General features: G+C 31.3%; 3 protein-coding genes across 4 annotated transcripts; 2 read left to right on the top strand and 1 right to left on the bottom strand.

Annotated features, from left to right (window-relative positions):
- Window positions 1-5,790: 5,790 nt before the first annotated feature.
- Window positions 5,791-12,874, bottom strand: LOC107444107 (uncharacterized). The gene is made up of 2 exons (XM_016058185.4): window positions 11,743-12,874; window positions 5,791-6,315 (listed from the first exon to the last, which is right to left on the bottom strand). The coding sequence occupies exons 1-2, from the start codon at window positions 12,525-12,527 to the stop codon at window positions 5,868-5,870; spliced, it is 1,233 nt and encodes a 410-aa protein (XP_015913671.3). The 5' UTR covers window positions 12,528-12,874; the 3' UTR covers window positions 5,791-5,867.
- Window positions 12,875-14,644: 1,770 nt separating this feature from the next.
- On the top strand, window positions 14,645-30,406 carry LOC107444108 (uncharacterized). 2 transcript variants are annotated; one of them, XM_087153820.1, is made up of 5 exons: window positions 14,645-15,017; window positions 18,892-19,257; window positions 23,543-23,856; window positions 25,300-25,448; window positions 29,754-30,406. In XM_087153820.1, the coding sequence occupies exons 2-5, from the start codon at window positions 18,895-18,897 to the stop codon at window positions 29,882-29,884; spliced, it is 957 nt and encodes a 318-aa protein (XP_087009946.1). In that variant the 5' UTR covers window positions 14,645-15,017; window positions 18,892-18,894; the 3' UTR covers window positions 29,885-30,406. The 2 variants fall into 2 exon arrangements, with proteins under 2 accessions (XP_087009946.1, XP_087009947.1); XM_087153821.1 differs by having other exon boundaries at window positions 14,808-15,021.
- Window positions 30,407-43,155: 12,749 nt separating this feature from the next.
- Window positions 43,156-66,856, top strand: LOC107444109 (uncharacterized). The gene is made up of 5 exons (XM_043041022.3): window positions 43,156-44,074; window positions 45,843-45,928; window positions 46,615-47,265; window positions 56,989-57,230; window positions 61,750-66,856. Exons 3-5 carry the CDS (start codon window positions 47,005-47,007, stop codon window positions 61,877-61,879), a joined length of 633 nt encoding a protein of 210 aa, XP_042896956.2. The 5' UTR covers window positions 43,156-44,074; window positions 45,843-45,928; window positions 46,615-47,004; the 3' UTR covers window positions 61,880-66,856.
- Window positions 66,857-72,089: the final 5,233 nt, after the last annotated feature.

The following is a 72,089-nucleotide window of genomic DNA, read 5'->3' as shown; positions in this document are numbered from 1 at the left end:
CAATTCCATTTTTTGAAAGAGAAGAACTTTTCAATATACTGTCAACAACACAAACGAATCGTAAATATAATGGTAATGAATATAATGGTAAATCGTCTGCTGAATTTATGTTTAAAAATATCAAACTTTCGATTAAAATCGTCTGCGGTCGCCTAGCAACACTTACTGTTGCCAAGGCCAGAAATAGAAATAGCAACCCTCGTAGTAATTCATTTAAGACGCCCTCTGAACAATGTCCTATTGACTGTGGTCTAGGAATCATATCTGTAGATGCTCATCCGCCAAGCGCTTTAAAACGTGGAGGTAGCAGGTCCGAATTTCACTGAATATATAACTATGTTGTTCTTTTCAAACTGGTTTTTGTCCCGCAGTGGACTGATCGTTAAGACACGGTTCTCAGCAGATCACCGAAGTCAAGCATCACTGGCTACGGTCAGTGTGCGGGTGGGTGACCACTTGGATCAGTCTGCATAGGGACCGAGGGTGTGCGGTATTGGTCCTCGTTAACCTGTGCTACCATAAAGTGCTCGACTTCACGCAGTTCGTCGGGCTACCGAAGCCGGGGTGCCATCCCTTCCGCAGAGGATCAAAATTGTGATGGCATGTCTTCGTATCATCCTCCGGGATGTTTCCCAGACCGTCGCCGATAGCCCATTGTGCAGATCTAGTGCGACGTAAAGTAACAACAACAACATCTAATTGGTTTTTTCTTTTCTTACTTACTAGGTAGATTGGTACTTTATTTATGTCGCATTAGAGCTGTACAATGGGCTATTAGTAATGGTCTGGGAAACATCCCTAAGGATGATCCGAAGACATACCATCAAAATTTTGATCCTCTGCTTTGGTAGCCCGACGACCTGCGCGCGATGTCTAGCACTTAACGGTAGAACAGTTCAATAAGGACCAATCTCGTATACCCTAGGTCCCTACGCAGGCTGATCAAAGTGATCACACACCCGCTTACTGGCTGCAGACAGTGATGCTTTACTTCTTTGTTTTACTGGAAACCATATTTTTACAATCAGTCCTCTGCGGGACTTTTGCAGGTAGCAAAGTTTTTCATTGACGCATGCGCTCTCTGATTCAGTGAAATGCGCATCTGAAGTGCGCATGCGCAATTGCTTAAAATCTTACGTACGGGCACTTACGTGAATTTGCGATCTCCCTAATAGCCAACCAATATTATCTGTATAAATATTTTCTACCTTTATATTCCTGACTGTTAGAAGTTCAAAATTATAATCTGTAACTTAAATTTTATTAATGCTTGGTTGTAATTTCATGAGTTTTCGCATATCCCGTTCGAACTGTTCAAAATAGAAGGGTTTAAGCAAACTTCCTCTCTACTTAGAACAATACTTTCATTTTTATGTATATGCTTCTGTGAATGGCCGAGATTGGGGGTTGTTTACATCTACCAGTGAATGTTGACAATCAAGGAGTCGCTTTGGTAAATGTCTGAAATATGTACTAGGTCTAGTTAAGTGTTACTGCCCGATATGCCTTACACTGATGTTTTTTTAAGGTTCATTGTCAGTTCCCGGTACTCCAAACACTTATGTGTCTCCTAATCTACCCTCAGCAGGTATTAAAATATAGAATAAATATAATAATATCAACAAATAAATTAAAATCAAATCGAATATAACAAATATTTCGGACATTCACCAAAGAGACTATGTAATTATTGACATTCACCGGTGAAAGTCCACTTTCTCTTGATTTCGGTTGTTTTTATATCCTTCGTTGAACAGCCCACCCAATTTTGAGGTTACGATTACTAATGTTCAACTCCGTAGCCTTGTAATATTGAACCCAATCTAGAAGACAACGAAACACCGGTATCAGTACTCCCAGAGTTATTGGTTTGATATGGGAACATGGAGGTCTTTGCGACTCCACAGATTTAACGCGCATCATTCAACATTTACGACACAGGGAGTCGTCGCCCGGCCTGGGATCGAACCCACAAACTCTTGGACATGGGCCCAGTGCACTACCAATTAGGCTATCCCGGCCTTGAGTTCGGTTATTCGGGATAACATATATACCTCAAACCAAAAATATTTTCTTTCTCTGCCGTTAAAAGCTATGCTTGGCGATGGGAAAATAACCTCCGACTTCAAAAGATGTTTTATGTGAAAAACACTTTCAGGTTTTCAATATTAAATTATTCAGGAACAGATTTAATGATGCTGCATTTGGTTCTGTAAAATAATATGTAATAGTTCTGTAAAATAATATAAAAAAAATAATAGTTCTGTAAAATCCAGGTTTATTAATCAAACTTTATCAAATAAAGAACCAGAAACTCATGTTGCTGCAAAGGGTTAGTCGCTTCTTTTAATTCAGACGAAAATCCTTATCTTTTTTTCAAAAATCAGATCATCTAAACCAGTAACACTATTTACTCGAAGGTCAGTAATTTGAATTTTGACGTAATTTGTACGTATACAAAATTGAGTACTTATTATTATTTTTTTTTTTTTGACAGTTCACATAATCTCTACTTGAAATTTTATTCAAAGTAAATATATCGGTTATGACCTACCTTTTTATTTTATATTTTATAACCATCGTTGAACAGTCAACCCAAATTTGGGTTTATGACTACTAATGTTCAACTCCGTGGACCAGTCATTTTGAACCCAATCCAGATGACAAGGTAACTCCTGGATCAAGTATGTGGAGAAATTTGCCTTCGTAACTTTTAGGTGAAACCAACCGGCATTTGCGTTACATAGAGTGGAAAACCTCATACGGTCAGCCTGACGGCAAGGGGACTTTAACCCATGATCCATCTACCACTGAAGATATTTTACACCAGCACTGTGGGTCTCGCAAACCGGATGCGGAAATTGCATCGACCAGCCATTGCTGGGATTCGAACCCGGTTAGCTCATTGGAAGGCAAACGCTCTATCCCCTGAGCCATCGCTGCTCATGACCTACTTTTTATAGTTTCCATGACTTTTTGACGCACTTGGTTCAAAATCAGCTTCATTAATAGCTGTTCCAGTCCGACAATTTATTTGCGGAATTAGGAACTTTTTTTTTTTTTGCACATTTGCAGTATAACAAATCGAGGAAAAGTTGTTTTGGACAGTCTTATTTGTATCAATTTAAATACGGTGTCTTCTACTTTTTTTTAATATTTGATTATTCGATTTCAACTTTTAAAAAAATTACTATAGAACATATATACCAAAAGAAACTGAGCTTAAAGAAGAAAACTTAAAATTAATGATGCTCTTAAAGCGGTAACAGCTTTTTCATAAAAGCTCACACAAATTATTTTGCAATAGAAATTTTATTTTAGTTTATGAGAGGATGACCCATTTTTAGGTTTACGACTCTCACACTATTTTGGCGCGTTTTAATTTTGGGTTCGGTTACAACCCAGAAGACAAATGAATTCCTGGATTGAGCATTGGGAGAAACTAAACTTCGTGGAGGAATTTACTGATATAACTTACCCGCATTTGCATTACAGGAAGAAGAAAGCCACTGAAACCACCCTTATTTAGCGTGACGAAGTGGATATTAACTCATGATCTAGCTACCACTGAGGATATTTTAAGTCAGTACCTTGCAAGCCAAGAACTGAATTCTTATGGAACAGCCATCGTTGAGATTCCAACCAGGATCATACCTTATTGGGAAGCTAGTGTTCAAACAGTAGAGCTCTGATACGAAAATTTCTTTTTAAAGAATGAACGACTTTTTTTATTATAATTATTTTTTTATTTTAATTGTAATTTTTGGACTATCGTCGAATAATATATGATGCGTGGACATTTCGAAGTTTTTTTTTAAAAAAAAAAGTTTGAGTTATATCAGTTCCGCTCTAATAATAACGTGAAAATACTTGAATCTTATTATTATTTAATTTCTGCGACGAGAACATTGTTTTCTAAACAGAAGCTTTAGTCTTAGGTAATATTTAATTAGATAATAAATATAAATAACAAATAATTCAAAGTTTTCGTATTTTGATCACTATTAATATTTTTCAAAAAATTAAAAGTCGAATTTTTAAAATTATCAAAATAAAAATTTTTGTATTGGATATTATTGACAGGAATCCTTCTATTTTATAACCGTTGTTGTACAGTCAACCCAATTTTGGGTTTTTCGCCTACTAATGTTTAACTCCGTATCCCTGTTATCTTGAACCCAATCCAGAGGACAAGGTAACTCCTGGATCCAGTATGTGGAGAAATTTGCCTCGTAGTGAATTTTTTGATGGAACTTACCGGCATTTGCGTTACATAGAGTGGAAAACCACGAAAACTTCCTACTGTTAGCTTGACGGCAAGGGGACTCAAATCCATGATCCGTTTACCACTGAGAACATCTTACATCAGGGATTTCCAACTGGTGGCGGCCCGCGAAGTCTTTTTTTATGGACAATTTTCGTAAAAATTCTATATGGGTTTAAAATACTTTTCTCGTTAATAAAACAAACAGTTTTCATTGCGTTATATGTTGTGGAATATTCTTGAATAAATTTTCTTCTCATTTCTCTTTCTTAATTTTTTTATAATAAATATGGTTTGTTCACCAGGAGTTGGTACTTGGCTCCACCTCCTCGGACGCAGAGTTCATCTCAGCGAGAGTGTAAGAGGAGAAACATTTCTGCACTTGAAAAACGAAACAACCCTTAATGCGCGCTAAAAGCCAGCAGTGAATTCTCTTTCAGTCACTTTACCATCTGCTATTGCACCTTCCGTTACTCTAGCTAATTAAATACATTTAAAATTTAAAAACTGTTGTTTTCCCACCAAAATGTCTCAAAAGGAGAAACTATTCAATCAAAAGAGAGAAATATCATCAAATTTATGAAATATTTAATGTTAAAGAAATATTCATGAAGATTGCGAAATAAAATTTTTTGTCATGCGATCGGCCAATAGCAACCTTGTTCAGGATTGTTCACGTCATTCCCTTTAAAAAGAAAAAAACCAAATAGTATATTCGGATACCACGTGATGAAGGCGGAGCCAAGTGCCAACTCTAGGTGAACGAGCTACACACCGAAGAGCCATTACATTACGACCCACCTCCATTTATAACAATGGGCTCGCCCAGATTTTCAAGGTTTTTCGCCTAGGAACAACGTTTTCATGGGGCATAATAGGACCCATAATCCTCATAGAACAATCCCTGACGCCTGTAAGCTACTTGAACATAGTTGCATACCAGGTTCACCCATTCATGCAAACAGTTTTTCCTGCGGGGGATGGTGTTTACCAACAGGATAATGCACCATGTCATAAGGGTCGAATCGTCATGGATTGGTTCGAGGAACATGATTTTCAAGTCATGTCTTGTCCTGACCTTAATCCAATAGAGCTTTTGTGGTCCTACTTGGAAAACCAAATTCGTGCTGCCATGCTACCCCCTCAAAATGTGAGGGAATTGCAGGACCAGTTGGTGAGCGCTTGGTACCAGATACCTCAGACTACCTATCAGCACCTTGTGGAATCAATGCCACGGCGGGTGCTAGCAGTTTTGAGGGCTAAAGGTGGTCCTACATGTTATTAGCAGGGTGGACATAATGTAATGGCTCTCCGGTGTATTACGTATTGCTTTATCTAAAAAAAAAAGGTGAGTTACCTAAAACACTTTATCATAAAACTTTCTAACAGTTGTACAATTTTCCCGATATTTTGTTAACTAGATCGAACTTAGTCCTCATCTGTCTGGATTATCAGTGTTCTACTGTAACGTAAAAACCATGTCTTACACCTTAGAACTTAGTAGATTGCATGCTGTAAAAATGCTATTCGGAGCTGTGTACATTTTTATTAGAAGACATATACAATACATACGCAAAAGTGTATTCATTTTTTCACACACTGCTTAGAGTATAACTTTTGAATCTTCCAGTAGAATATAATTTTTAAGAATCTTTGGTACATCAAGCTGTTCGACACCACCCGGAAGATGAAGGCATGCCGCAAGTTGTCGACGAACAGAACACCTTGAAAGATGGCCGAGAGATCTTGGTCTTTTGGGTGAATTTACATTCTTAAGTACATGATCCTCATACCAAGTCCAGGCTTTATGCAGTATATTGACATCATGTGCACCGGTTGGTAAAACGACTAGGTCACTCTTTTTGAAGTCCTCCTCACACAAGAATGGATCTGTTATGCTGTTCCACAATAACTTGAGAATGTAGGCTGCTGTTATTGAAGGCGCCATTTTGCTTTTTGCATAAAGAAACAAATATGTAGTTTGTAGGGAGAGGAAACTGGTAGAACTCCTGCCAACGTTATCATCTCTAATAGTCACTTTACAAGAAAATCTGTGAAAGAAAAAAAAAGAAACTTTTAGAATTGTCGAACAACATAACTCTTTTTTCAAGTGAAGTTAAACGAAAAGGTAAAAACATTTAAACTACGCAAAATCCGAGTTGACAAACACATACTTTGTAAAAAAGAAAATAGCAAGAAGCATGCAAATAAAGGTGTTAACAATCAAGTTTACTGGTTTTAGGTTTGGCAAAAACAACTGTTAAACTTTTCAAGTTCTAAAAACTGACAGACTTTAGAAATCTAACTAAGTTTGAAAATTTATTAAATAAAATAAAAAAATAAGAAAACTAGTTTTTTGTTAATTTTAAAACGGAAAAAAAGGGCTGTATCACTGTTATTGGATGGTTTCAACAGTAATAAAAATAAATATTTAAAAAAAAAATTTAAAAAAAAATAAATATACTGTACTAAATTACTTATAGAAAATTAATTGCTCAATGTCACTGTTTTTCACTTCAAATACGAAGTTCAAAAAGCTTATCAGGAGTACCGTCCTCATTTTTTGCATTGTTAAATAGTAGTGTATGGAAATAAATAGTTCAAAAAAATTAAACCTGAAATACAAAATGCTTAGTTTAAGAAAAGTTAAAATATTCCATGCAGACAAAATTACAAGACCAGATTATAAAATTTTTTTACATAATTATTTCATTTTTATCAGTATAACATTTTTTTTAATAATTAACCTGTTTCTTTTATAAAAAACTGTATTCATTATGTATTTAATTTAACCTCTTCTCTCCCGCTCCCGCCAAAATGACGAGGTGCCATTATTTTTAAGATGCATGCCTGTAAATATGACCCGTCATATTTCTAGGCAAGATTGTTCAAGAGCAACAAGCCAGAGAGTTAAAAACAATATATTTCTTGCTCCCCGAATCATGATTATTTCTCAATCTGCACGCCAGACGTGCGAAGAAATAACACTAACATAAAGGGGTTAGTAGATTGAAAATCGGTTGTCTTTCAGCGTAAATAACTTTCTGCAACAAGTGTAAATTTTAAAGGCAAAACAAAAAATTTAAATGGAATTAGTAGATTCGCTCCCAATATATTGAAATTTAAAAATATTTTATCTTCTTTTCCTCTTTAGCAGCACAACAGCCTAGCTCAGGCCAAGGCTTTCTCAGTTTGCCTCCTCCAGACAGTTTGACTTGTAGCTAAATTTCTCCATCTATTCACTCCAAATACTTTTAGGTCCTTCTCCACACAGTCCAGCCACCTTGTTGCCGGTTACCCTACCTTCTTTGTACTAAACATGTCCCAGCCCTTTTAAGACGAAAAACATGTCCCAGCCACCTGATCCTGTATGACTTAATAACTCTCAAAATATTGGGTTGTCTATATTTATTGTACACTTCTTGACTATACAAACTTATCCGTGTATTATTTTTTATTGCTGCCCACAAAATGTAACCGAAGGATTTTTCTTTCAAAAAGGAGTAATCTATTTTATTAAGCTTCCAAGTCTTGATGCCATACAAAATAATTGTTCTAATAAAACGTGAGTGAGTAAAAAGGCAATTAGGGGAGAGTCGGGTAGCCCCGCCCTCTGTCAATTTCATATGTATTGAATATTTTTTCAAGTCAATGGGCCACCGGACATTAATTGTTATATTAAAAAAAGGTTATTTTCAAAGTTTCAAGTATTTATGCAGCTGTTAACATGGTAAACAATAGTTTTGAAAATATGTTGAGTACAGTAGTCATGAAATTAAGAAAAATTGGTTGAATGTTTCGATTAAACTTCATTTTAATACTAAAAAAAATAATTTTTTCTATACATACAGCATTAAAGTATGTAGTCTTAAGTTTAATTTGCACAAAGAAAGAAGTCTATATGTGAAAAATTGTTCGAGTAATTACAAATTTACAAAAAAAAAATGGATTTCGGGTAGCCCCGCTCACATGAATGTCGGGTAACAACGACCAATTTTATTTCGTCGATAAATGTACGGTTGCAAAGATTATTATTTTATTGCTTCAAATTTGAATGTTATATGCATTTTTAACAACAAATATTGTTGCTATTAAATTATTGTTATTAAATGATAGAATGGACAATTACAGTCAAATTTTTTTATAGTTTTAATGCATTCAGAATCCCTCAAAACTCCCAGAAAACATTTTATTACTTTTCTAAGAAAGCTATTTATTTAGTTATTTTCAATCAAAAAACGCTTACTTTCGTTTTCGCCTGAAATGGAGAGTCACGTGATTATTCACGAACTGACGTCACATGTGTCCATCTGCCGTTCACTTACAATAGCTGTGCTGTGAAAACCAATACGTTCTTGCTTTCGTTTAAATTTTCTAATTAAATTCAACCATTTTAGATGGTCTAAAGCTATCTGTATAAAAAATTGCGCCTTAACATCGCTTAATAAAAATTAGGATTTGATATAACGTATTTTTATAACGTTAAATTTCAGTGGTACCCACTGAAACATTGTTAATACTTGACGAAATTTTCCAGCTCGGAATATTTAAGATTTTTTAGTTCAATAAAAAAGTGCATGGTATTGCTTATAAATGATGCGTTATAAATACAAAATAACTTCGTTTTTTCATTTTTTAACTATAATCTTAATTTTAATGTATACTTCAAGTTCATTTGGAAGATTTATTTTCATCTTAAGTGAAAGAAATGTTGGATCAATTTCTTATGTAGAATAAATAGTCTTAGATTTTAAAATGTAGGACAGCGTAAGTTACTGATAATTTGTATCTATTTATTCTAGCGTGAATTCAAAGCATGTAATTGTCTTCACAGCAGTAGCCTCTTAAAAAACTTGTGATCCCATCAAAACTTTAATATATATATATATATATATATATATATATATATATATATATATTCCTGCAGATTTTATTAACTTTACTTTAATTGTCTTAATCTATGCTATAAGTATTTGAAATCAAGCATATGCATTTATTTAGTTCTTTATAGCAGAAATAGGAATAAAATTTCATAAATGCATATAAAAAAAATTTTCGCTATAGCAAAGTTCCTATTTACTCAAAAAATAAAAATATTGAGAAAAAATATCAACATTACTGTTTATTTTTTAATTATTTAATAAATTATTAAGAATGTGCATTAGAATTTCTTTCCATTTTGTATAAGTTAATTTTTTATTTTTCTTCTCTAGCTTTAGTGAAACAAAAACTTCCAGCTTAATGATATTCGCTGAAATTTTGTGGATAAATAAGTTAATTAGATATGGATAAATGAGAAATTAAGTGAAATTTTAAGTATAACTAGATTATGGTGATGTTGATGGTCAGATATATTTCAATGGACTAGATTCTTGAAAGTGTTGATACGTTTTCGGCTATACCGTATGCAGAACCTGATATTTTTTTAAAACTATTTTATTAAATTTTTTTAATTAAAAATGTATAATGTATTAATTTTACTATTTTAGAATTCTTCATTGCAAGCACTGACAAATAGCATGCAAAAATAAGGAGAGAAATTAGCAATAACCATACTTTATAAATACTATATTGCAGAAAAAGGAATTAAAATTTATAAATTTAAAAATAAAAATAATTTTGAACTGTAACGGAATTCCTATTTAAGCTAGGAATAATAAATATAAGCGTTAATGTGTATTTAAATATTTAATGCATAGTGAAACAAAAAAAAAGATAACATAAACTGCATTAGTAAATATTTACTTAAAAAGAAAATCCTTCAACTCTAGTAATAAATAAATAAATTAAAGAAGCAACATTAAATTATATTATTTGAATTTTTGATCATTAGAACATAGATTGTAACAATGATGGACTGATATTTTTCAATGGACTAGATTTATGAAAACACTGATTTGTTTTAATGCAATAACGAATTATAAAATCATTCATCCTATATCAAAATGTATAAAATTTCTATCCAATCTGCGACTTATTTTAATTATGTAATTAGGTTGTAATGAAGCATTATTTTAATTTAAAAGTAAATGAAATAAAATAGTATTTTCAATGAATTTTAACACCACTGATTTCAGCCGAAAAGAAATGTTGATTGGCTGTAAAGAGTTTATTATTCATAATCATTTCTTCAGATATTCTAATGATAAATAACAATGTTTGAAGTTTTAAAATCTTTCTTTCATTTTGCACACACTCTCAGAACCGTAAATTTAATTCACAAAATTTTTACTGATTCTTTACAAAAGATGTTCATACGATACATGTGATATCAAAACTAAAAGAGCATTGAAATAGCCTTAGCGGACGGAGACGGCACGTTTCCCTTCGGCACATTTGACGTCATAACCAATCAGGGGTCGTTCTTGATTGCATCACTTACGGAGGCCTTTTGGGGCAATTTAAATGTTTAATAACTAAATAAATTAACATTTGCCTCAAAAAACAATCAGATTTTCGGTTTCAGGGGAGAATTTCCAATAAGTTAGGTATGAAAATAAAAAAAATTATGATGTGCTGTAATTGTCCATTCACTAAAAGTATATAAATATGTAATAAATAAAATAATTTTGTGATAAAAATGATAAACGAGATTTATCTATTGTCAATACATTGGTCATTTTCATTTACACCTAAAAACACAGTCAAAAAACACAATTTTTGTAACTGGGCGGGGGCGGGGTTACCCAACACATTTTGAAAAGAGCTGAAAAACATGTTTTTTTAAATTTCTATTTTTTTAAGTTAAACTATTCTTTTTTTCGTTTATTCCTTTTGCATTATTTAATTAGATGATAAAACAATAGAAACATACAAAAATATTGATTATTACTCAATATTATACAGAAATATAAGCAATACTCCTTCAGTGGGCGGGGCTACCCGACTATCCCCTATTAGATCAAAGTTTTTCAGTGTTCCCTATATTTCACGCACTGTAGACCAAAAAAAATAATCTAATTTCTTTTATTACTTATACAATGCGGGAAAAAAACGTCTTCCGAATAAATTTTAACTACTAGGCGTACTACTACTAGAACTCAATCGAAATTAATCAAAGAAATAACTTCAAATATGGTAAGTAGTTGGTGCAAGCGCTATTTTAAGTAACGAAATTTGATCTTGATATTTGAAAAATATAAGGGGTAGTTGCAATCTGGGAATTGTGATCCTAATAGTTTGACCAGCTGCTGAGTCGAAAATTTTAATCCTATTATTGTTTCAATAACTTGTTAACCTTACTTTTCGCTTATTTCGCCTTAGAAATCTTTAAGCGGATTCAAATATTTTTGCTCACAATTGTAAATTTCGTTTATGCAAAAATAATTCTACGTAAATAATATTTTTAATAGCAATTCATGATTTAAAAAAAAAATTATTTAATAATAATCGAATGGATTTTCCAACTAGCTACGACATAAATTAGTTGAAAAAAAAAAAAACAGTTTAAAAAATAGAAAATAAGTGAAAATACTTACTTGCGTAGAGCTGTTTTCAAATAGTAAAACTTCTCACTTGAAAAAGATAAACATTCAGTTTTTCCGAACCTAATCATTGGAATAAAATTTTCCAAGCTCATAAATATAAAACGATTGAATGAACAGTAGGATATTGCGTCAACTTCTCTCCATACATTTAATATATCTATTTTAGATTCATGAGCAGCTTTTAATATATCCTCTAACATTGAACTGACATCAAAGTAGTAATAGTAGTAACAGAAATTTTCATTACAAATCAATCTTAGAAATTCTATGAACACACTATGGTGAACACGATTTTTAGAGGAAAGCCTTAAAAGTTCTAAAATCTTCTTATCGACCGGGCGATTAGTGTGATAGAAACTATATTTCCCGATATCTAGAGATTTTAAATAAAACTTCACAGCAGAAGTTAAATACTGACTGCACTGGTTTTTTTCATGGAATTTTATCAAAAACCTACCGCACCACACCAACACCCTAAATGAACAAAATATATTTTTCAACTTCTCTGCCGACCAAATGTCATCATCACTATCTGGTTCCATAATGGACTCTATCATTTTAAAAATACTCTTCAGAAATCTTTTCCGAGATATGTCTCTTGCATTTATATAATTTCTGTTTTCCATAACAGCTATTTCTTCAAGTTCTTCTAAAAAAGCAATATCCTCTCTTTCAAGCCCACACTGACATATCTCTCCCTCAGCGCCATTTTCTTGCAGATGAAAAGCTTTGAAAATAAGAAGGCAATCGCTGTAATCCAAACAAGTGGAAGGCATAGTAAATTGGGATTTTAAAACAAAAATAACAGCTTCAAATATAGCTAGAATATTCTTTAAAAGCTTTTTAGCAATATTATTTACAGTTAACTATCAAATGCTTCAGATTCTGGAGTAATGGAAAGTTCTACATCCAGGTAATCCTGTTTCAAGCTGCTTAGCATCATTAGAAAAGGTCACAAAAGTTGACCACTGCCCTCAAGTCCCCCAAGACACATTGTAAGGTCCCGATATTTAGAGTGCATGAATAGAAATGATTCAGCAGAGGAATTTGATTGATTTGTTTTAAGAATTTCTGGAAACGGTATCCAGGCGCTCCTCATAACCTTTTAGCAAGCAGTGCTTGAAAGAAATTTTATTTTGTTTTATTTATTTGGTATTAACCCTTATCTTCCCCTGGATAACTATTGTGTTACTCAAAACAGCCCCCCATCCCCTGAAAGGACACACCTGTTATTAATAATGGTCAGTTGCAGGGAGGGAGGAAGAACTCCCAGAAAGCATTGGGGTTACAGGATGAGATTGGCATTGACATATTTTAGTGTCCCTTCATTTCCTGTTAGAAATCTTGAGGTCTATTAGAAATTCGCCAATTCTCTCAAAAGAAGTTGCATACTCATACATTAGAGGTATTTTCATGAAACTATGCACTGGGTATTTTTATGTTATTTTTAAATTTAACTTCTTATGGACTTCGTTTTAAAGAAATGCATCCCAGTAATCAAGTTTTTTTTGTATGTGTGCTTTTGAGAGTATTTATGCAAAAAAAGTCCCTAAAATTGAACTGATATGGAAGAAGTTAGGAAAAAAATTTATTTCCTCGGGTAGAAACATACACACATATTTTTGAAAGAATTGAACTTTTTTTTATCTGATTTCTTTGAAACATATGCTAATTACAAATAAAACAGCAACCAAAAATTAAAATGAATGCCAAAAAATTGCTTTTTTTAAAAAAGTATATAAGTCTTCTGAAAACATTATTTTCAATTGTTGTTTTCAGTATTTTTTATGATAACAGTTTTTTTTTCGAAAATTTATCTCTTAATTTCCTTAATTTGAAGTACATCGCATGCAATTAAAAAATAAATTAAAAGTTAATGAAAATCTAGCGAATTGAAACGTTGTTCAAAAAATCGAATAGTAGTTCAAAAAAAAAAGAATTAAAAACGTAATTAGAAAAAAAAGCATTTTTAATAATTCAACATTTCAGAACTTCCACGTAGTTTGATAAGCAAAAAAAATTAAAATGGGAATAATATTTTAAAAAAGTTAATTTATGCATAATATGCTCTTGAAAAAGTATCTAATTGAAATGGAGAAAATTTTCAATTCAAGCTCTCACTTCGAGTCAAATTGGCCATTAAATTCATAAAATTTTTATAAAGCAAGCAACAGACCACCATTTCATGTTTCATTTTTGCAATGTGATCTTATATGGACTTTTTTTTATTTGGCTCCTTTTTTTCCCGGTACTTTTCAGTGATGATTTTTTCAACCTTTTATGAACGTCTAGGGCAGGGATGGCGAACCAATGGCACGCGTGCCATATATGGCACGAGGCACAATATTTTGGGCACGCCACCGATCACAATTGTTATTACACAATGAATTGCTATTACACAAATGTTATTACGCTATGAAGCATATGTAACAATTAAATTAAAATTCACAAAAACAAACAAAATAATAAACAATTATTAATAAAAAATTAACAATTAATACTAAAAAAAAAAACAAGCCAACAATAAACAACTAGCAAAAAAAAATTAACAGTCCTGCTTAAACTAACATTTTACAACCTAACATAAGTTATTTTTCCATCGAATCTGCAACAACAGAAGTCACACTGATGTTACTTTAAGTTGTTTTAAGACATGTCAAAATGTATTTATTTTATGTAAATAAAGAGTTTTGAGTTGATAGTGTTAAGTATTATTATTTTCCCATTAATCACGAAGTCAAAATTATTTGACGGCACGTTTATGACCTCATTAAGCAATTTTTTAGAAAAAATGGCACGTTAGTGTATAAAGGTTCGCCACCCCTGGTCTAGGGTTTTAACGATTTACTACATGCTCCATTAACTCGTGTTTTTAAAGAATACCTATTGTTTCGAAATGGAAACAAATCTTCATGGAAACGAATTCATAAATATTCTCTATCAAAGTTAAATATTTTGATTATATTTTGTGATATCGTTTAATTTCTTTCTTCTTTTTTAAAGAGAAAGCCCTTGCTCTACAAATATTTATCACTTTTTATCATTCAACTTATCGAACGTCACCACGAAAAAGAACTCACATTGTATAGAAATAACATTTGAAGTCCTTTATTTAATCTATCGATGTTTCACTGTGTCATGGTTATTGTTTTGATCATATGATAGAATTCGAACAATTTTACTGCGTTAGTACTTGAAAACTTATTTACCTACATAACAATCGAATCGGTTAAAATAGGTGTTTTATTTTTCTCAGTTCAACAAAGGTAAGTAAGTGTTTCTTTTTACAAAAATAAATAAATAAAAATGATTTCTCAATTAAGTATTATTAATTTTCATTTTATAAATTTATTTTGCTCACACTCTTAAAATTGTGTTTCATTTTACTTTTAAGGAGGGGTGGATTTATAAATTTTTACTAATTTTATAGATTGTGGGTATCCCTTCCTTCTAACTTGAGGGTTAAAAATCCGAATCAGTTTTAAAAAAGGATTTATTTATTTGGCGAAAGTACATTTTTGTAAGACTAAGATACAGACTATTTTCTGCAAATCAAAAAATCTTTCCTCTTTGCCCTAAATGCCAACAAAACCAGGCATCACCTGAGCACATCTTGAACTGTTTAGGGCTGGACTGGAATGACATTCATTCCTCTCCTATTCTGGTTTCGGATTTTCTGAATGTCAACGGATTCATTGATCTGGTCTGACCCAGTCAGACCAGATGGGAATTAGCAACAACAACAACATTTTTGTAACTTAAGATATAGTCTGTATCTTATACTATCTCTGGAACTACTAAGTTTGAAATATAGTTTGTGAAAATCCTTAATTTTAATCAAAAATTATTTAGGTGTTCTGTTTTTCATTTCAAGTACGGCAGACACTACACACTACTACTACACTATAAAAACTGTAGTGAAATATCTATCCGGCTCTGGTGTAGCAAAACTACGATATAAAAATCTTATTTTTTGTCCTTACATGTTCGTCTGGGGGAGCAAAGAATAAAGAACAACAAGCATACAGCTTTAGCCCTTTAATTCCAAGCTACTTACCTATGGGATGTGGATTAACCAATACCATTTTTGAGTCGTGGTGGCTCAGGGGATAGAGCGTTCGCCTTCCAATAAGGTGAACTGGTTCGAATCCCATCGATGGCTGGTCGTGCACCAACTTGCACCAAACACATTGCAGCCGTAAAATATTCTCAGTGGTAGACGGATCATGGGTTAGAGTCCCTGTGTCGTCAGGTTGACTGTGGGAGGTTTTCGTGCTTTTCCTCTTCATGTGACGCAAATTCGAGCTTGTTCTCTCAAAAAGTCCTTCATGAAGGCACATTTCTCCCAATACTTGATCCAGGAGTTTCCTTGTCTTCTGAATTGTGATCAAAATTACTAGGCGAAGGAGTTGAATATTAGTTGTCTTAAACCCAAATAATTGGGTCGGCTGTTCAACGATGGTTATAAAGTAAAATAAAATACCATTCTTTGCAGATTTAAAAGGTACAAAATGCACAATATTCTTCACTGGTGTTTATTTTGAAGATAAAGTAGCATTGCTATGTATTCATTACATTAATGTTTTAATGAAAAAGCCATTACCCGGTATTCTATACACTGACTTTTTTAATTTAAGGTCTATTTCTCGGTATTTTCTACTCTAATATTTTTTTAAAATCTAAACTGTGCAAAATTCGCAGTAACTTGTTGGCAAGAAAAAAAGAAAGAAGAAGAAAATAATTCAGTGCGGAAAAAGTGAAAAAGTAAGAAATATAATGATATGGAATGAGAAATATTGCAACTCGACCAAACTCAGAGCATCGGCATACTTTTAAATGCATTTTGTTATTGGAAAAGTTGTATTTTATGTTTGATTTCCTAATTCTTTAATCGAAAATAAAAAATTCTATATTTTGTTCGAAAATACATAGCTGTATTTGTTACAGAAAAAATGACGATACATAGTTTGTCGATGTAAAGAACTCCCCCTAACCATTCGTCTGAAGTGGTGGCGGTTACTATGGTTGGGTTATTACTTAAGACAGGATTTGACTCGGGTGATCAGTGATAGAAGAGAAATCAGGTGAGAAAGAAGCTCCCCTTTTGAAATGCGCTATTTCTTGTTTCCATGGCAGCAGATGGCAAACAATGAGACTTCATGGAGAGGGGAGTTCTTTCTATAGACAAACTATACATCCTCTATTTTCCATCAACTTCAAAATATATTTTTAAAAAAAGCAGTACAATTACATATAAAAATAGTGGAATTAAAGGACTAGGACTCATATATTCTTGCTACCGAAGATGAAAATATTTAATAAGAATTGACAAAGAAAACAATTAAATTTTGATTGCAAATAAGAATTAACATAAAAAAGGTTATTTCTTTTTTTCACCCTCTAACCATGCATGGTTAGATCTATAATGATAAACGAATGAAACGGAAAACGCATCATTTTCACAATTACCACCAATGGAAAAATCCCACACGTCCTACGAAAGTGATACATCCTGCTTTCTTTGTTTTTAACTGAAAAAAAAATCTTTACCTCTCCTCTCACCTGACAAAATAAAAGTATTTCCTCACAAAAAAGTCGAAACAATTCTATTTCACCAGGTTTAAAAAGAAAATAAATATAAAAAAAAGAAAGAAAAAGAAGAGATTCATAATAAAGTACTATCGCCATTAAAAAAAATTCAGCACATTCTCCTAAATTGATACATATTTCTACCCAACGTTTTTTCAAACCTAGCACGAAGGAAAGGCACACTACTATCGTAATAAACGAAATATCATAATAAAGAAATGCACGCTCCCTCCTTTATTATTTTATTCCTTTAGTCTACTCCCGCAGTGGACTGATCATAGAGACACGGTTCAAAGTAGAACACTGAAGTTAAGCATCACTGGTTGCGGTCAGTTAGCGAAAGGGCGACCACTTTGATCAGCCTGCGTAGGAACCGAGGGTACGTGGTATAGGTCCTCGTTAAACTGTTCTACCGTAAAGTGCTCGACTTCGCGTGCAGGTCATCGGGCTACCATAGCAGGGGAATCACCCCCTCTGCCGAGAATCAAAGTTGCGATGGCATGTCTTCGGATCATCCTCAGGGATGTTTCCCAGACCGTCGCCAATAGCCCATTGTGCAGCTCTAGTGCTACGTAAATAAGGTACCTACCTAAAATTTATAAGTATATTTAACGTCGGATATGTTTTTTTTTAACAAAATCTTTGTAATTTTGCTTTCGATTTAAATAAAGTCTTGTTTATACTTTAGGACCAAATTCAAGCTTAAAAATTCAATACAAAATTTTAGCTTTTATAGAAGAAACACAAATTTTAATTAGTAATTTTTCCTCCCTATCTTTATTTAAGAACTGAATTGCGATTCACGCTTACCTACACTTAAAATATCAGGTTTTTGTAACCGGTACGTTACTATAGTTTTATCGGTATCACTTTGCAACTCGTTCAAAAAAAAAAAAAAAAAAAAAAAAAAAAAAAAAAAAAAAACGGGCCTTGCCCATCTCTAAAACTAAAAAAAACCATAGATCCAGAAGCAGGGATTAATCGTTTCTTCTACTCTAAATCTTATTTGCAAAAAAGTTATAATCGGTTGTTGATTAAAATCAAGCTCGTCGATCTCATCAGGATTGTATGAACAAATCACAGAAGATAGGGAATAAAATATTATTTTACTCCATGCTCGGCGAAATAAACTAACTCAAACTCAGCGACGCGACTGCCCATAGAGGGCCAAGGCCTACTGTGCCCATCTCAGTTTTCTTGACCTTGGACTCTGGGGTGAAGGAGCAGATGTTCCGGTTAGGTGGTCAGCCGAACGTGGAACCCCCAGTGTTTAGTTCCCAAGCAGGCTTGGTACTCATTTATCGACCCACTGAAGGGATGAAAGGCTGAGTCAACCTTGCCCGGCCCGAGGATCGAACCAGTGACCTGTGGCACGACAGAGCGAAGCGCTACCGCTCAGCCACCGGGCGTCGACGAAATAAACTAAAATAGATAAAAATAAACTACCTACATTAAAGAAGTAGTTCACGAAATTGTTATTTTATTTTGTTATATCATACTTTCAATGGGAAAGTTATTTAAGAATTAACCTAATTGCATCGTATTTTTCAGGAAATGACTGTTTCCAAAATACAAGTCATCATTTTGTTTGCTTCAGCTGCCGTTGCTATATCGACAAACTGCCCTCCATCTGAAGATACATGGCCATGTTCGTGCCACGATAAGCAAGTTGATGCTGACATCACACTCTACTGCTCTGACCGAGACACGAACCTGGGACAACTGAAGAAAGCACTGAATACGCTTAAAACGAAGAGAAATGTGGGTGTCGAACTTGAAGAAGTTAAGCTCGGCAGAGTTCCTTTTGATTTTTTTAAGGGAATCGACATAAAATATCTTCACTTGTCGCACTGCGATTTAGACACCCTGGCTGATGGTGGTGGCAAACCTCTTACAGGATTGGAAGACAGCTTAGAGGTGAATATTTTATATATACGGTCACTTCGAATGTTTGAATGCTTTGCGTCAGAAGGTCAAGTTAAGCCTACCCAAGGCAACATTTTTGATGGTTTTCCATTAATGGACCAACATAATCTTGATGGTAACCATCTGCAATTCCATCATGAACCATTATATTTTTGATGGTAACCAATATAAGTAATCATCGCCCCGTTGTAAGAATTCGAACTGATTTATGATGGTCCAACATAAGAACAGCAACTTGTTTTGTTGGTTTGTTCATGCTGAACTATCAGAAATTATTATGAATTCGGGCTGATTTTTGATGAGCCAACTTAAAAAAAAAATTATTTTGATGGTATATTCTTATTAAACCAATAATAGTAATTAATAATCATGCAATGCATACCGTTATGGACTATCACACATTTCCATCATCCCAATGTAGGAATTTGGACTGATTTTTGATAGGTCAACATAAAACAAACAAACCATTTGATGGTATCAAATATATATATATATATATATATATATATATATATATATATATATATATATATATATATATATATATATATATATATATATATATATATATATATATATATATATATATAGACTTAGTAATGTGTCCACTATAACCAATGGTTCACTATATCCAAATTTTTTGAAGAATATTTTTTGCATAAGACAGTTGAATGATTGAAAATTGGCTTTGCAAATTTGCATAAGTTATTTTAAAAATTATTAACTAATTAACAGATAATAAAGCAAAAATTGATGGAAAAAGTAATTACGTCGCTAAATATTAGTTTTATTTTCACTTTTTATGAAAAAATTTTTTGATTTTTGATTGAACACAATTTGATTTTAAATTGAGTTCATCAATTTTCTTATCTACAATGTGCAAAGAATGCAAGATTTTTACATTTTGAACAAGATTTCGAGCCATCTTGACAAAGCATCTTCTACGTTTTCTCTTTCAGCTCCACGCAGTTTTTTCGATGAAACCATGTTTTTGTCGTATGCCGCAAGAATTGCACTTCGATTTTTCCAAATGTTTGAAACTGTAGACCTTGACAAGGAAAATTCCTTACACAGTGTCGATTGATTGGTTCCATCATCAATACGCTTTACAATTTTAACTTTGTCCTCTATCGAAAACGCTTTTCTCTTTAGAGAATTTGCCATTTTCACTGCTTTTGAAATAAAAATCTTGTCTCAAATAGATAATGTAAGAATATGAAGAGAGCAGCTGTAGAATGAGTTAAATTGTTCCCCTTCTTGATTGTCAAGGGGTGATTTGTAAAGAATATGGTTTGAACAGATAAGAAAATTCCAAAAATTCAGCAGGTGACCAAGTTAACTAGTTGTAGAGCAAGCTTGGGGAAAAGAGATATAGTGAGGCTTGTCAGGGAGGGGGGAGTATAAGATAAATGATCTGTTTGACATTTATTACAGTATAGTTAAAAGTGATAAGCATAAAGGTGAGTAATATGACACATTTTATAGGAATGCATTCATTTTCAGTCCCAACACCTACAAGTTTAAAGATGGAGGACTGAAAAAGATATTTAAAGAAATGAAATTTGAGTCCACTATAACCGAGTTTCCAAGTTTTAAGCTGTTCACTATAAGCGTTAAAAATAACATTATTTAAATAGGAATACGGACGGGACCGCTAAAAAAGTTCACTACATCCGAGTGTTCACTATATCCCAGGTTCACTATAGCGGGGTTCGACTGTATATATATATATATATATATATATATATACTATCTGGAAGAAAGTGACGGGTCACGACCCTATAACGCCATAAATCCATATTTATAAAAATTGATAGGAGGTAGGGCCTCCTTTGGATGCGATAACAGCTGCAACCCTTCTGGGCATGCTTTCCCAGTCTTGTTGCGACACAAAACACGGGAAACAGTTGATTTTGAGCAGTAACGGAGACGGGATATCTCCCTAATTGACGCATTGGCAGGGTGTAATCGAACTAGACAACTCTTTCCGTGGCAGCATCTTGACACAAACAAATCTAGTGGACTCCACAGAGTATCTATAGGATATGGCTGACACCTGACACCTATTATCGCGCATATGCCAGATAGTATATATATATATATATATATATATATATATATATATATATATATATATATATATATATATATATATATATATATATATATATATATATATATATATATATATATATATATATATATATATATATATATATATATATATACACAGTCCAGTCACATTAATGTGACCACCACCTATCTTCGACGTCAACGTGAAATAACCAATCACAGAAGGCAGGTGGCAGCATATTACAGTAGAGTGCATGTAAAGGATGTCCTAGGGCATCGGAAAGCATTTCAAGCGTTGGCGTAATGCAAAAACGTAGCGATTTATCCGACGTCCAAAAGGGCATGATTATTGGCTTTCGGGCCAAGTGTGGAAGCATTTCGGAAACGGCCAATTTTGTGAACTGTTTTCGTACCACCGTGTTGAAAGTATACCGTGCATGGTAAAATGGCACTATCCAAAATCAGCGGCGTGCCACATGCGGTGCACCACGGGCTATAGATGGCAGAGGCGAAGGAAAGCTACGGAGACATGTTCGGGTAAATTGACATGCAACTGTTGAGCAACTGACCGCCCAGATGAACCAAAAGGCTACCAAGTGTGTATCCTCAACAACGGTTCAGCGAATGTTGCTGCGCATGGGCCTCCGTAGCAGAAGCCTGGTTAATGCATCTATGCTGACTGCTGTTCATCGGCGACGAATGCTGGAATTTGCATGCCAGTACCGCAACTGGACGTCTACAGAGTGGCGACAGGTGGCTTTATTCGATGAATCACTTTTTATGCTCCATCGGACGGATGAACGCTGGCGTATACAGCATGAAACGTCTGAAAGCAAACACCCTGCAACAATTGCCGAAATGATCCAGGCTGGAGGAGGGAGCATTATGGTTTGGGGAATGTTTTACTGGCATTCACTGGGTGCACTCATCATTGTGGAAGGAGCGATGGATCAGCACAAGTGCGCATCTGCCCTTGCGGACCATGTCCACCCCTACATGCGAATGATTTTTCCTCAGAATGATGGCATCTACCAGCGGGATAATGCGAGGTGTCATACAGCTCACAGTGTATGTGCGTGGTACGAAGAGCACAAGGATGAGTTTACCGTACTTCCCTGGCCAGCAAACTCTCCGGATTGAAACCCAATCTAGAATCTGTGGGACCACCTCTATCGGGTTGCTCGCGCCGCATATCCTCAACAGCGTAATTTAGCGCAGCTGGCCATGGCACTGAAGTCGGCATGGCTCAACATCTCAGTGAACACCTTCAGAAACCTAGCTGACTCTCTTCCTGCACGTCTCACAGCGGTCCACTCTGTCAAAGGTGGTTATTCTGGCTTTTGACAGGTGGTCACATTAATGTGACTGGACTGTGTATATATATATATATATATGTATGTATGTATGTATGTATGTATGTATATATATATACTATATATATATATATACCTGCCAACTTTTACGCATTTGGCGGAAAATTTTATTTCTATATTTAAAGTGGTAGTAAATATATACTATTTTTTCTTTTATAAACTAAATTTTTAAATGATTTTCATCACCACTATTCTTAAAAAAATTAAGCATATATATTAATATGTGTTACTATCATGGTAGGCAGGCAGATTAAGCTTTTTGAAATACAACGTATTCTTTTGCTTAAAATTGAAATGTTTATTCCATTTTAATACCACTGGGAAAATTCATAATGGTAGGGATTAAAAGTTGGCAGGTATGTATATATATATATAAAGAGAGAGATAAAAATTAAAATTAAGGCAAAAAAACAACGGGGGTTGTTAGACTTTATGGCTAGGGTTTTGTGATTTGTATATTTTTGCTTAGGTGGGTAAGGGGTCTAAAAATGGTAAAAACATGTTTTCGTAATTTTCGAATGTCCCTTATAGACATTAATGTGCTAAAAGGTATATGGAAGCTTTATAGCGTATACGTGAGCATTATTTCGGCTATTCAGATAGTTTAGAATGCAATTGACTAACCTCAACAAAGATCATGCACAGCAAGTTTCACGTTAAATTTAAATACGTATAAAGTAATAACAGAAATGAGGTATAATGGATATAAGATAATAATTGTTACCATTTAGAACTTTTCTTATATGCTAACTAATTTATTGTAATGTTAGTATTCAATTTAATTTTTTATATTTTTTCGTATAATATCGGTTGTTATTCTCTTCAATTAGGAACTGGTCATATCTTCATCCTTCACTGAAGACAATGTTCCAGCTAAGCTTGTCGTCAGCCATTTGCGAACTCTGAGGGAATTAGATCTGACAAACAATATCATCACAAACTTGGACAATGATTGGTTTAAGAATGCCCCATCGTCCTTACGTCGATTATCGATCACCAATAATGGCATTCAGAAAGTTGGTGACCGGGCATTTTCAGACATTTCTAATCTAGAATATCTTTCTTTGAGTGGCAACAGATTTGGAACTTTAGCCAGGAGTATGCTTCCTAATCCTGCTAACGAATTGGATACACTTGAATTAGAGTAAGTTGAAATTTTAGTCACTGAAGCAAATATGAGAATCTGCCTTACGTTATAATTTTTTAAATAAAAGAAAGAAAAAAAAAACTTAAATCCAGATAACTTGGACTCACTTTATCTAGATTTCAAACAATCTAGATTTCGTTCAATCTAGATATAGATCAATCTAGATAAAGATCAATCTAAATCCACCTACAGGATCTTATCCAAGCTATTTCTGCAAGCAACGGTTATTGCGATCTTGATCAGATTTGCCAATGTTCGCCATGTTATACATGAAGAAAAAAAATCAAGCACTGATTTACGAATCAAATAAGACTTAATTTTGATATATTTTTGACTCAAGTTTAAAAGATTGATAAAGTTGTCAAGAAGAAAATGATTTTTCCTGGTGGCTTCAATAGTATGGTTCCTGATAATTTCTCCATTCAGAAAGTTTTTGATAAATTTCAATCCATGATTGCAGCTCCATTCACAAATCGAGGCTTGCACAGACGCGGTTTGACGAAAAGGGCTTTCAAAAACTGGACTGGCCTTCTCAGAGCCCCGATCTAAGTCCTATGGAACACCTTTGGGATGAATTAGAGAACAGATTACGTAGCTAGCCAAATCGACCATCCTCACTGCAAGCACTCACCTCACTTCAATTGTGATGGAAGTCAATTCCTATGGCCACCTGTAAAAAACTGATGGAAAGTCTTCCCAGACGTGTGCTGGCTGTCATCGATGCAAAAGGGGGACAGACATATTAATATGTGACTCAGAACTCTCTAAGTCCATACCACAGGGTGTCCAGATACTTTTGGCCGGATAGTGTATTAATCTGAACAGTTCAAATTTGACAGGAGAGGGTTTGGTAAGGGGAGTGTATTTGTGATTTGCTTTCTTTTGCATAAAAGGATGGAGCGATCCTTTTGAACGATTCTTTTATTCTCCTTTTATACCCTCTTATAAAATCCTCATATTTCTAAATTTTTCTTAAAAACATGAAGCAAAAAATCTCAAAAGGAAAACTTGGAGTGGAAAAAAATCCATATTTGGATTAAAAGTTGATTTTGGAAAGACGGTGATAGAAAAGAATTTCATTGAAAAGTTTCAGAGGTTAAGAGTTTTTAGCAAAAAGGAAAGCACAAAAGAATATTCTGCTAAAAACTATATAAAAAGAATTAAAACGTAAATTTTGCCTCATGCTAACTTGCATCTTTTATTAAACCAGATCGTGATATTAAATGTAAAAATTAAAGTGAAGGTATATGTTGCTAATTTTTTTCTTAAACATGGAGGTTTTGTGACTTGCTTATATTTTCTGAAAAGAGGGAGGGAGCGATTCTCATAATTTCCAAAATTATACTTGCGTAGTATTTGAATGGTCCCTTTTCCTTTCTTAATTAATTCATGAAATTAATTTATTAAATTTTTTAATTTATATCCTTTGTAATATTGCAGCAACAATGCTTTGAGAAGTCTCCCAGATGATTTTTTCAACAACGTACCCTACTTAAAGGTAGTTTCCCTGTCATCCAATGGAATAAACAAGCTTCCAGAGAAAGTGTGGAGACCCGTATGGAATAAACTCGACGACATTGATCTCAGAAGTATGTGTACAAAAAATTTTTTACAAGGATAAGGTGACCATCTGTTCTCAAATTTTGAGGGCAAAGTCTCGAGTTTAATAATTTGTCCTTACAAACTATCAAAAATTTTCAGAACAGAAATTTTTTAAAAATTCTAATATGTGTCCTCAAATGTCCGCGAAATTTACACCATACTCGCCTTAAAATAATTTCAGCAAAAAAAAAAATTATAGATGTGTTCAAATGTAGAATATTACATGACATTTTAGAACTGCATAGAAATAAAATTTTTAAAAGACTTTTAACAGAAATCTTTGTTCCACACATAGTGGATATTTCCGTATGGTGATCGGTTTTGCCATTTTTTTTTTAAAGAAGAAGCATGTAGATGTTTGCCCGAGGGTGGCTACGAGTTATACCGTTCGAGTTGGACCCTCTCTGTGATGTTCCTCTTTTAGTTTCTCTCTGACCGCTGTCCGACTTGGTAATTTTTCTGCCACAGATACGGAAATCTCTTCCACATATAAATTAATATTTCCATAAATATATGAGTGTTTTCAAATTGTAAAATTTTTCGAGAACACTTTGCTGATTTGTCCTCATATCATGGTTTGTAAATCTGGCTACATCATTAATATCTGTTAATAACATATTAATATTCGTTATTAAATCAACTTGAGATTGACGTGTGAGATCACCGTAGTGTACATGTATGCGTTCTCCTAACTTGGAATGAGTGGTTTTAACATCATTCTGTTTTACTTTATAACCGCGGTGTTGAACGCTCTAGCCATTTCTGAGTTTATTACTATCACTACTCAACTCCGCAGCCTTGTAATTTGGAACCCTACCCAGAATATATAGAAACTCCTGGATCAAGTATTGTGATAAACTAGATTTTGCGGAGGAGTTTTTGACGGAACCATGCCGCATTTTCGTTACATGGTTAGAAAAACAGTGAAAACGTGACTCAGGTGGCAAGGGAATATACTTTTGACGGAAACTTTTTATGCGTTTGCCAGTGAGGACATTTTACGTTAGCACCGTGGTCTGAGCAGGGTGCAGAATTCGTATTGATCCACCATTGCTGGATTGGAACTTGGTCACCTCATTGGTAGGCGAGCCTTCTATCTCCTAAGCCCCTATTTTTAATCGTAACATCTATCCGCTTGCCGATATATACATAAATACGTTTACAGACGGTGATTTCAGTAAATAATTACACATAAATAAATATCATGAAAAATTGGGTGGGTTAGTCTCTGTTGCTTATCCTATATGTTAGATTTGGTATTGTTTTTATCGAAACACAAAGTAAATAAAATTATAATCTTAATTCATTACCATTGATAAGATAAGAAATTTGTTCTATCATTTGATATAGATAAACATTAAGTCAATATCGCTTAAAAATTTAAATTTTTATTTTTTTCAAAGAAGAAAAGTGGCTGCCTAATTTAAAAGGAAATCCCTAATTCGGTGTCACTGATTCGGCAATATTTCTTTTTCTAAATTGCTTTGTTACTGCGTAAATAGCATATTTAGGCGTTTTGCAGAAGTTTTATGCTCATTGTTAAAGTTGGAAGAAAGCTTATTCATTGTAAAGTAATATTTAACTTATTATCATAACTTATATTATTTTATATTCTTCAAAATATTTTATTTTTTAATGTATACCAATACATAAATCTTGAATTTTATTTTTTTCATGACAATTTCGATACACGAAAGAAAAAAATCACAACTTTAATAAAATGTTAGCACAAATACTAAACCATAAATCCTTAACTGTCAATATATTAACCCACGCTTGCCAAATGGCGAGAGAGTTCACCATATACAACGCTTTGCTGAAGGAAGGGGATATATAGTTTGTCTAAAGAAAGAACTCCCTTTCCCTTCTCCAAGAAGTCTAAAGCCGTCTATTGCTATGGAAACAAGAAATAGCGCATTTCAAAGAGCACAGCTTCTCCCATAATTCCCTTTCAAAACCTATATTATGACCCAGTTTCAAAACCTATATTATGACAACTTAAATTATGACCCAGTTTGAAATAGTTAAATCTCGTAACTATAGTCACAGTCACTATTCCAGACGAAGGGCTAGGGGAGTTCTTTACATAAACAAACTATAGCCCCCTCTGGTGTAGAAATCACTCATCTTCCATTATGGAGTGATTTTGAGGCAGTGATAGCCTGGTTAGTAGAGTACTGGGTTCATGTCCAAGAGTTCGTGGGTTCGATCGCCGCCGACTGAAGACTCTCCGTGTAGTAAATGGTGACTAATGCACGTTAAATCTGTCGAGTCGCAAAGACCTCCATGCTCCCATAACAAATCAATACCTCTGGGAGCACTGGTTCAGGAGTTTCCCTGTCTTCTGGATTGGTTCAAAATTACAAGGCTACTGAGATAAACATTAGTAGCCGTAAACCCAAAAATAGGTCGACTGTTGCACGACGGATATAAAAAAAAAGTAGAGTGATTTTGCGCTTTTGCAGGACATCCTGGAGCATCAGCGGCGCACCCAGAAAAACATTCTGGGGGTGAGGCTCGAAAATTGATAATCTTAAGTTTACTTTTCATGAATGTTGAACACTAAATTATTTCAAATAATATTATTGAGTGTTGAGGGTTCAAGGGAATGGAACGTCAGCCGCACAATGAGGTACCCAAGTTCGAATCGCAGCTGTGGATGGTTGATACGAAGTCTGCTCACGGCTCGCACCGACCACAGCGCTGACGTAAAATATCCTCAGTGGTAGACGGATCATGGATTAGAATCCCTTTGCTGTCGAGCTAATCGTGGGATGTTTCGTGGTTATGAAGGGGACCAAACTTCAGACCTTTCTCTTGACCAGATTATAGGGATCGTTACCAAATTTAATACTTTAACTTATGAATGATTTAAATATCTAATAAAGTAATGAAAACTAAAACACGACGTTTTCAAAAAAAAGTTCTTAAAAATGGCCTTTTATAAAAGGGCCTTACAAAAAATAATTTTACCGGTGCACCACAGACACCGGTTTTAAATTTTTACCGACTGATCCGTTAGATACATTTTTTAATCTTTCGCTTCATAATTTGTCTAAGCCTTTTCATCTTACTTAAAATTCATATGCCGTTAAAAAAATCCTAAATTTTTACTTCTTTTTGGATTTAATGTCACTTTTTTTGTTGATGCACTTCTAGATTTCACCCTTCTGGATCTGTGGTAATGCTTTGTTAGGCTCGCAATATTGCTTAACAATGAAAACGTCTCGACTTTTGGTGCGATGCTCCTTTTTTTAATAATTATTTTAAACTGTCAGCTGATCAGATACTACTTTAGTACTTAATTGATTTTGTTGGTAATATTTTATTGCACAAACGGCTTAAAATTATAATATCATAAATTTCGGGGCACAAATATCGATGCAACATTTTTATGGAACCACTCCCTAACCACTTTTTATGAAGTTCAAACTGAAATAAATTTTCCTGATTCGGTTTTTTTTTTTGGATTGCTGACCGTTATTTTACGGTTATTTTTTTAGCTTCATTTTTTGAGAGCTTTTTTATATGGATGTTTGACTGAATGTAAACAATAACAAGTTTCTTAAAACCGGAAGAAATTTAGAGAACTTCCGGTGTACATCTCCGCTTATAGTATATTTACGAGGTGATGCGTGAACAGGCTTAATATCAAAGAAAGTTTTATTACAAGTTTAATAAAGGCCTGTTTAGATGATCCAAGTTCTTGGACGAAGATTGATTGATATTGATGGAAACTTGTTTTGCTTTGAACTTGGATCGTGTAAACGATCATCCAAGGTCCAAATCCTTGGATGATAGTAGAGCATGTTCTACTTTCCATCCAAGTTTTTTCTCCCTTAACCAATTAGCGTCTTAGGTTTTATGACGTCAACAAACAGGCATCAGACTCTGTCATTTTGTTGTTTATTGTCATGCATTTTAGTCCAAATAAATTGATCTGTTACGGTCTATTTGTGTTACTATGATTTTATTTTAATTTATTTAGTAATTTTAAACTCATGCAAGTATGATTTTATAATGTTGAATATGAACAATGCGCATGCGCAAGGTTTTCTTTCGACCAATCAGTGACATTCAAGAACTTGGATAGTGTAAACAGGCCTTAATGCTAAGTGGCGTGCTTTTTCAAGCTCGGGCGTAACAATCAATCGGAAGTAGTAACCCGGAAATCATACAACGAATTTAACCCCTAGCGGCATCTATGCTTAGTTTTACACTGTCAACCATCCATAAAACAGACTATTTGTCAGTTTATAATGTATTTGTCATAAAACAGATTTGTTTTGCAGGAAATCCACTGGATTGTGATTCTCACATGAACTGGATGTGGCAAGTTCCCACCTGTGCAGACATATCCGCCACCTGTATGTCACCTCGTCAAAAGTTTCGGAAAAATATCCCATTTGTGAAATGCACGTAACACAGAATTAAAAATTGAAAACTACTGTGAGACTTTTTTATATAGTGAAATATTTGGAAACTTTTCTCCTCGCTAAACGATATAAAAAATAACACCAAATCAAATTCTATCCATAAAAAAATCATTTAAAAGTTTAATTGGAAAACTGCTAATTGAAGACAAAAAGGCGATTCTTCATATGCTCAGGAAAAATATCAACGTCTTTGAATATTATATATATTACAGTAAAATTGTAGAAATCAGTTATATAATAGTTTATCTAGTTAATGGTTAATGTGCATAAAACTTGCCTGGGCCGTAAAAGGGCCAGATTTTTTTTTCATTTTTCAAATAACCTAGTTATTCTGCAAACAACTTCAGAGAATATATCTCGATAAAGAATCCCTTTATATTTTTTGGATAATCATGTCCAGAACGCATATAACCTTATGGAACCTCATGTCGGAATTTTCTTTTTATTGTCTTTAAAATGTTTGTACTTAAAACCTTTTTTCAATAAAGCAAAAATATTGCAGTTTCAAACCTTTCATCTTAAAAGGATTAAAAATTATTTTTTAAAGCTTTTGTCAAAAAGTATTGTCACCTAGGTAAAATGCTCACTTAGGTCCATAACAGGGCCTGATTATAACCTAGGCCTAATAGGCATGAGCCTAGGGCCCACACTTTCTGGGGGGGGGGTCTCAAAAATTAGTGAAAAGTCCACAATATTACTTTTAAAAAAAAGTACTGAAAGAAACAGTTTATCTCAAAAAAGGCATTTTTATTTTCAAATTTTTTTTGTATTGTGATAAACTAATCTCGTGTAAACATTGCACTAATCAAATTCAGAAGTACAGCTAAATTTTTAATTAGTGCCATTTTTACATCAACGGCTTAAGCAAATGCAACAAGAATGCATATTCGCAAAGTCTCTTGTAAATGATTAGTGTCAACAAGAACTAAAAGCTTAATCTTAACAAATATGTAAAGCTGTAGAAGGAAGGCCACAATCTTTAAAATAATTCAGCTAATCAGTGACTTCAATTGTTTGTGGTCACTAAATTACTTTTATTTTCATACAACATTGTTTTGTTGTTTTATATTTTGTTTTAATATTTAGATGCGTAAACTTTATCTTAGAAAAATAATCTTCAATTGTCTGCTTTCAAAAGTTGCAGTTCAATACATTCTTTTCATGTTAGGACAATCTTCTGAAATTTAACTTCAAAATATTTTGTTAGGGGCCCGGAAAATTGTGTGGGCCTTGGGCCTGAATTTGTCTTGATCGGTCCCTGAATGACATTTAAGCTGACTTCACACTAGCGATAGGATCAAATTGCATTGTCCATTAAAATTTCACGACAAGGTGAATTTTAGCTGATCATACAGCGAAAAGAAACCTTATTACCTAGGTTTAATATTATTTTCACCTTGAGACTAGCTTTATTAAAGGATTTTTCACGCTTAAAAACCCTAAGTTCACCTCGATTTAAGGTTTTCATATAAAAGGTTGTTTTCGAAGGTTTTGAATTAAGGTAATGTGCGCAGATTGTCACAGATCTCGTTTTAAGGTTAGAAGGTTTACACATAAACCGCATAAAAACCTATTTAGGTTTGCATTAAAAGGTTTTTGCTGAGTGCAAATAAACCTTATTTTGCTATCTGGGATGCACACTACTTCACTACCTATACTAATGTACTTATAAAAGCAAAAAAAAAAACTTCACTAGAACAACAGCAATGTTTCTATATGCTTGAATTAACATCAGTGTTATTTATTTATTTATACCCTAGAAATTAATATTAAGCAATCAAGCTACGTCCGATTGGACAATGGGCCATCGGACATTAATTGTTATATTAAAAAAAGATTATTTTCAAAGTTTCAAGTATTTATGCAGCTGGTAACATGGTAAACAATAGTCTTGAAAATATGCTGAATACAGTAGTCATGAAATTAAGAAAAATCGGTTGAATTTTGTGATAAAAATGATAAATGAGGTTTATCTATTGTCAATACATTGGTCATTTTCATTCACATCTGAAAAAACAGTCAAAAAACATAATTTTTGTAACTGGGCGGGGCTACCCGACACATTTTGAAAAGAGCTGAAAAACATGTGCGATGGCCAATTAAGAAATCACTAATATTAAGAAATCAAGCTACTACAATCAAACAATCAACAAGATAGAATCAATCAATTATTATTGCCACTTCGCAATGGAAGTGAAATGTCTATAGGGAAGAAGCATAACCGTGAGTGGAGGAAAAACTTGAAACCTTTACCCCTGGTGGACAGTTGAGGCTGTTTTTCGAAAGCTGTGTCGTAAAAAATGAGGCTTTTTTGCGAATAATGTGCTATTTTTATAACTGCTGTTAGTTTGCAACAGTTATTCATGACTGTCAGGTAAAGTTTAGCCTATCTAAAGTCAGCATTGTTTTACGTTTATTTTGAAAATGACTACGTTCATTTTGAATTTCTAAGGTATACCAAGTTGTTTTTCTTACACTTGTAGCAAAAGAGGTATTTATGGGATAAAAGAATTTCACCGTATATCAACTAAAGAAAGTAAGGTATTTATTGAGGTGTATGAAGTCATTTTATTTTAATCTAAGCGTATCACAAGGTTGTTTAAGGTTGACTTCATATCAACTAGATTGAGGAATTTATTTTTAAGGTATTCAGGTTGTTTTTCTGATACTTACAACAAAATTTGTATTTTTGAGTTATAAAAAATTTGCCTTATTTCAACTAAAGAGAGTCAGGCATTGATTGGAGTGTATGAAGTCATTTTATTTATAAATAAGCTAATTTTGAGGTTGTTTAAAGTACACTTCAAATTAACTAGCTCACTTTCTACAGTTCCGAGCAAGCCGGTGAATGGCGCTTATATGTATAATAACACTGCAGCAGCGAGACAAAAGTGGCTATCGAGCTACTGCTCAGTCTTCTCCTGAGAAATAGTTCTGAATTTAAACGAAAAAGAAAAAATAATCTTGCATAAGCTACTGAATTTATGTAATTGTTGAGAACAATAGTTTGCCTGATATTTGATAATTGAAAACTAATATCTATACTAGCTCACTTTTTCATTTATGATCACGGTACTATTATATTTCGCTGCATGTTATTTTTTCGCAATTTACCGGTGTTAATATTTACTAAGCTAATTGTTATTACTTATTAGAATAATAAGCAGAATTAAATAAAACCCGATTTCAAGTTTACGACAATTTATTTCAAGGTTATGAGCATTTTAATGCAGCTGATTATGGTTCACTACTTAAAAATAAACGAATTTCGGAAATCTTCAATTTTTTTAGAAATAAGTCAGTATTGTTTTTTATGTAATTTTAATGCTGAATTGAATAAAAATCAATTTCAAATAAAAGAATTTATTGTTTGAAAGTTATGTGCTTCATTTTTTTTTAAAATTTCATCCTATGAGATATGTTTTTATATTTAAACACTTGATTGTAGCAACTTACAATTTGTTTTATTCTGCTTGGTATTACAAGCTACATAGGAAATATTTTATTCAACCTCTTTTAAAAGCATTATTTCAAATCGTTTTTTCTTAGACATTTTCCTTCCATAAAATTGCTCATAATTTTAAAATAAATGTTCCTATCATCTTGTGGTTAAATTTATTCCTAAAAAATTATAGGCATGAAAAATTTATGAAATGCATGAAAAATTTATATCTTGCATGGAATTCTCTTTGGATTAGCGAATTTTTTAATTATGTGCAAAAATTATTCAATTCGCTCAAAAAGGTCTCGAGATATGACGAAATACACAAATAAATATAACTAGTGGGATGCGCCCCGTGCTCGCTAACGCTCGCCAACCCCCGAAAATTGCTATGAAATCTGCTGGTAATTGTACTATTATTGTAATAATTGTACAATTATTACTTCATTTCTATGAAATTTAACAAACCAACGATGCAAAAAAAAATCTTATCTCTCAGGTTTTGCACCCAAGTAAATATTTATTCAAATCCAAAAATAATCGTGTATGTTGCTCTTTTTTATTTCATTTTTTGTATTTTGCGAATATAATTCAGCATGTAGAAATTTTCTCGAAGAGACTCTCCCTTAACTTTTTAAAACTACTCATTTTGGGCGAAATTATTAACATTTGTAAATTTTAAACCGCATGAAAGAGGAAAAGAATATTATATTTTATTTAAATTCCTTGAATTGAATATCGCGTGAGCAGAAAATAAAAAAAAAATTAATTTCAGATGCTCGATATTTTTTTTGTTGCCATAATTCCTAATAAGTCGGGAAAAAAACTGTTAATTTATCATAGAATTAAATTTAAAAGAAAAAAAATCTTGTCACTAAGTTTCTGATTAAGAGAAGATTCAAAATGATCCGTGACAAGCATTATTTGTAATGCTTGTTAATTTGCTTTTTGATATTAGAAAAAACTTTGATTAAAATCTGACTGTAATATTTAATGTTCCTTCAGACATAAACGAGTCCTATAGAAAATTTTGATAAAAGTTGCGGCCCGCCTTTTGACTGGAGTTTTTAATTGCGGCCCCCCGCCAGATGTAAGTTGGAAACCCCTGGTTTAGAAAAGAGATGGGGAACTGGAAAATGGGAAACTAAATTGCCAAAAATGACTTTTCTGCTGCGCACTTTTCCTTCTATCTTTAATAAACTTATATGTAAGGGGAAAAAATCAACTTAATAATTAAAAGATTTAAAAAAAAACCTATAAATACAAATTTCAAACAAATAATATTTTTAAAAAAGAAAAATTTAATAATTTATAAAACATAAACCTGAGTCTCGTTCGGCGTGCCTCTAACCTGGTGTTCCAGGCGATCGTCAAGCCTTTCACAGGCCCTCACTCTCTTTTTTACATCTTTTTGGTCGATTTTAATTTGTTCTTTGATTTTTTGTTATAAGTACTATCATTCTCAAATTTTATGAATTAGGTATTACTCGTTCTTTTATTTTATGCCAAATACCATCCTTTCTCTGATTTTTAAGTCACAAATACTATCCGTTCTTTGATTTTACGTCATAAATGATATCCATGCTATGATATTATGTTATAAGAGCTATCCGCTCTTTGCTGTTGTTGACTTGAATCACTTGTCAATCCTAACTTAAGGCAGAAGGATGCACTTCTTCTTGTTTTTCAGTGGTGGCGTCTTTAGACAAGAGTTTGACTTCTGCCACACACATATGTTACAACCCGTTTTAAAGGGAGGACGCATTCACACACCATCTACTCATCCGCAGATCGCAATTTCGACCTGAACCAGAGAACGATCAATCTCTAATTCAGTACCCCCAGAGGTTTGGATTTGTTTTGGAAAACTAGAAGAGTTTGTGACCCCAACTGATTTAGCGCGTACAAGTTACTACGTTGTCTTCGATCGGTGGTAATCCAACTCACTGCATCTCGACCATGAATATAACACCCTACCAACTAGGCTATTCTGGCCTTATCTGCTTTTTGATTTTATGCAATAAAATTTTTTTGTTCTTTCATTATGTGAAAGATTTTACCGATTTTCTGATGTTATATAATATTATGTGCTACTTGGGGCTTAACTTCTGTGCTCTACTGGGAACCGTGTCTTTTAACGATCAGTCCACAGCGGGACTCTCGGGTTTATGAAAAATATGACTAATTCATTTCCATTTATCATATAACTTAATTTTTTTTAAAACCGTAGTAATGTCATTTTCGACCAATAGTGTGATGCGGCGACTTTGAAATTTAATTGCTTGAGTCATAAAGAAGATTATTATTGGTGATCGCAACACTCGAATACGCCATCTGGGGAGAGATCGGTTTCATGGCTTTAGCCCTTCTCCCTTCGCTCTCCTCCTTTTTTCAGTCGTATAGGAATGTACTACGATATTTTCCCTTTTCTTAATATTTTTCCTTTTTATTTAATAGAAAATATTTTTTTAAATTTCCGTGATACTTTTCTTTAGAACTATGTTTAGCGTAATTTTCAGTTCGATATAGTTTTCCAACTTAAAGATTTTAATCTATATGAAAATCAAGAGAGAAACTAACGTACTTCCTTCCTCTATGACTTTCCACACGCTAATGGGGAAAGCATGGGAAGTGTTGCCATAGGAAGAAAGTTCTGCTCTACGCCACCTGCAGCTCATTTCGATCGCCAATTATTATTATTATTATTTTTTAAATAAAAAGCAAATGAATAGTTTAACAAAGCTAGGCAGTTAAAACCTTTCACTGTGTCAAAAGTGTGTTTTTCTGTATGAAAATAATTATAAATTCGGTTAAAAAGAGTTTAATTTCTCTCTTCCATTAGCATACTCTCCGATATAAATAAACATTTTCTTGTTCATATTAAAGCTTAACATTATTTGTACGAGTGTAATAAACCTATTGTAATCGTGCTGGAAAAAGCTTATGCCAAGTGGGAATAAAAAAACTTTCTATTTTAGAGGTAGTTAAAAGTATTCATAGAATATCTATTATATCTTACTCCTACCATATGAAAGAATTTGCACACTGAAGGTGAATTATCTAAACATTTTACGTTGTTAGCAGAAAAGTAGTCTTGAACTTACATAATTATCATTTCTTTGTGTTGAAAAGAAGCTTCATTCATGCTGCGCATATATGATTGTATTTGCGTATAAAAAATTAAATGAATTTTTTTATTTTTGTTAAGTGTATACTGTGTTTATTCATGAGTTTGTTCAAACGTATGTTTAACTAAAGAAAATGAGTTCTTGCACTCAAAAAAGTAGTTTCAATCTACTGTCTGCTGTTCATTCAGAAGATAAGGCTCACTTATGCAATGTGTGTGGTAAAACATTTACTTTCCAAGCTCAATTAAATAAGCACTCTCATCTCCATCGTAAAGAGAAGCCTTATTCATGCAAAGTATGCAATAAATCTTTCTCTTTAAAATCTTCTTTAAATCAGCACCATGTTGTTCATCAAGAGAAGTCTTATTCATGCACTACATGTGGCATATCATTTGCGAGGAAGATTAATTTAAATCAGCATCTTCTAGTTCATACTGGTGAGAAGCCTTATTCCTGCTCCGAATGTGATAGGTCTTTCTCATTAAAAGCTAACTTAAATCAACATTTTTTACTTCATATTGGGGTGAAGCCTTTTTCATGCAATGTATGTAAAAAGTCTTTCTCATTGAAGGCTAATTTAAAAAAACATCTTGTTGTTCATACTGCAGAGAAGCCTTATTCCTGCAGTTCATGTGATAAAAAATATAAATTGAAAACTCAATTACAACAGCATTATCTTGTTCATACCCTGGAAAAACCTCATTCCTGCAGTGTATGTGATAAAGCATTTGCAATCAAAGCTCATTTAAATCGGCACTATATTATTCATACTGGTGAAAAACCTTATTCATGCAGTGTATGTGATAAAACATTTGCACGTAAAACTCATTTAGATCGACACAAAACTGTTCATACTGGTGAAAAACTTTATTCATGCATTGAATGTGATAAAACATTTTCACAGAAAGTTCATTTAAATCGGCACTGTGTTGTTCATACTGGTGAGAAGCTTTATTCATGCAGCATATGTAATAAGTCTTTCTCACGAAAAGCTACTTTAAATCGTCATCATGTTGTTCATACTGGAGAAAAGCCTTATTCATGCGATGTGTGTGATGAAAAATTTACATGGAAAGTTCAATTGAATACTCATTATCTAGTTCATGCAGAAGAGAAGCCTTTTTCATGAAGCGTATGTTATAAGCCTTTTTCATTAAAAAGTTAGTTTAAATCTGCACTATGTTGTTCATACTTTAGAGAAGCTTTATACAGGCAGTGTATGTAGTAAGTCTTTCTCACGAAAAGTTACTTTAAATCGTCATCTTGTTGTTCATACTGGAGAAAAGCTTTATACATGCATTGTATGTGATAAGTCTTTCTCGCGGAAAGCTAATTTAAATCGTTATCTTGTTGTTCATACTGGAGAAAAGATTATTCATGAGATGTATGTGATAAGTCTTACTCATTAAAAAGTTAATTTAAATCTGCACTATATTGTTCAGATGGGAAAAAAACTTATTCATGTAAAATATGTAATAAAACATTTCTACATAAAATCTATTAATTGAACATTATCTTGTATGTTCTTGAAAAAAACTATATTCATATAGTTTACCTGTGATAAAAAATTTTTACGGAAAAATTATTTAAATAAACATTTATTTTTATTAAACAGTTGAGAAACCTTGTATATGCAGTGTGAAACTCATTTAAATAAACTGTGGGAACTCATTTAAATAAACACCATCTTGTTTATAGTATAAATAAATCTTACTCTTAAAGTGATTGTGAAGACCTATTTTTCAACAGAACCATCTTGTTTAAATGATTAAAAATATATATATCTGATGGATACAATTTTGCATTTTGTACAAAAAAATTTTTTTAGTTGAGCATTATGTATAAATTTTTATTTATCCTAAACTTTATTGAGTGTTATTAACAATCAGCTTACATTCTTTTTTTTACTTAAAAAAGTAATTTGAAACATTTATAACTGAGTTGATTGATTTAAACCAGTTAATTTTTTTTTTTAAATCATTGAGTAAACGCGCCATTTGAATTTAAAAAAAAAAATATTATCACTGTGTCATATATTTTCCCCCAATTTTAATTTTCCGCTATTTTTAAGAATAGTGAAGACATCAATAAAATGTAAATAATTCAATTGGAGTAGACATTTTCTGTTAAGAAATTTTCAAACTATACTAGTTTCTTTTTTAACTTGAAAAGGTTATTACCAAAATCGACTTGGAGAGATTTCAGTTTCGTGATCTATGGCAGAATAATCGCCAAGTTTTGGCAACCTTCGGGTAGAAGTTAAAAAACGTCATAGAAAGGGATCAACTTGAAGGGTATAACTCAATCCCCAGGCAATCTTATATACATGTTTTTGTTTTTTTTTTAATCCGGTTTAAAATCAATTTGGCGATTGTTGTTGGCGTGACAGATCACGATACGAAAATATACAATTCAACTTTTTGTAAATGCATAATTATTCCACTTCAGATTAATCATATGTTTTTATTATGGGTTGAAATTGCAAGTTCTGTAACTAAAATAAAACAAACTATCATAACTTGCCTTCAACTACATGATTTGTTCATCATCGGCCAAAGGTGTGTATGTGCACCATTTTATTCCTTATGTAAAGTATTTTTTTTGCATGCATGAAACTTTTTTTGTGTCTTAATTGATGCAGTTTAAGCATATTTCAATGAGAATAATACAAAATTTTTATACTTAGCCAGTTATTGTTTGATTTTAAAAAAATCATTTATTAATTTTTTTTTATTAAAAAGAATTATTTAAACTTTGCAAAACATTTGATAAATACAATCTTAATGCACAAAACATTTAGCTAATTACATTTTATAATTACATCAATATTATTTCACATTATTAAAATTTGTTCAGCCACTGATAAAAAAGAAAAGTACAGACCAAACAGTAGTTGTAATTAAACTTACAAACTGTATATTTATCAGAAAAAAAACTATTTTTTACTTATTTTTTTTTTACAAAATTTCTGAACTTATTTGCTGGCATTTGACTGAAACATCCTTTTGTTTATGCTAATTGTCTAGAATTATTAAGTAAAACATTATGAATAAAGTTTGTATTTAATTAAATTTTTTTAGTTTTCATTAAATAGGTAATCAAAGTTATTTTAAGATTAAGCATTTTAAAGTTTTAGTAAGAAGGACATGTAATCAAAGCTTCCTGGCATTATAAATGTAATTGAACCACCTCTTTATGCATCATCTATTCAGTAGTAATTACTTGCATACCTTTTTCTAATATTCATTCAGAACAGACAGGATTATATAACTTCGTCCATCTACAATATCTTTAAATTTGTTTTCTAAATTGTTGAAATTGTTCTTAAATATTGTCCGAAATCCAATTTTCGTAATTGAATGTTAGAAGAGGTAATTGTCTTGATTTAGCTTTCCCTTCATTTTTAAGATATTAAAATTGTTTAGTTAAATAGGTTTAAGATATCACTATTCAGGACCTTTATTATACAATTTATAATTATGAAGATGAGCTAAAATTATTTTGATTTTTTTTTTATTATTGACTATATTGATATACACTAGGGAACCGATTATCCGGAACGATCGGGACCATCGCTATTCCGGATAACTGATTTTTCCGGTTTTCTGAATCGCTACAAAAAGCCATTTTTTTTATTGTTAAACCCAACTAAAAAAAATATTTGGAAATAATCTTAAAAAGAAGAAAAAACGATGAAGTAATACACTAATGATTATTTTCAAAATCATGGTACGGTAAACATCTTTCAAAAAAAGAATAAAAAATTCTAAAATCTTATGAAGAAGAAAAAAAAAAAAAAAATTTAAAAATGGCGGGAAAATTTATCGAAATTCGTTCCGGTTTTTTGGTTTTCTGATTTCCGGATAACGGGTTTTGTACTGTATATCCATATTCATATATAGCGGTTTTAGTATATATCCATTAAAGGAGATGATATGAATCCATTTACTATCATTATTTAAGCAATACTTTTGTCAATCAATAATTGTCTGATGTTTTTTTAGGGCCTCTTAAATAGGTAAATCTAAAGTTTTATATGTTGCAAAAATAAAAAATTATGTTTCATTAGCCTTTATTTAAACCAATTTTTTTTTTTTTTTTAAGAACTGTACATTTTCTAGTATTATTTAATGAAATTCCAAACAATAAATATATTATGTATGACAAACAAAATGGTTTCAGTTGGATTACAGTAAAAATGTTCAATAGAAATGATACAGTTAGGTTATTAAAATAGCAGTAAATCTACAAACTTAAACCTGATCCAAAGACGATAATGACGTACTTGTTCACCATACGGTATTTCAGGTTAGGGGAGAAATGGTGGTAATAATCACCTGGCTTTCTGTTGACTTTTTCAGTTTCTTAAACCTTCAAGGACATTACTTTCAATTTTACTTTTAATATAGTTGATATATATATATATATTTTTTTTTTATTTTATTTTTTATTATATATTTTTTTATTTTATTTTTATTTTTAAGTGCACAAATTTTATGAACATTTTTAAATCAAAATTTTATATCAAAAATTATTTTGAACATTTTTAAGAAGAAAATTCAATATTTTCTTCTTAAAAATGTTCAAAATAATTTTTAAACATTTTAATTTAATTAAAGAAAATAGCTTTTCATCATTTGAGTGAAAAATATCAGTTAATATTTTCCAGTTATTTAGACTTAGTTAATATTTTCTATATCGCTAGGCATATATAATAACATCGTTGCAGAGTGGAAGGATGGTACAAAGTTTATTAATTACACAGGCCTGTGATGAAAAAAATAGCTGAACTTAATGTATTTTTTGGTGCTGAAATGGAAAATAATAATCAAAAATTTCTATCATGTCACGTTTTTTTGAAAAATTCAATTTTACTGGAATTTTTATGAGCATTTACCATAAAAAAAAATTTCGTTTTTTAATTTCTTCTCTTCTTGACTGACCTGTATTCTACTTTGGTTAAATCTACAAAAGGACCCCTCTATCACTACTTCCTGTCACCGTCCCTCACTCTGTCACAATCTCTCTCTACCAATAGCGACGAGAGGTCGGCGAAACTATAGTTTCGCCGACCTCTCAGAAACAATAGCAAGCCTATTAGGGAGTCATTTTAAAGTCTGCTTTTTTCTGCGCATTTTGTGAAACAAGGCTTCGGGTTCGAGACATTGTGAAAATTTCCCAGATGACTTTTGTTATATATGCGCCTCCAGACTGAAAGAAACTTGGGCTTGTGGGGAATGAGTTGTTATCGACTATGTCAACCGTCATCTATGAAAAGGTACTTTTTCATAGATGAAGGTTGACATGGTCTGTAACTACTCTCCCCACATTGGTGACCTTCGGATGTGATGTGAACACGCCTACCTTGGCAGTAACGCCCACTTCGATATGAACACGTCTACCTAGACAGTAACGCCTACTTCGATGGATGATCCACATTGAAAAGTTGACTTGCAGCTTGTGACTGCGACATTATCCACCTCCTCGCACTGTTGCTACTCAGTCTCGTCTCGATCACGCACAACGTCGGCTTGCATACTTGTGATTACTCGACTGCTAACGGCAACACAGGAGCGACTACGACCGTGAAGTTAATACACCTCTCACATTCAGCACTCAAAAAATACGGTGATCTTAATACAGCTCTCCCGGCTTCTCACAAAACAGCAATGAATCAACTAGTGGTATTCGTTCATCGAATTCTATCACAGATATAATTCTGGTGGGGGAGTATTGTAGCGTATCTACAACTACAATTCACTAGTATATAAGACACGTTAACTCGACTCTATGTCGGGGTACCTTTTCATAGATGAAGGTTGACATGGTCTGTAACTACTCTCCCCACAGGCTATTGTTTTGATGTTCCATGGTTTGATGAGCAAATTTATTGTCATCTAAGATAAAGACGAGAGGAGGCTGTTTATAGATTCCTCTAAAAGAACCCTCGAGGCTGTTCTTCTTCATCATGGGAGCCAGTATGCATCTGTACCTGTTGGACGCTCAGTACACTTAAAAGAATGCTACGAAAACCTGGCTCTCGTCCTGGACATAAATAAAATATATCGACCACAGTTGGAACATTTGCGGTGATTTGAAAGTTATCTCCATGCTTCTTGGTCAAAAAGGTGGATTTACAAAGTACCCATGTTTCATTTGTGAGTGGGACAGCCGTGACAAGACTCAAGATTGGGTCTCGCCAGTTAACACAAATAGCTGAATCTACGCCTTCGTTGAGGAGGCGATTACAATTCCTCAATGTGCAATCCTTTTTTTAGTATACCCCTGAAAAACCTTTGGTCGAGATTCACGAGTAAAACTGGAGGTTTTTCACCTCATTTTTGCTTCCTCAGTGTGCGGCTGGCCTTAGGCGTAAAAATCAGTCAGAAATTATAACCTGTAAGACTTATGATCAATTTTAACCCCTAAGGCCATCCATTGTTTTACAATACACTTTTCGGATGGATACGACTGGCATCGGCAGGAGTTTTACACGAGTTCCAATACAAACATTATTAATTAGTCATTGTTAACTTTTAAATTTTTCAGCTCAACAATATACTTACATTACATTAGGGACTGTTCGCCTTGCATGCGATTCACGTGTCTTTAATGGAGCGCTTCGCGTTTCCTTGAAGAACTATTCTCACTGAATGCAAACGAGAACCTGATTGGTGAAATTTTCTCGAGTAAATATTTTCATTCAGTCTAATTCGGATTCGAAAAATCGTATCCAGTCAAGATGGTATTTCGCATCTTTTGAAGGAGCATGATGTCGCAAACCATTTGCAATTCGTTGAAGGAATAATGCATTGCGGGCGTAAAAGGATTTCAGACAGAGAATTGCATTGCTGAATGCATTTACCAACCAAAACCCCGCTAATCTCATCTAGTTCGCGCTCGCTGATGTGAATTTTCATAAGCGATTATTTTTCACCAGCAGGGTGAATGTTTTGGTTGTCGCCTTCATTTTTCCCTTGGCGGTGGTCGGACTTCGGAGAATCGCATGCAGTGTAGGCCTTCCATGCAACAGACTTGCTTAAGAAGCGCGAATCTGATTAATATTCTACGCAGATGTATCAAATTTATTGCTGCAAAACTTTATCATAATTTTGAACCACATATCTTTAAATTATATCTGGCAATCATGCTAAACCTGTCATCTTCTTTTTTCTTGCTCTCGTTTGTATGCTGTCGAGCTTTCCATGATTTAGACTTTTTCAAAGTTTTGAGTTTATAAAGTTGAAAAAATAGGCTTTCTTAAATGTGCAAAATGTATTACTTACGAACGCAAAAAACGAAAGCATTTCTTCCAGCTGAAAGAACGACCCAGTTCTAGTTCTGTTAATCGTAAATGGGAATATTATATGGAAATAATGAGATATCAACAAAAACTGCCTAGTTCTTTAAAATATATTTTATGTCTTTATTTTTTTTTTCGTTTTTGAATCTTAATTCTTTTCATAGAGAAAGATATAAGATCTTGAAGATTGTTTTAATTCGTAGTTTTGTTTCAATGTTGTGAAGAACTTGCACAGAAGCTTTATTTTTTATTCATTTCTGCTGGTGATAGATAAGTTGTTCAACATATTTTAGGAATTATTAATGTATGTTGCTATTAAATAAGTATTACACTATGAAAGAAAGTTTTAATATGATGAATATTCTCTTTTTTCCTTCTTTTGTTTTCCCAATTCTTATAAAATTAAATTTATTTAGGGAGTTTTGTAAACGAATGTTCAATATTGTTTTGTTAATTTTGAAATTAATTTACCTTAATTTTCAAAAAGGATTCGAATTGTAGCTTGTGCATAGTAGTATTTCAGAAATATGTTGCCAACGTTTCATATAATTGTTTATAAAATCCCTATGAAAATAAAGTTTTGATTTCCTGTCAATGTTTCTAAGCATATTTCAGGTTAAGCAATTCATTTTTCGTGGAAAAAATCCATGTTTCTTGAACTTAACAGCATATTCAGCTGAAAATTTAGAACTCGATTAGTTATTTAAATGAATAATTTTTTTTAATTCAATCTATGGTCTTTTGGATTTTCTAATACCTCTATTCACAGTAATCTTTTTCTAATAATGTAAATAAACCTTTTTGAATTACTTTCAATTACCAAATGACTATAATAAAAAATTACTGTAATTTTTTGTAATTGTAACTGTTAAAGTTCGTCTGCTTCCCACCTTCAAATTGTGGTTATTTTGTAAATTTTTACTGGCGGGAAATTAAAATGATAGTATATTTCTCTTATTTTAGAATTTTAAATGTTCTTTATGGTGAAATTCTGGAATAGTCCACCCCTTAGCAACTATTTGACTCTCGCCAAGTTGGTGATTATTACTTGGATCAACATTGTTTTTTTATTATAAAAAAAAAAACAATTTAAATGATTACAACTTTAATAAAATATTTTTATTGTAATAAAATAAGAAATAATTTACCTTAATTGTGATCGCTCATATTTTGACACTCCTAACGTTCAGACAAACATCATGCGCAACCACACTGAATTTATGCTTTTGACATTTCCTTTCAAAACCATCCACCGTATACTTTCGTTCAATCAAACTCATATGCTCTCCAAATTTAGGGCATGTGTACGGTTTCAAAAGTAAATTTTGATTCATACACCATTCAATCACCGCTCTCTTACCTCTTGTATTCGATAAAGTAAAAATTCACTCGTCCATTTGCTCACCATTTCGGACCGGTGCTGCTTAAAAATTTAAAAAATTAAATCACTTAAATTGATGTTGAAGATACACCATTCAATCATCGCTTTCTTACCTCTTGCATTCAGTAAACTTAAAAATTCACTCATCTTTTTTCAACTGGTACTGCACAAAAAAGAATTTTAAAAAAATAAGTAATAATGGTAACCCAAAAAGATATCAGAAGCATGAAAGGCTAAAAAATAAACCTTTTTTTCTAAACAAGATCAAACTTTCACCGTGGTAAACATATCAATTTACCAATCGGGTATAAAAAAATTTTTGCAGTGGGCTCTAAAAATTTTAGGCCTAAAATAGTAGGTCGAACAGTTGGTAGGTGATTCTGAACAGCTGACGTTCAAAATAGATGCTCTGTAAGGTTGCACCATGTCTTCCCGAATCCTAGTTTGGCGAGATTTCATAAAATCGCCATGGGGTGGACTGTTATAGATTATTTAATGAATGAACAACTTTATTCATAAAGTTATTCCTGTTATCTTTAACATAACAGAAAGTATTACTCTTTTTATTAGACATTAAGCTGATATGTATAAGGAATTAAATAAGCTAAAATGCTCTTAAATTTACATTTTAATTTTTTTTACTAGAAATTTATGTCTAACGTTATATATATACATATTTTACTTTATTCAGGTCAAAAGTTTTCCCAGTGCTGCTTTTCTGTTGAACTTATTCATGCACTTGGACATATTCTCCACTCTGTGCAATGGATCGCAAAAGTAATTCTTTAAATGCTTATTTGCTCCTTTTCCTTTCACTACAAAAATAAGTAAATAAATAAAAAAAAAAACTTTTAGGCTTTAGGCAAAAAAATCCTAAAAGCATGAGCTAGGATCCAAAATATTTAATGAATTTTAAAATTATAAAATTTTAAAAATATTTGATAACTAGGAAAAGAATAGAAAAAAAAATAAGAGAAAGAATAGATTGGAAACGAATTCTAAATTCTTACTTATTCACTTTGAAAAATTCTCAATTTTTTAAAAAATTATTTATTTAATTAATATTTTGAAATTAATCTAAAAGCCAGTTAGTCTAACTTTTTTGTACCAAAACTATTTAATTCTTATTGAGAAGGTATAGAATTTTATGTTTTTACTTACAGGAAAAAGAAAAAGGAAAACCTTGCCTTTTTTTTAAAAAAAAATTTTTTTATGTCTATTTTAAAGACTGATCACTTTTCTACTATTTTAGAGTCTCTGCCTTTCAACTTCGCTTTTTAATTTTATTTTTAAATTTACTACCCAATTCTTGCTGACTAATATTAATGCAGAAATCTTTCATAATTGCAAATTTTAATTAGATGATTTAATTTGTCTCATGATCCAACCTATGTTTATTGTTGCAGTTTTAGTTAATAATTTGGAAACTTCATATTTATATTAATACATATTTCTTTTTCCAGAAAATATGTGACTGAACCGAAGTTTTGACATTAAGAAATATTTTCACTTGCCACTTGTTGGAACTGATTTACTGCTTACAAATGTTAATCTACTGCAAGTTTGCCTGATTATTTTTAAAATTATAAACTATTTGATTATCTGCAGTAAAATGGACACACGAAGAAATGCTTGTAAAACTCAGTAAACTGGAAAGCTTTATACTTTATTAAGGATTTTTTTAGTTAAAAACCGGGATTTTTCATATTTTCAATTTTAAAATTTCTACTTGATTCGTTTAAAAAACAAATAATTAAATTTTTTTTTTAAACTTTCGAACTGCAATATCGTCATAAAATCACTAATTTATCTGACTTAACATCAAGTTTTTACATATTTCTTTTGGCCTAATTATGATGACTTCACCAATTCGCAGTGAGGGTGATAGGTATAACACGCCATACCCTAGAAATGCAAAACGCCAAAGCTCTCTTTTTCACAGTGGTGTTCTATTGCTTGAGGATGCAGAGAGAGCTCCTGAATATCTTCGCATTACAATAGACTCTGATCCAGATGAGCCAGATGAAATGGAAGTAAATAGATCTGATTCGGAGGAAGATGTAGTTGTGCTTGGAGAGAAACGTCCTACCTATGAAGAGATAACTCTGGAGGAGGTAAGTTTACTATATATTGCATATATTTTTACTATATATTGCATATATTTTTACTATATATATTAGACTGGTCCAAAAAAAACTTTTTTTAAAATTTTGCAGGTCTTAACCCTGAATATTTGTACACATGACAAAAGAAGCCCCGATGCAAAATTTCAACTCATTTGAAGTACATTTAGAGGTAGCTCAAAGACTTTGAAGTTTGGGATTTTGCATTTCATATAAATAAATGACGAAAAAAACATTGACACTATGCCTTTATTTGTATTTTCCCATCAAAAACCATGAATTGTACACTCATATATACATATTTCTTATTTATATCATAAAATATAAGGTAGCGAGCCAACACAATATTTATTAGTAAGCATATATGAAGAAAATCTTAATAAAAAATCATACATTTTGAACAAGTGTGGTTTTTTAGTGTCCTTAACTTTCTTTCTGTATGATTCCACAACTTGAAGTAAGAATTGTTTTTGTTCTTCATCTGTAGTTATCAGTTCATTGTAGTCTGTAATGGGCACTACGCCCCTCTCTGCGCAATCATTTACTGTCTTTAAACATTTCACTTTCTCTTCCCCATCATGGTAAGAATCAAATCTCTTCCATTCCGATGGGGACGAATGTAAGAAATTGCCTCGTATATTCAATGACTTAAATATCATCCAAGATTTTTCATTAACAAAATCATGCAATGATTTTTCATTAACATTTCCGATTTCTTTTTCCTTTTATCGTTTAGAAGCATTGGTTACATCTTCTGTATGTTTATCTATTTTAAACAACTTATCAACCATTAAAACCTTATCTTCTGTGCTTACATGACAGCTGAATAGGCTGAGCATGACTAAGTCTCCGTTTAAGTACCACAGATGCCTCTTCAACCCATTGCTTGCAGCTTTTGAGATTTCTTTGCATTCATTTAACACCAAATTTAAATGTTTCAAAAATTCTAAGTCTATGAAAGGTGCATCAGCTGCGTTAGAGCAGCGAAACCAGGCTTCCACAAGTGTGTGCTAAAATCATTAAATCGTTTCAACCCTTTAGCCTCTTTTGGTGTGAGCTTGAACTGTTCACGAAACATGTATATTTTTAAACAGTAAATAACTTTGGCCATCCACCGTGCATGATGGAATGCTCCTGGTGCTGCAAAATGTACTCCACGTGGAGGCACCTGTCCAAGATAAATCAAAGTCAGTTCTAAAAACTATCTGTAGTCATTTCTTGCCAATGATTTTGTTTCAAACGTAAGATTATGTTTGGCAAATTTAATAGCTTCCTCTTTTAATACTTTCCAACTTTCTGAAGGTACTATTGTTTCTTCTGGAAGAAGATTTGTCTGTAAAATTCCAGTGACTTTGGAATCTCTTAAACATGAGAACACAAGGTGCATTAGAATGTCCAAATACTGCAGAAAACACTTCACCAATAATGATTTCATAAATATGATGCCTGCAAGCCAAACTGAAGGGCTGTTTTCCAATCTTCTGTTCCAATAATGTACACGCTCCTGTGTGAAGACCAGTGTTACAAGATGTAGTGTCAAAGCACATGCCTTGAATTTTATCTATCTATGATCTCCCAATCATTAAGTGTATCAAATACTGCTTTTGCAATTGCCTTGCCTGTACCAGCTGGCAGTTTTGGCACACCAAGTAATTTCTCCACATCATTTCCTGTGACAAGAATAGGAAGGCTGTAGACTTCCTCCATTTCTCCAGAAATACTAGCCATGAGTTTCCCATCCCAGTGGACGACAAGCGGACCATCAGGTTTGAAGTTATGCTTCAAATCCTTCGCTAACTGGGCTCGAAATTTTGTTCTGTGTCTGCGAAGTGTACTTCGTGAAACTGTACTTTCACTTACATTTATTCCAACTGTTTGGGCTATTGCTGCAATTAAAAATGTAGCACTGCGATCCGAGATTTTTGTTCGATCCAATGCAGACATCAAATTAGGTGAAAGAAGCTTGCTTTTTCCCCCCTTTGCTGTCTTTTCTGAAGTACTGGGATATTGAAAAGCATCATCATCAGTATCACTTTCTGAGGATGAGCTAGTTGAACCACAGTCTTCTTTAATTTCAGCACTTGATGAAGGATAACATACAGTTTTGTTTTTATTCATATCAACGCTATTAGATGGTAGTGTCTCATATCTTTTAGATGAGCGTTTCTCTTTCTTCTCAAGTTTTCTGTCGACTGACAACATACAGCCTTCAAATCCATCTCGCTGTTTAAGCAAAAACTTCTTATGCTCTTCAATTTTTATCATCTGTAAAAGCACCGACATGAGCGATATCCCGCAACATCTTGCATTCTTTGATAAACTTCTGTTCATTGTCTTCTTGAGTATTCGTACGCCGATTTCTGTTCTTATCAACTTGCATTGATCATGTCTTCGTAAAAACAAATAAATTTTCAATCAAATCCGGAATATTCATAAATGACATAAGCGATCACTATCCAACCTTTTGCAGTGTTCATTACGATGAGGTAAATAAAATTAAGGAAGCTGAAAATAAAATTTCAATCAACTATAATAAGCTCAATAATTATCTGTCAAATTGATGAAGGATAACATACAGTTTTGTTTTTATTCATATCAACGCTATTAGATGGTAGTGTCTCATATCTTTTAGATGAGCGTTTCTCTTTCTTCTCAAGTTTTCTGTCGACTGACAACATACAGCCTTCAAATCCATCTCGCTGTTTAAGCAAAAACTTCTTATGCTCTTCAATTTTTATCATCTGTAAAAGCACCGACATGAGCGATATCCCGCAACATCTTGCATTCTTTGATAAACTTCTGTTCATTGTCTTCTTGAGTATTCGTACGCCGATTTCTGTTCTTATTCAATTTTTGGTACCGCTTAGCTAATTTTTCTAACTTTTGTACTGCATTCTGCTTTTCGGTTGTAGGAATTCTAGCCTTATTCCAGAAGGTCAACACACTAGCAACAGTGTGACTTGCACTTTCATGTATTGATTTTGTCTCATGGTGAAAGAAGAAGTTTCTCAGTACTTCATTAATGGAAGGTAGTTTACATCCTTTTATTTCACTTATGGGAAAACCAAGTAACCAAATTTCAGAGTCTTTTCTAAATCTAATTTTGTTTGTTGACATGACCCAAATGAAGTAATTTGGTGTTGCCAAAACAAGAAGCAAAATGTTAACAATATAATAATTATATTTATAATTATTATATTTATCATAATATATGACCATTGTTTATGAAAATAAGTAAATAAGTAATAAATAGTGATAATATGGAAATTATTTTTTTAAGATTTCAAAGTAAAAACTTCAAAGCCTTTGAGCTACCTCTAAATGTACTTGAAATAAGCTGAAATTTTGCATGGGGGCTTCTTTAGTCATGTGTACAAGTATTTAGGGTTAAGACCTGCAAATTTTAAAAAAAAGTTTTTTTTAGACCAGTCTAATATATATGCAATAAAATAATATAATGAACTGTAGATTTAGTGATGAACCTCGAGTAACTGTAGATTTAGTGATGAAATTTTCCTGTACTATAACCAGGGTATCTGCGCACCTGGGAAGTCATGGAACGTCATGAATTTTAACAAAATTTGTCATAAAATGTCATGAAAAGTCACGAATTTAGGTAGCCAAAAAATCTTATTTTTAAATAATTATATATTTAAATAATTATATATACTTATAGTAAATTCCTCATCAACTTGCATTGATCATGTCTTCGTAAAAACAAATAAATTTTCAATCAAATCCGGAATATTCATAAATGACATAAGCGATCACTATCCAACCTTTTGCAGTGTTCATTACGATGAGGTAAATAAAATTAAGGAAGCTGAAAATAAAATTTCAATCAACTATAATAAGCTCAATAATTATCTGTCAAATTACAAATTTAATTACAATCCTCAAGATTCTCTTGATCAACAATATCGAAGTTTTGTTTTCAAACTCAATAATTTAAAAAATAATTTTAAATATAAGCATAAATCAAACAAAAAAGCCAAAAATAACTGGATGACTAATAATATCTTGATTTTAATTCGAAGAAAGGAAAAACTATTCAAAAAAACTAGAAAATATCCATGGGATATTATTTACAAAACAGCATATAACACTATAGTTTCTGAGCTTAAGAACTTAATTAAAACAGCAAAATCAGAATATTTCAAATTCAAATTTTTAAATTGTGATTCAAATAAACAAAAATGGGATCTTGTAAATGGTATTATTGGTAATCAGAGCAAATCACTTACTTTACCTGATATTTTAAACGACTATGAATCTTCTGATCAATTCAATAAATCATTTGCAAATGCCTACAATACCTCAAACCCAAATTTAAACAGTTTGCAAATATATATTTCACCAAGTTTAACCTCGTTTGTTTTCCTAGAATTGAATGATTGTGAAGTACTTCACTTAATAAATTCTCTTTCTAATAAAAACTCCTTTGACTATGACGGTATTAATGTAAAATTAATTAAACTATTTGCTCTCAATAATATAAATTTTATAACTAATTTCATCAATACCTCAATCAAGTCATCCATATTTCCAACTTCTTTAAAAAGAGCAACCATAACTCCTATTTTTAAAACCGGCGATAAAAACTGCCTATCAAACTATAGACCAATTTCAATATTACCTGTTTTTTCCAAAATCATTGAAAAAGCTCTAGCTGATAAAATGTACAATTATTTAAAACATACAAATTTTTTCTCTGTTAATCAACATGGATTTATTAAAGGCAAAAGTACAGAAAAAGCTCTTTTGGAATTTTCAAAATTTATTCATAATAGTATTGCCGAAAATAAGACAACAGTAGCTATATTTCTTGATATATCAAAAGCTTTCGATAATGTCAATCACAATCTTTTAATTAAAAAATTAGAATTTGCTGGTTTCAGAGGAATTATGTTAAATTGGTTTGTTTCATATCTTTCAAACAGAGAACATAGAGTTAAAATCCGAAGTAATTTTAGTAATTATATTTTTTCAAACCGTGGTGTTCCTCAAGGATCTATTCTAGGACCCTTATTGTTTATTATATTCATCAATGACTTTTGTCAACTCAAACTTTTTGGTAAGATAATAACGTATGCTGATGATTCCGTAATTTTGTATTCTTGCACTGATTTAAATCAACTAATTTTTCAAATTCAATCTGATTTACGCATAATTTCAAAATGGTTTACAATAAATGACTTAAATTTAAATCTAAATAAAACTAAATATATTTATTTCAGTTTAAGAAAATCAGAATTTAACTTAAATTTAAAATTTCACTCTCTCTCCTGCAAAAGTACTAATGAAAATTGTCAATGCTATATTCTACAATCTGTAAACAATATCAAATATTTAGGACTATATATCGATTCTAATTTAAAATGGAAAACACATATTAACAATTTAGTTAAAAAATTGCGTTTCGTTTTAGTTAAATTTTATCACCTTAAGAATAAAATTCATTTTAATTTTGTGAAAGCACTCTATTACTCCTGGTTTTATTCTTTAATTAATTATGGTGCGATAATATATGGCGGTGAATATAAAACTAATTTACTTCCCTTAATCTCAGTTCAGAATAAATGCTTCAAGATTATTAATTCTCTAAATATAAATAATTCAAGTGTAACTACTACCAATATATATACAAGAATTAACCTATTACCATTTCGCCATAATGTATTTTTTCGTATTTTACTCTATTTACACAACAATAAATTAATATGCAAATTAAAAACTAATGTGTCTGAAAGGAGACCAACTGAAATGTATGAGATTCCCTTCTTTACAAAAGAAATTTCACGAAAACAGTTTTTTTACTTAGCACCTAAATTATATAATAAATTACCATTTCAGTTGCAAAACATCAAAATATATTCTTCTTTTAAGCGTGCTTTATTTCAATTTGTGATGAACATTGACGATTTAGATCTCTATTTTTCACTTTAAAGGAAGCATTTGATTTTTTATACCAGTCTTGTGCCAATCCAAACGAATTTCTTATGTTACCTTTGTTATTTTTTTTATTTATTTATTTATTTTTTTATATATATAGTTTCATGCATTTTTTTTTTTTTTTGTTTTCTATTATTACAGTGTTCAACAATATATGACGTCTTATGATGAGCAAAATAATTTATGATTGTTTTTTTTTTTTTTTTTTTTTTTTTTTTTAAATTTCTATTTTAAATTTATTGTATTACTTTTCTTTGTCGCCTGGACAGGATTTTCCTCTTGACGACGAATATATATTCTTTGTATTTATGTGTTTTTGTTCTCAATAAAGTTATATTTGTTTGTTTGAAAAAAAAAAAAAAAAAAAAAAGGAAATTTCTCCCCCCCCTCATCATCAATCATCTTTTAAACTTCTGTGATTTCGGAATTTTTTTTATTATTTATTTATTTTTTATTTTATCAATTTAAAATTCTAGCTGAAGCAAGCCAATCATTGGCAAACTGTTTTTATTCTGAAATGAGACCAGAAAAATCAGGAGTATTTCTTTCCTTTCTGATAAAGAAGAAAAGTATCTTTAAAATATTTTTTTTTCTTTCCAATGACAGGCACTGAATTTGAATCTTTGCCTATACTATGCAAGAATTGTTGCTCATTTCGCGTTACCCAGTGGGCACCTGTGAACCAAAGTCACGGAGGCGAGTAACATTGCCCACGCCACACTGCCACAAACCCGTTTATTGGGTGGGCCACATTCACACACACAACAGAGGACAGCACAAAGAGAGAGAGAGAGAGAAACATCCAGGCCCAAAGCGGGATTCGAACCCGCTACCTATGGCTTCGCAGTCAGGCACGCTAACCGCTCGGCCACCAGGCCGGCACTTTAGAATATAATTCTGCAGAAAAAAAGGAGACAAAATTATTTGCTTTTGTATTTTTTGTTTCGGCTATTTTATTACTTTAACTCTTTCATTACTCTGTTTTTTAATTTTAAAATCTATAAATATGAAGATGCGGAGTATAACACTTTTTGTTATACCTATAATTTCAATCGATGTTTTTATAATGCTTTTTTAAATTTATTGTTGTGTTTTTTTTTCAGAGAAAATAGTAACTTCGTTAAATCATAAATTTTTTTTTAAATTAGTCAAGAAAAGTCATGAATTTGGAAATCTAAAATGTAGCAGATACTCTGTTTAACTCAATCTTCAATTCCATGAATCAATTCCATCATAAAATTCCCCCCACCCGAATTGTTTTTTTTTTTTTTGTCTGAAAAAGAGCATGAATACAAGTTGTGATGCCTTATTAAAAAATCGTATGAATACGAATTCAAATATATAATTTTAAAGTCACTTGAACACAATTCTTACTAGTGGCTTTTAAATTGTGTGAAGATGAAACCACATATTTGATAAAAAAAATCGTGAAAGTATGAAACATGGTGCGAAATCTTAAATAGCATAAATAGGAATTGCGGTGTGTCATTTTAAATGCAATTTAAAACTGCAATTGTATTGATCAAAAAAGGTGTAAAAACTTAATCCTTCCCCCCCCTCCTCAGGAATTCAAAAAGGCAAATCTTCTTTGAAGAGGTAGATTTTTCTTTTTTAGTTATAGTAAAAATTTTTCTGTGAATGGCGTTTGCATGTTCAGGTATATTATACTGGTTTGCATGACAGTTTGACTTAGCTATTCAAAAAAATATAATTTTTTTAGTACTATACTCTCTGTTTTTTTTTCTTTCATAAGATAAATTTTTTTCTTGAGTTTTAGTACAAAAAAATTTATTTTGCTAAAATTTTAAAAATGGTACCGGACAAGACATTTGTCTGCTATTCATGGAGTTGACTATTGGTTTGAAAGCCTAATCTTAAGTATAGTTATTAATTTTTGTAGATTTTAATGTGTTTATGAAATCAGAAATCTCTTAGTATTTATATAGTTTTTTTAAAAAAGGGATTTGAATTCCTGACTTTCAAAATATGTAGGGTTGCTGCAATTTGAAAAACTTGGTCTCAATAGTTTAGGCAGTAGAGTGATTGAAAGTTTAGATCCCTTAATGCTAATTTCACTTTTAGGTTATTTTGCTACATCTCAAGAAATTTTTATAAGCAGAATGAAAACTTGTTCATTGAAGGTTAATTCCATAGAATTTTTTTTAATAGTTAATTGTTTTTACATAGTTTGTTTAATAATTGTCAAAAAATTTTTTTTAATTGTAAATAATAAATTTTTACTTCACTTTAAAGAGTGTAGTTATGTTTGAATGACATAAATACAAAATTTAAAAAGCTTATGAGAAACCAAATTTTAAGCAAAAAATGTTTTTTAAAAATTCTCAAAACCGTAATTTTGCTCAATTTTTTTTATTTTGCATTTAAAATTTCATTCTTTTAAAATGATGTTAAATATTGTTTGCTTTACAATTCAAAATTTTTTAGACTATTATGAAATAAATTAATTAAAAATAATAAATAATTATTAAAAACGTATTATTTTTTTCATGGAATTCTCTTTTTGTAAACAAACTTTATAAGCGTGTGCAAATTTTTTTCTATTCACTAAAAAAATACTTAAGACATGCGAAAATATACTAAAAGTAAAAATATTATTAATGGATCCAAACTTCCTCTCTTCACAATTAACTATTGTGTCACACATTTCCTGGATTATTACTTTGTTATTTATTATTAATGTTTCTGTGTTAGGTAGTTAGCTATTACTGATCATGTCTTGGGCATTTGCAAATGGGAGTGAAGTGAAAATGACAGACTTGCCTCCCCCCCAAAAATTTTAGTTGTAACTTTTTTTAAACTTTTTATTTTAAGTAATAACAGGGTTGCTAAGGTATCTAAAAACTTGTAAAGTCATGAAATTTGAAAATTAATTATCAATAAATAAGTAAATCAGGGAAAAGTTAGGGAATTTTATATATTTGAACTTAAATCTGAAAAATTGAGATAGTTTGATTTGGCAAATGCCAGGCATCCGATATTTACCCCACATTTCTCAAGTCGCACGTTTTCTCTGCAGGAGTTTCTTTTTTCTTATTTGTCAATAGTTGAAATATAATCTATATTGTTTTGTTAAATATTAATAACTATAAATGTCAAATATCAATTTTTTTTATTTCACTATTCATTTTGTCTATAAAGCTGACAGTGCGACATTAGATTGTAATTTTTTAAAAAATATGTCTGTAAAACCTGGAAAAGTCAGAAAATTTTATTCTTCCATTGGACTAGCAACCCTGTAATTATAATTTATGCTTATTACATGTCATATTAAATCTACTCTGAATCATGAAAAGTTGCCTTTTTTAAAAATTTAATTCTATAATTAAATATCTTTTCCTTGATTAGAAGATATAAAAAAATATTACCTAATACAAAGACAAGGAAACAAATTATTGGATTTTTATTTTCTGTTTCTTCTTTGTCCCCAATATATGTTCATTAATTATTTAAATGCATGATTTTTTTTTTTAAGAATAAAATTCCAGCATTGTGAAAACATTATTTTTTTACCAAAGTTTGTTCATTGAGTAGGTGTGTTAATTAATTATTGAAATTGTTTGTGAAAATTTTGTTACCCATGTATAATATTATTCTTTCAATCAAAAAATATATATAGATGATTTCTGAATGATTTTAATTAATATTTTCTATTGTTGCGTGCCCTAAGAAAATTTCTGTGGACAAACTTTTTCTTATTTACCTTTTATTTTTATTGATATTTAACTCTCATTATGCATGCAGGATGATGAAGGTGAAGTCAGAGAAAAAGTTGTTGAAAAAGAAAAACAAGAACCAAAGTCTGGAGAGGAACCATTATATGAATGCACTTTTTGTGATAAATCTTTTAGAGTAGAATCATTGCTGAAGTTCCATGTTAAAATGCACAATTCATCCAAACCAGTGATCTCTGAACCATCATCATCAATGACCAGTCCAGCAATTGATGATGGAAAAACAGTTGATAATACACCAAAGAAAAAGAGGTAAACTTTTATTTTGCTCAAAAAAAGTAAACTCAGTGGCACGACAGCCCATAGAGGGCCAAGGCCTACTGGGCCCATCTCAGTTTTCTTGACCTTGGGCTCTGGGGTGCAGGAGCAGATGTTCAGGTCAGGTGGTCAGCCGAATGCGGAACCCCCAGTGTTTAGTTCCCAAGCATGCTTGGTACTCATTTATCGACCCACCGAAGGGATCAAAGGCTGAGTCAGCCTTGCCCGACCCGAGGATTGAACCAGGGGCCCGTGGCACGACAGCGCAAAGCCACCGATCGTTTATTTTGCTCAAGGATGAGTTTTTTCAGCTTTTTGGCTAAATTCTACTCTTTTTTATTTTATTTATTTATTTTTTAATTTAATATAAAAAAACAAACAAATTCCTAATTTTTTAATAAAATTTTGCTTTTTTTCAATCTTCTGAAAAATTAATCTTTTTTTAGTACCCATTTTTGTATCCATGTAAACGGGATCCAAAATTGCATATACTGGATTTAAAAATCATATCGATCGAATATTCACTTAATTTAAAATTACGCATTGTGATTAGTATTCACACGATTTAAAATTACATATCTCGATTTGTATTCACACAATTTAATTTTATATATCTCGAGTCGTATCCACGCAATTTTAAATTACACCTCTCAATTCGTATTGATGCCAATTAAAATTACATGTCTGGATTCGTATTCACGCGATTTAAAATTATGCATCTGGAGTCGTATCCACGCGATTTAAAATTGCTCATCTCGATTTGTATTCACCCGATTTAAAAAATCTCCCATTGGAATACATAATCAAGCTATTTAAAAATCTCACAATTTAATTTTATATACACTACCGGTCAAAAGTTTGCGAAAATTTTGAAATCTACGAAAAAATGGTCTAAATTCAAATGTTTATAGAACTGCGAAAAATCAGTCAAACTGCATGCAAATTTGATATGTTCTAAAGTGAATCCTCTACATTTAGTTACATATGATCAAATTGCAATACTTTATTTTTTGCGAACTGAATCCAGCTTTTCATCATGGGTTGTTTCTATGGTGAAAAAAGTTGTTAAGTTTGAACACCTGCCAAACTTGCAAAAAAAATTTTTTGTACTTTCTGTTAATGGAAAATAGTTATTTGAACCGTTCTGTGCAAGCTCTCAAAATTTCAAATCGTTTCGATTTGTTTTGACGAAGTTATAGATTTTTGAAAAACATGTGTACTTTTCTCGATTTTTGAGCATTCCACATATGCAGTCTTTTGGTCTATACACCTTCTACCAAAGAACTTTTTAATTTTAATGTTTTCTATATTTTCAACTAATTAATATTGATTATAAAACAAATATTCTTATTCATTATTGCAATTACAAAGAATTTATTATGAATATAATTAAAACAATATCTCATAAATGTCACATTTCATTGAAAATTTGTTTGTTCTTGCAAACGATACTCTGATATTTCGAATCGAAATCAGTTATGGGACATTTTACAACAGGAATGGAACTCTATATCACTTGAAGTGATTAATGGTTTGTTCGATCGAATGCCACGCATATGTAAGGCTATAATAAAAGCAAAAGGTGGATGGTTCGAGGAATCTAAGATTTAAATGTTAATTTATTTAATTACAAAATACGAATAAGAATATGTTAAATATTTGACCTGTTGTAAATAAAATAGTTTAGTAAAAATGCAAATTTTTTATACTATTGATATTATTGTTTTAGAATTATTTATGTAATTATTGTTATAACTTTTTATTTTAATTTAATGTAAAGTAAAAATATCACAACAAAACTAATACATATAAGCAATAAATATAAACAATAAATATAAACAATAATAGTTACAATAATGAATAAGAGTATTTGTTTTATAATCAATATTAATTACTTGAAAATATCGAAAACATTAAAATTAAAAAGCTTTTTGGTAGAAGAAGTATAGACTAAAAGACTGCATATGTGGGATGCTCAAAAATTGAGAAAAGTACACATGTTTTTCAAAATTCTATAACTTTGTCAAAACAAATCGAAACGATTTGAAATTTTGAGGGCTTACACAGAACGGTTCAAATAACTAGTTTCCATTAACAGAAAGTACAAAAATTTTTTTTGCATGTTTGGCAAGTATTCAAACTTAGCAACTTTTTTCACCATAGAAACAACCCATGATGAAAAGCTGGATTCAGATCGCAAAAAATAAAGTATTGCAATTTGATCATATGTAACTAAATGTAGAGGATTCACTTTAGAACATATCAAATTTGCATGCAATTTGACTGATTTTTCGCAGTTCTATAAACATTTGAATTTAGACCATTTTTTCGTAGATTTCAAAATTTTCGCAAACTTTTGACCGGTAGTGTATCTCGAGTCGTATCCACGCGATTTTAAATTACACCTCTCAATTCGTATTGATGCCAATTAAAATTACATGTCTGGATTCGTATTCACGCGATTTAAAATTATGCATCTGGAGTCGTATCCACGTGATTTAAAATTGCTCATCTCGATTTGTATTCACCCGATTTAAAAAATCTCCCATTGGAATACATAATCAAGCTATTTAAAAATCTCAAATCAATATCAAAATTCTTACTAAATAAAAAAACAATAAATTTTATACAGCATTGTTGTAATTCAATATTTTATTATTTTTTATTAAAATATTGATAATGTTCTAGTGATATATGCTTCTTAAATACACTTCTTGCTCATTTTTCGGGAATTTTTTCTATTTAAAATTTGTTTTGGGCACTACCATTTTGAATTTCTATTTTCAGCTTTTTTGACTTTTTACCAAATTCCTCCCTGTTTGCCGGAACTTTAAATTAGTGTAAAGGCCATGTTTTAAAGACTCTGTCAACACATATAATAAATGTGTTTTTGCAAATAATATGCATAACTGTTGTGAATTTGCAGTGGTTAATCATGGCTGTTAGGTTAAGTTAAGCTTGTCTACAGCCATAACCTTCTTTGCTAACTCTGAAAATAGCTTAAAATATCAATATGAAGGACCCAAAATTGTGAAAATGAAAAGTGTTTGTTGTCTAGTTTTTTTAAACATTTAAAACATTATTTCAGTGTCGCATTATATAGGCTTCTGAAAATCTCTGACAATTGAGAATTGCATTTACTATTTTGTTAATTTTCATTCATGCCGAAAAGTCTCGCCCAATTTGTTGAAAATATTGTAGGTCTTTAACCTCAACAAACTAGCTGTTGCGAGAATGCTTTACTGTGTTATATACAAACCTCAAAATGTTCAGATTTTTATTATATTTTGGATTATATATATTTTTTTGATGATTTTCATACTTAATAATTATCATTAAAATTCAATAAAATCATTTTTTTTGGTGCTCTTTAACGTTGTTTCCCTTAGTTTAATAATTATCATTATTTGTCTTTATCTCATCTTTGTCCATGTTGAATAACAATTTGATTGAAAATATGTTGCATTACAGATTGAAAATATGCATTTGAAAACTTGCTACATACTTTGAATAACTTTTTAATTAGTACAATTTTTAAAAATTGCTGAAGTATATAGGTGGCATTTAAAAAGTCACTTTAATCAGTTGGGGAACTTTCTCCCTTCTCCAAAAATTGAGTTTATGACATTTGTGAAAATTGACAAACCAATAAAACCTATGCTACATGATTCAAAGAGTTGTGTTCAAATAATTTTCCTACCCTTTTGCTGTACTGTACCCTTTTGGAATTACTTTTGTGTCTGAAACATTTATTCGATACTTTAAACTTTATTTTTTATTTTATTTTATAACTGTTGTTGAACCGCCAACCTAATTTTGGGTTTACGAGTACTAATGTTCTACTCCTTAGCCTTGTAATTTTGAACCCAATCCAGAAGACAAGAGAACTCCTACATCAAGTATTGGTATGAAAATGTTGCCTTTGTGGAGGATTTTTTGAGGGAACTAACCCGCATTTGCGTTACATGGAGAGAAAAACCACAAAAATCTCCCTTGGTTAGTCTGACGGTAAGGTCTGACTCCAACCCATGATCCGTCTACCACTGAGGATATTTGATGTCAGCACTATGGTCGGTGCAAGCCAGATGCAGAAGTCATATCAACCAGCCATCACTCAGATTTAAACTAGGTTCACCTCATTGGAAGCAGAATGCTCTATCCCCTGAGCCAATGGTGCTCAAAGTTTATTCTGAACAAATTTTAATTAAATAAATCTTATGAGCTTATCAGTTAATCAAACTAGTTCACCTATATTTTGGATGCCCTCTCTGGCTGTTTTTAAAGCATTTTTGTTTGGCTGATATTGTTCTTGTGATGGATTTTCACTACTTTTTACCCAAAGTTAAGCATTTGGTGTATTTCTAATGTATTCTAATCTTTTACAGTTACTGTAATTCCAAGTTGTCATCTGAGCTATTATTTTTAACATTGATGCTGTAATTATATATTCCCTTTATAAAGATAACAAGTATTTAAATAACAATTATATTTTGTCTTTCTTTGATTTTTGTAGGCATTCTGTTGATAATCAGGATGAAAGCCGACAGAAAGTGAATTCAAAGTATCTCCATAAGCACAGAACCCGCCAAGAAAAGCATAAAAGTCATAAGCATAAAAAGCACAAAAGGTCGATATCAACATAATCTTCAGTTTTATTGTATTTCAGTTTTCATAGTTCTTATCATATGTTCAGTAATTTATGTTCATTTCTATGTATATTTTCAGTTTATTTTTTTTCCTGAACAGTGTAATATAAGGCAAACGAATTAAAAAACTATATATTATGTAGATAAATATTAATTTTGATTCCTTCTCCTTTAAGTTTAGAAATATTTTGAATCTTTTATGTTTTTAATTTTTTTTTCTTAAATTTTTTATTGGAGTTGCAAGCTATATTCCCATCAAAAAACAAAACTAGTTAGGGTTTATTTAAAAGTACATGGTGTAATTAGTTACACATTACTTTATTGCCATTTCAAAATCTATTTTCCTTGCAATATTATGAAAAATGCAATTTTTAGTTGCTATTCACGCTAGTTTAGTTTTTATAAATATTTCCAGGCATAGTTTATGTTGGCTGTTTCATATATTAAAGCCTAATTGCTTGTTAAGTTAATGACTTGCAATAATTTCTAATAGGTTTCGTCTAGAAGTAATACTTTATTTCTTTTTACTAATGATTCTAATAAAATATAATTAATTTACATCTAGTGACTAATGACTCATCTTTACCAGACTTGGTATGCACACTTTTTTTTTTGAAAAGGGCCCCAGGTAAAAAAAAAATAGGTCGTACAAAAAAATTGACTTTTGAAATGCTGAACTGTGTTTGGTTTTTATATCCATTGTTAATTTAATAACTTAATTATGTTTTGTATAATAAGAACACTATCTAATTATTTTAAAATAGAAAACAGTATAAATAAACTTTTAAAAAAATGGAAGTTTTGTTACACTAAGTTTTTTTTAAAAATAAAATTAAGTAATAACACATTTTAAATTCTCTCTGCCGAAAAACTAATAGATTTTATTAATTTTTTTGCTGTTTATGAATTATTTATATCGTTAACTTTTAAATAATTTCTGAAATTACATTTGTTTTTAACAAGTTTTGGGTTAAAAGAAATTGCAAATTGAATTTGTGCCTTTATATATTTTTTTAAACTTTAATGTTTTTTTTTTTCTTTTCAAGTTTATTAAAACTGGTGAAAATAATTGTTAAATTTCTTTTGCTATATATGTAGTTTTTTCCAATTATTTTTAATTGAAAGGCAGGTTCCTTCAAGTGTCGTATTTGGCCTCAAGGCATAGGTTGTGCACCTTCAACCTATGGATTTTGAAAAATAGTTTTAGAGAAAAATTGAAAAAAAAAAGGATAAAAATTACAAAGAAAAAAACAATTAAATGAAGTCAAATGGCATCTTGAAACTCTAATATATTTATCATATTTATTTTCAAATAAAATAGATAAATTCTCAGCTTTAAAATTATTGGTTGGCATTTACTTTAAAATACATCATTAATTTCACTGGAGAGTATATTTTTACATTCATTAGTCTTGTATATTCATTAAGAGAAATTTTATTTTTTTGTTATTTTACCAATGGAAAAATTGTAGTTTTTCTTTTAAGTTCATAGAATTTTTTTCAAGAGAATAACTATTTGATACATTCCTCTTTGCAGAAATATTTTTAAATTGTTTTATTGCTCAATTTGGAATGAAGTTAAAGATTATGTTTAACCTCTTACATTTTTTTCTCCAGATTTTTTATGTAAGTTAAATGTTATAGATGTTTATATTTATAGTAATTATTTTTGTTTTCTATTATCTAATTTTGTATTTAAAAATTTTGCAAAATTGTATAAAAAATTTTCGAAGCAGAAAAATATATTAATCTATGTCTACAAATTGATTATCAAATTTTTGAATTCATTCTTATAAAAATGATTGTATCAAAATCAAAATGATTTAAGATATTTACTTTAAAGGTTTTTGATTACTTTTATAAATTTAAAGTTTCATTTATTTCAAATGATTAGTATATCAAATTTAAACTGAAACTTTTTGTAATAAACTATTTTTATTTCATCTAAAAAAAAAATTATGGACAAACTCATTTATAAAATATATTGTTAATTTTATATGCTTATTTATTCCTACATTAAGCTTGCTGTAATTTGGTTCTAAAATATTTAAAACTTTTATAGTGTGCTCATATTTTTATGTTAATTGATGGAAATAGTTTATCTTATATTATCATTGTAATTCAAACAAAATAGGTCATTGGATAATGGATGTCTATTTTTTTTAAAATTCTACAAATTTGTTTATTAGTTGAAGAAAATTGTCAATTTTAAAATTAAATGTCTGCTATGTTTTATCTTTTAAATTTCTTGTAATGTGGTTTCAAACACTTGCTTGATATTTTTGATGTGTGTATATTCAAACCCTGTATATTTCAAACCTATCAAAATGAAATGGATTACAGGGGTCTGTCCAGGGTAAATTTACTACCGTTTAGCAGTACTTTCGAAAATCCAACTTTAGGAAAAACAGTAGTTTCACAAATAAAAAAGAAAGTTCTCATGCAAACCCGCTCTCGTTGCAATCTATAGAAAACAGAAGCTTTTCTGCCAGCTGTCTTTTACGAAAAGGTAGCAAGTGTTTGATCAGATAGTGCAACATGCTAAGTCTAACCATTCATATCAAAGCGAGCTTTTTTTTGCTGAGTTTTTTAAAATGAAACGACGCGAGGCTATCCCTCTATAAACTAACTTTACAGGAAGTCTAGTTTCGAACATTAACTTAAACACTATTGTAAATTTATTCTAACAGACCTTTATTTTTTTATGAACCATTTTTTTTCTGTATGACACAGTTGAAAACGTTCTAATAATTAAAATAACTTTTAGTACTAGTTCTGTTAAATGCATGCTTTTATTAAATATAAGTTGAAATTCAACTATGGACAATGATTTTTATGGATTCTGAAATTTGAATAAAATTTTTAGCCCAAAATTTTACAATAGCAAGATTGTTTTTGAATATATAGGGAAAATATATAGAAATTAACCAGTAAAAATGATTTTTAATTGTAGTGACAATTTTTGAAAATATTTCCTAACTTTACCATATTTTTGTGTTGATTTTTTACTATAATTTTTCATTTTCATAAATTATGTCTAAATTTTCACAAAATAGGTACCTCTTAAAAAAAACCTAGACCCTGGATTACTTGTTTATAAATTATCTTACCTAAATAAACAGTGAATGGCAGAGAGAATTCTCTTTAGTTTTCAGGACCATATGAATATTTTGTGAGTATAATATTAAAATTTTTTTAAAAACGTAAACGCTAAATAAAATGAAATAGAAACTATTATTGCCAGTGAAAGGGAACTTTAAAATTATTTTTGAACATTACATTGTCTAGTTAAGATATTTTTTTATTTTCTGGTATTTAATGTTTTAAAAAAATTTGAACACTTCTTAACGGAAGACTCTTCAGTTTTTCAATAAGGTTATATTTTGTGCTATGTTTAAAAAAGTAAATGTGAATACAGCATAAATAAAGTTTTTTTGGTCAGTACATATATTAATTTACTTCCAGTTGATCAGTCTGATCAGTTGCTTGTTGTCCCCTATTTTAAAAGAAAATAAAAATGTGTATAATTGACAGATGCACAAGTACCGTGAAAAATTGAGATAGCTTAAATGAAGTGAAATTAAGTTTACTATTTGCTAGAAATGAAAAACTTTTGAAGAGAAGTGAATTTAATTTGTGAAACTTAAACCATATTAATCTTAAATGTGAATTAAAATACTTTCACTTAAGCGAAAATATTTTAATTTATATTTAATTAAAAATTGCTTCTTGTGAAGCAGTATTACATAAGATTTAGAATTGAAAATTAAACTTATTTTGATTTTTATTTTATTTTTAAACTTATATAAATTTATTTTGATGTGGATTTATGCTCTTTTCTCAAAACTGAGAATAGAATATCTATTTTTTGTGCAATGCTAATATTCTGTTTGCAGACTCAAATATTTATTGGAACCCTAACTCTTCAGTTACCAAAGTGAGCACACTAAACAGCAGGAACTGTATTCTTCCATTTTTTAAAAATGTTATTTAATTTTTCCTAGGGAACACAGTAAGAAATTATATTAGATGTATTTTTAGTTTTGGAATAAAGTTCTGTTGATAAAGTATTGTCACAAAATTTTTCAGCATTTCTATCCTAGAATTTAATTGTTTTAGTCACAAGTTATTGATTCTTAAATAACAGGAATATGGTTTTATCCCTGTTACGATTAATTTGAGAAATTAAACTATTAATATTAAATAGCTTCAGACTTGTAATTGTTACATAAAGAAAGAAAATATTTATAAGGCAATTTAATAGTATTTGTTATTTTTTTAAAGATATATATATATATAAGTATAAAAAATTAGTCCATGATTTTGCATTGAAAATTTACCAGCACCTAGATCGTTAAGGAGAAATAAAAAGGTTAGAAAAATATAAGAAAGCATTTTATTATTTAGTTATCAATGTTTGAAATATTTATCCTTGGTAATGTTTATTTTTTAGGTTTTAAATATTATTTTTATATTATTAACTCATTGATGTGTGTAACAGTTTTCAGTTCCTAAGCATATTCAGAATATAATTTATATTAATTGAATATAATCAAAATAGCTTTGAGTTAAGCTTTTTCCTAGAATGTACTATAGCTTTCCTCAAACTTAGTCAATGTGAAGTTAATTTCACTTAAAATTATGTATATTTTAATATCTTGATGTATTTCAACATGATGTTGAAATTGATATCAGCGATAAGAGATATTTCTCTGAATGGGGAAATTTTTTTGGATGAATTTTGAATTACCAATTTTGTATTAACGTTTAAAACAGAACTTTATGAATATATTCCTTGAACTTTCATATTGTTTTTTATTTTTGAATATTCATGCTAAGGATACTTAATTACATATTATCCATATCTTTGTGTAAACATGAGCTTAATGTATGTATGATATATTTTGCTGTTGTTGTATTATGAGCCAGTGTTTAATCTGCTAATAAGTGTAATAAAAAATTTTGAATCATTTATTTTACTGCTTTTGAACTTCTTTTTAGTAAAATTTAACCTAAATAAGTAAACTTTAAAAATGTAAGTTATTCTCAAAAAAATTTTTGAGTCCCAGACACCTATCTTGAAACAGTAAGGAGTTTAAGGATCAATTATTACTATTGATAACAGAATGTCTCCTGAAATAAAAAACCGACTCTATCAGGCAAATAGGGCTGAGAAGATTTATTAAATCTAGGAAAATCTTTTCTTTTAAATTTTTTTAGAAAAACAAAGTTCTTACTTTACAAAACTCTTGTCAGGACAGTCTTGACATATGCTTGACGTATGAAGCTTGGACAATGACAAAACTGGAAGAAAATTGTATCGCAATATTTGAGAGAAAGATTTTGTGGAGTATACTTGAACAAAGTATACTCCACATAGTTTTGATATGGTGCAAATTAAAAGTATGTAAATGAAAACAATAACTGGAGAAGGAGATTTAACTTTGAACTGTACAAGATTTAATGACAACCCAATATTATTAAATACATAAAAATCAATAGAATGAATTGAATGGCTGGCCCACGTGATTCGAATGAGTGATGACAACACAATAAAAAGGATATTGCTTTTTAGATCCACTTGAACAAGAAACCTAGGAAGGACGCGCCTTGCAATTAATGAAAAGATTTTGAGATAAAAGATAAATCGGAAGTCATTATGGAGAAATCTTCAGAGGAAGGCATTGGCCCACATTGGCCTGTCTGGTCAACTATGATGATCTGAACTTTAATCAGGTTTACTTTCAATTTAATAGTTTTGATATAGTACAAATTAAAGGCATGTTAATTTTTATTAATTTATGTCGAACAAAATTGTGTGAATTATGCTGTTAAAATTTTTTATTAAATCATGGGTAAGTGACAAAATGCTATTTTTGCAATCGTTGAAGATAAAAGTGTTAAAATATATGGATTTTGTTATACTGTCAAAAATCTGGAATCTATTTTATGAATGTTTGGTTATTTTTCAGGTATATTTAGTTATTATAGATGGTTGGTGATACTGGGACATGGACAAACACAGTACCACACTGGGCTATGTGAACGAGCCTTTCCATTTTTTAAAGCATAAATATTGGAAGAAATTGAATTTTAAGAGTAGTTTCAGACTAAAACTATCTAGTTTCAATCCAGACTAATATATTGACTTTCTAGTAGTGCATAGGGATCATAGTCCCGCAGTGGACTGATTGTTAAGACACGGTTCCCAGCAGATCGCCTAAGTCAAGCATCACTGGATACGGTCAGTGTGCGGGTGGGTGACCACTTGGATCAGTCTGCGTAGGGACCGAGGGTGTGCGGTATGGGTTCTCGTTAAACTGTTCTACCGCAAAGTGCTCGACTTCGCATGCAGGTCGTCGGGCTACCGAAGTGGGGGTGACAACCCCTCTGCAGAGGATCAAAATTGTGATGGCATGTCTTCGGATCATCCTTAGGGATGTTTCCCAGACTGTCGCCAAAAACCCACTGTGCAACTCTATTGCGACGTAAATTAACAACAACCTTTGCATTGTTGCATGTTCCCCAAATTTCTGATTCCTCGTTCTGAAGCAATATCGTGTTAAAAAAGTAAAAATTTAAAAAAGCATGTAGAAATCCATAGGACTAACTGCGGAATTGCGATCGAAAACAACATGGATTTACGATGAAAATAAGTGCAAAATCGAACTAGCATTTGCTTGGTTTCAGACTAACGAGTCGTATAAGTTACGTTTTAAAAATGTAAGGATTTCTACAATTAGAATTTCATACTTGTTATCAAAAGTTATATAAAAAAAAAAAAAAAAAAAAAAAACGTGAATTCAGGACTCAATTTGCGAAAATTGAATGCTTGCGTCAAAAAGTTATTCAAATACGCGTTACAAAATTTCTCGTGCAAAATAATATCCGATTAAATGTATTCGGATTTCAAAAAATCATGTAGAAATCTGAATCAGTAATTGCTGAAAAACAACAGGAATATACGAGGAAGATGGTACAAAATCGAACAAACCGATGGGTGATTACTTATATGCGCAATTGGAGATTCATGACTCACAATAGCTTCGTATTTAAAATATCGGGATTTTAGAAATCCATGGGTATAACCCTTTAGCCCTGGGTATACCCACGGAGAAAGTTGGTTGAAAAACAATGCGAATTCCTACGAAATCTGTGCAAATTGCGCGCCTGCGTTTAAAAGTAATTATTCATATGCGCAATTCGAAATTGCTATAATAATATCCTATTAGAAATATCGGAATTTTAAGAAACTATATAGAAATCTTTTATTGCTTAAAAGAAAAAAAAGACATTGATTTTTCAGGATATTAAAGCAAAATTACCTCTTAAAATAACTCAAATGCCCGATTCGAAACTTTCGTGACGTATTAATTTCGTATAGGAAAAAAAAAATTCAAAATAAAAAATAATATTTTTAAAAACCACGTTTTTGTAGTGGAGAATAATAATTAAAAAATAAAAATTTGAAAAGCGAAGAACATGGGGAGCATGAAATACATAACAGTAATGTTATATTAGTGTGTGTATGTATACCTGCAATTGTAATTGTATCTGAATGTGGATGTGTATGCGTAATATGTTTGTGTATGTGGCTGTGCATGTGTATGAGTAAGAAAATGTGTGTATGTACTGTTATGTATTCCATGCGCCCCACGTTTTTCAAATTTTTATTTTTTAATTATTATTCTCCACTACAAAAACGTGGTTTTTAAAAATATTATTTTTTATTTTGAATTTTTTTTGTACTCACTTCCAAAAACTCAATTTTTTCACTCACTGTACACAAAACTAAGGCTCCTATACTATCAGAGCTGACCTATCAAGCAGTATTGGAGCAATAAAGTTCACAAGTTAACGTTATGTTAGTATTGTGCTTATGTTAGCTCTTTGGAGCAAAAATAGACGATGAGTCGGCCTGTCTAATTCAGGGGCTCTACACAAAACTTTTCAACTGACATGTGACACTACTTTGAAATAATCGAATCGACAACAAAGGACAATCGCGAAAATATTAATTTTTCTTTAATTTTATTTTACTTTGTATATCTTCTTTCTCTTCATTTTCGTGCATTGTCATCGAATTCTGAACCATGTGCCAAATTTGAAGTCTGTAGCTAGTCGGGAAGTTAGTTTAAAATCGATTACAAAATTCCACCCGAACAGACATACACGAAGACAAGTTAATATAAACGTGGTAAAATGCGTGTCATTCAATTTTCTTTTAACAGAGTATAATAAGAGAGGTTTATTTTTATTCGCATCATTTTTGTGCGTGGCTCGCGGTTTCGGAATTTTTTTTTTCGAAACTTTTCGGGTCCCTTGGACTCGCAAGTTATGAAGAAGTTGCGGCCCAATTTAGGAAATTGAGTTTAAAAGATCCCACTTTATTGAACCTTATTACGCGTAATCGCAAATTCTCAGATAATATACATGTTTAATTGTAAAAACATTATAGTATGAAATTGGTCAAAGTTTTTTATTACTGTGAAATATTTCATATTTTTTTGTTATAATAAGCAATCTAAATGTGAGCACTTGTTTTTTATGCGTGGTTGTATTCAACAAAATTTCGAATTAGGAAGAAAAAATAAACAACGGCGTAAGGGGAATATTTTCACTAGCTACAAACATATATGCATAATTAGCATGAACACCGTTCGCAGAAAAACTTAATCATGGAAAAAATCCTGAAAGCAAAAATAGAAGTAAATTTTAGCGTAAGTTACACATACCGAATAAGAAAGCCAATTGACTCATTATCTAAAATCATCAAGCGAACAAGATCTCCAACTCGCTCGCTCAAACAATATACGCAATGTAATAGTTTACGCTGTCATATTTCATCATTAAGAAAACAGGATTTCATCTTTTAAATTTCAACTTCTACTTGTGTCCGAACAGTTGTTTTTATCTCAAATATTAGTTTTTGACCCCTAACGAGAGTACTTTTTTGTTTTCATTTTTGGCAAGGATTCTAAAAATATGTAGTAAGGGTTGTGATAGCGAAACACCTTCCATATGTGTCTATTCTTTGATCGACACCAGGGCTGATTGTGTTCCGGAAAAAACCCGGATTTCCTGAATTTTCGCTAACAGTGATCCGGAAGTTTCCGGAGATCGAAGGTCCAGATGTTTCAAAAATTCATTGATCACAGAAGTTTCCAGAAATCAAATTTTCAAAGGTGGAACTTAAAAACACAGTTTATTTTATTTGTTTGTAAGGGAGAGTCAGAGAGATACTTTATAAGCTTATATTCATGATTAATATTCATTTTTTATCAGTAAATAGTTGTTATAATCATAAACTCAAGAAAAAAAGACATATTTGTAAATTTTAATTACTTCTGCAGGTCATCATTGGTATGTGTAAAATTTTAAATATATTTTAAGTAAACTAAGAAATATTGAGAAAAAGGAAGCAAAAAAACCTTGTTTAAATTTTTAAACTCAAGAAATTTTCCGGAATTTTGACATGGGCTTACAATCACCCCTGTCGACACTCAATAAACATTGAACACTTTTTACTCTCAACTAGAGAATAGGCTTTGCTACAACTAATCGCACCCAGATAGCAAAATAAGGTTTATTTTCATTCATCAAAAACCGTTCAGTGTAAACCTAAAAAGGTTTGTTTTGCGGTTTAACCTTCTAACCTTAAAACGAGATCTGTGGCAATCTGCTCTATTTTAAGTTCATTACCCTAATCCAAAACCTTGGAAAACGACCTATGAAAAAACCTTAAATCGAGATTGACTGAGGGTTTTCAAGCGTAAAAAAATCCTTTAATATAGCTAGTCTAAAGGAGAAAATAATCATAAATCTAGGTAATTATAAGGTTTCTTTTCGCAAAGTCTTGTATGGTTAGCTAAAATCCACCTTCTCATGAAATTTTAATGAACAATGCAATTTGATCCTGTCGCTAGTATGACGTAAGTTAAAACGTCAATATGAACCTAAATGACAACACTTTTTAAAAAAGCTTAAAAAAATAATTTTTAGTCCTTTTAGGATGAAAGGTTTGAAACTGCAACATTTTGCTGTATTTGAAAAAAGGTTTTTAGTATAAACATTTTCGTAACTATAAAAAGTTAATTTCGACACAAAGTTGTTGTAAGATTACATGCTTTCTGGGGCATCATTGAATTATGCCTCCACTTAATTTTGCGATGCAATTTTTAGGGTTGGTGGGCAGTAGCGAACACAT

This window comes from Parasteatoda tepidariorum, chromosome 10, assembly GCF_982258835.1.
Source record: "Parasteatoda tepidariorum strain Cologne lab strain chromosome 10, Ptep-v5.0, whole genome shotgun sequence".
In the NCBI taxonomy this organism is placed as follows: Eukaryota; Metazoa; Arthropoda; class Arachnida; order Araneae; family Theridiidae; genus Parasteatoda; species Parasteatoda tepidariorum.
Note: the sequence above shows the minus strand (reverse complement) of the source record. Positions and strands in the feature narration are given on the sequence as shown.

Excerpts from the sequence above, each read along its gene's own strand:
- LOC107444109 (XM_043041022.3), top strand. The coding sequence starts at position 47,005 with ATGATGACTTCACCAATTCGCAGTGAGGGTGATAGGTATAACACGCCA. Across the intron at positions 47,266-56,988 it reads AAGAGATAACTCTGGAGGAG|GATGATGAAGGTGAAGTCAG; the intron begins GTAAGTTTACTA and ends TTATGCATGCAG. Across the intron at positions 57,231-61,749 it reads AATACACCAAAGAAAAAGAG|GCATTCTGTTGATAATCAGG; the intron begins GTAAACTTTTAT and ends TGATTTTTGTAG.
- LOC107444108 (XM_087153820.1), top strand. The coding sequence starts at position 18,895 with ATGACTGTTTCCAAAATACAAGTCATCATTTTGTTTGCTTCAGCTGCC. Across the intron at positions 19,258-23,542 it reads GATTGGAAGACAGCTTAGAG|GAACTGGTCATATCTTCATC; the intron begins GTGAATATTTTA and ends CTCTTCAATTAG. Across the intron at positions 25,449-29,753 it reads CGACGACATTGATCTCAGAA|GAAATCCACTGGATTGTGAT; the intron begins GTATGTGTACAA and ends TTTGTTTTGCAG.
- LOC107444107 (XM_016058185.4), bottom strand. The coding sequence starts at position 12,527 with ATGCCTTCCACTTGTTTGGATTACAGCGATTGCCTTCTTATTTTCAAA. Across the intron at positions 6,316-11,742 it reads TTGAAAACAGCTCTACGCAA|ATTTTCTTGTAAAGTGACTA; the intron begins GTAAGTATTTTC and ends TTTCTTTCACAG.